This window comes from Schistocerca nitens, chromosome 6 (assembly GCF_023898315.1).
Source record: "Schistocerca nitens isolate TAMUIC-IGC-003100 chromosome 6, iqSchNite1.1, whole genome shotgun sequence".
In the NCBI taxonomy this organism is placed as follows: domain Eukaryota; kingdom Metazoa; phylum Arthropoda; class Insecta; order Orthoptera; family Acrididae; genus Schistocerca; species Schistocerca nitens.
The window spans coordinates 556,930,408-557,002,496 of NC_064619.1; the positions used below are offsets into that span (position 1 = coordinate 556,930,408).

Here is a 72,089-nt window from a genome sequence, read left to right on the forward strand (position 1 = left end):
GGCAAGATAGGAAAAATGTTACCATTAGAAACCATTACACTGTACGCAATGACATTCTGTTTCGCCGCTCTCATCCTGACAGCAACAATTGGTTATTATGCATTCCTGACGATCTTGTTAACAAATTAATCTGGTATACTCATTTAAGTTACGCACATTACGGAGCTAGAAAATGTTTTCTTATACTGAGACAGAACTGTTATTTTGCCAACATGGAGAAACGTATACGACGAGTTTTAGCGTCATGTAAAATCTGCCAGAAAACTAAATCAGATACGACTTCACATATTCCTCCATTATATCCCATTGTACCTGTTAAATTGAGACATATGGCCGCTGTAGACATTTTTGATCCTATTCCCAGAACTATTAGAGGTTTTTGCTACATCTTTGTCGCTGTTGAACTTACTTCAAAATTTGTTACCTTCACTCCGTTACGCAAAGCTACTGCTAAAACTGTTTCGAAAGCATTTGTAAAACATTTTCTATTTCATGTAGGGCATGTGTTGAAAGTAATTTCCGACAATGGATCACAGTTTCGATCTGCTATATGGACACGTATGTTACGAGCTAGAAACATTTCTCCGATATATATATATATCCAGGTACCGTGCTTCTTCGAACCCTTGTGAACGAATAATGAAAGAAATTGGTAAACTGTGTAGAATTTACTGCCATAAAAAACATATTGATTGGGACACACACATACTCTCATTCCAAGATGTAATTAATTCCATACCGAATGAGTCTACTATGCTATCTCTGTCTGTTATACTGAAAAATGTTGAACCACCTAACAAAATTAAAGAATTAGTAACATTTCCTACATCTCGTCGACTACGACAACATGAAATAATTGACACTGCGCTGAACAACATCAAACGTGCCGCAGAGCGCCGGAGAAGACAGCAAAAACAGGTTTGTACACGCCGTGACTTTCACATTGGACAGAAATATTAGTACGTACACACTATTTATCCAACAAAATAAAAGGTAGATGCAGTAAATTTGAACTTCTATACGCAGGTCCATATCGGATTCGCAGCATTCCTCACCCCAATGTTGTACACGTCGAAACTTTGAGAACCAGAAAATCGAAAGGAAACCACCACATATCGAATATTAAATCTTTTATTGAATGAAGATACTTTATGATTTAACATGCTGTAGTGCCATTTCCTAATTTTTATGACCACTTATACAATTATATTCATGTGAATACTTACTGATGATTGTCGTATTTTTCTTGGCAAGTGCCCGTCAAGGTAAGGTTAGCAGGTCGCTTTTCTTGTCGTTACTCATCAGACCGTGCATATTTTCCAGATGAACTTACACATTTTTATGACCACTTTTGTAATTATATTTATGTGACTACTTACTGACGATTGTCGTATTTTTTTTTTTTTTTGGCAAGTGCCCGGCAAGGTAAGGTTAGCAGGTCGCTTTTCTTGTTGTTACACATCAGACCGTGCACATTTTCCATTTTTTATGTATATATGATTGTTTTCCTGTTTGTTGGTATGCATTATGAAATAGTTAAGATATAGCAAACACCAGTTGACTTTGACATTTTTGCCCTACGATATCTCAACATCGTGACTATTTTTACATTTTTTGCTGCTGCATTATGATATTCTGTGTACATTTTTGCATCTGAACACTGTCTATATTTTTTGACATAATACGTTTTCTGTCATGCTATGCTGTATGCTTAATTATATAACTATAAACCAGTTTTTATCTAATTGGTATATGAATTAAATGCAAGACATTAATCTTTGTTCATCATTTTCAGAAAAAAATAACGTGTAAAGGAAATAAATTAAACAGAAATGGAAATTTCACCTACGGAATAAACGAACGAAGATGCAAAAACCTTATGAGGAAGAGTAAATGGATCAGAATTAACAGGCATTAACAAGAATATACTATACACATCGTAGAATAGCAGTCTTAACTAATTTTTCTTTCAGAATACGAAGCGATTGATGCAGGCTGTCAGACAGAACTTCACATCTTAGTTTTAGTGAGGAAATATGCTAGAAATAAGGAATAGTTGTGTAATGAATAATGAAGTGATTTTTTTTTTGCAGATGATAATGAATGGTGATGAATAATGATGAAGAATATGCAGCTATGAATAATGAAGTTTTTCTTTACAGGTGATGATAATAATGGAGTTATGATAATGAAGTGATGGATAATGAAGTTTTTTCTTTACAGGTGAGGATGATGTTGAAGTTTATGTATTTATGCTCTGTAGTTATTTAAGTATTTGTTGCAGTTCGTTTTGACAGTATGTGTTGTATTGCATAGTATGATGACTGAAGGTTTTGGAAAGGACAGCTAGGAAACACATTTTATACACATTTCACTACCTGTTAATTCGAAGTTCACTACTTTTCAGCATAAAATGCGTTTCTTCTATCAGTCTAATAATCCATTTTTGTATATTTTGCAGGAGAAATTATTCATGAAATTAATGTACTATAAGCAGTTGTTCATTAAACCCATGTCATTTATGAATGTGATTACATATACTCTACTTGTTTCATAATCTTGATACAGCTGACTCATGACGAATGACGTTACACATCTTCATTTGCAGCAATAACTCAAAAGCAAATATTGTTATTAATTATCGAACCCAACGCAATACATTGCTAGCACAAAAAAATGCTTTGTATCTGGCAAATGAATGCCACTGATTAATGTAATAAGATGAACTATGAGGACAATGTTTACTATAATTCGATTAATTATGCCATTTATTAACTCATTTTCAATTATGACTTCTGATGGTTTGTAATTAAGCAATGAGTGCCAATGTTCTCTGTAAATGACTTCTTATGGTAATTAGGCAATGAGTGCCAATGTTCTCTGTAAAGTTACTCATGAACATTATTCTGTAATACTACGTACATGATACAGAAATTTTCAATGACTGGGCAATGAGTGCCACCCATTACTAGTGTAATTCTCAATGAAGACTAGTATGTGACTTAATGTCCTTCACCTTCTAACCTAGTTACCTGGAATTACTGCAATATCTGTTGTCCTGTATATCCTCATGATCATGGAGCACTATATTTGGTTTTTGCACTAATTCTACGTTGCTGTAACAGACAAGAACGTGGTGTTGACACGACATGCTGTCCACCACAATGAGCGATAAGATGCTATTATGGTCCCATTGTTTGGTGTACCTAATGTACTACCAAAAGGATAACATGGAATATTACTACGGCATTTCAGTGTCTTGGCTACACTGATTAATAATTCTGGGAAAAGAACTTTAGATTGCCTCACTTGGTGTTGTGCTTCTTTAGAAAGATATGGACTTTCAGTGCAGCTGCGTGCAACCTAAAGTGCTACAACCATGACGCAATCCTTCCCTTTCCTATCCTAATTCTTGTAACATATTAAAAATCATTTTGTTATCATGATTTGTATTCATGGCCTATACATTTTGTGATTTGCTGATATGTTCTGAACTACAGCGCATGTGCACTTTTGTCATTTTGTTAACATGTTTTCTACTCATTGCATATACATTTTTTGTGATTTGCTGATATGTTCTGTACTACTGCGCATGTGCACTTTTGCCGTTTGTGAATATGTTTTGTACTCATTGTATATATTTTGTCTTTGCCTGATATGTTCTGTACTCAGTGCATGTGCGCTATATTTACTTCATGTTCTACACATATATATATCTCTATATATTCTGTAATTGTAAAGTTAATTAGTGAAAAAAAATTTGTTGCTCATAGCAAGTCCAAATGACTCACCATCGCCGCCAAATTTTTGCCCCCCAGTGGAGGGTTATGAAACGTGTACGTTTCATATGTATTCATTACCAGCGATGGCGAGGCATGACAGAATCTCTGACCAGAGAGTTATTTATCGTGGCTAGTCTGCGCTTGACCGCGCGAGAGTTTAGTTGTGTGTGGCGAGTCGGCAGAGGGAGTAGACAGTTGGAGAGTAGTAGCAGTCTGGTGTAGTAGTCGGTGCTAGTCTGCGGGAGTCGGCATGCGTCTACGGAGTGCTGTTCTTCCAAATCTGGTCAGGATTGTGGTGGACGATGTGTATTATTGTAGAAGGTAATGAAGCACCATTGTGCTCAGCTAATAACGTATGTTAATTGTAATTAATTTGTTCAAAAAATTCCCCAATAATAATTTCTCTATAAAGTAACTTTTTTAAAGAAAAGGATTCATTTCAAGTTAAATAATATTTCCCATGCATTCCCTCCAAGAATCAGAATTAAATATGGGCCAGCATTCCACGGAGCTGTGCCGAAAAATAAGAGCAGATATAGATGCAGTTTTTACTGAGGTAAGAATTTTTGGTTTAATTATTTCACAGGACCGAAGGTCAGCATTGCTGCCCTTATAAGATTTATCAGGTTTAATTATTTGCGTTGGGATGTTACATTCAGTTCATGGTTCATTATGTAATTAATATTATTGTGTGGGTTTTTGGTCAATTTGCATTTATCAATTTTGTGGGGAGTTTACATTTGCGCAATTTTTATTCTTTAATTTTGCAAGGAGGTTACGCTTGGCTCATTTTATTATTCCGTTAATATAGACTAACTTTATTGCGGGGAGGTTACAATATTCCCGGTAAGCCTGAGATGAGAGCACCTTCAGATCAAGTACGACAAAGCTTTCTGTGTAGGATCACCAGACCGGTACGAGATACATTATCTTCAATAAATTAGGGATTAGTTGTAAGAGTCCATAACTTTTAGATTGGTTATTTAGTCATATTGTGCCAACGGCCTTGCCGCAGTATACACTGGTTCCCATCCCATCACCGTAGTTAAACGCTGTCGGGCGTCGCCTGCATTTGGATGGTGACCATCTGGGGCTCCATGCGCTGTTGCCATTTTTCGGGGTATACTCAGCCTCGTGATGCCAATTGAGGGCTGGCCGGTGTGGCCGTGCGGCTCTAGGCGCTTCAGCCTGGAACCGCGCGACCGCTACGGTCGCTGGTTCGAATCCTGCCTCGGGCATGGATGTGTGTGATGTCCTTAGGTTAGTTAGGTTTAAGCAGTTCTAAGTTCTAGGGGACGGATGACCTCAGATGTTAAGTCCCATAGTGCTCAGAGCCATTTGAACCATTTTTTTAGCCAATTGAGGAGCTAATCGACCTAATAGTAGCGGCTCCGGTGACAGAAAACCATCATAACGACTGGGAGAGTTGCGTGCTGACCACGTGCCCTCCTATCTGCATCCTCTTCTGAGGATGACACGGCGGTCGGATGGTACCGATGTGCCACTTGTGGCCTGAAGATGGTGTGCTTTAGTCATATTCCCGGAAAGCCTGAGATGAGAGCACAGATCAGCGTACTTTTTGACACCTTATTTGAAAAGCACTCTGAAAGAGCTGATGTATTATGGTCTATGTACAAGGTCGAAATACCCAGATACAGGTAATTTGTTTCATTCAGAAGAGGATATTTTAATTAATATTAGGACAACGATGGCTTACGAGATACTTTGCCCCAGAAAAAAATCAAAATCCTGTTTTCCAGTGTATTGTTAAAATTCAGTACTTCAAGGTAGATACACACATAAAAAATATACACACATAAAAACAGTCTTATTGCAATTTTGTCATATGATGACATGGTTGGAGACCGTGGCTGTTATTTGAAGATAAATGTTGATGGTGTTGGGACAGCAACCAGCCCCAAACTTACTTTTAGTTTCTTTATTCAAAGGGTACCGTTACCGATTTCAAATCGTTGTGTTTCATCTTAAGACGGTTTACACGCTTTCCTTATAACATGTGGTGTGTTTTTTTACAGATTAATTGTCCTAAAATATGAGTAATACATAATTATAAGCACGCCACACACAGATGGTTGCGTTACAGATTTTCGTTGTGTGACTTTACGTGAAATGTCGGTTTGGAGTGTTCCTTTTCATAACATTCGTCCAACAGATGTGAATACATTCCCACTCCATTCTTGTTGTTGCACTCGTAAATTTTTCTCACTGAACACTTTAGATTTGTCACTGAGAAGATTTCTACCACGCACCACAGGTTTAGATGCATACAAAGAGCTTAGAAACATACGAGTATCAAAGATGCTATAATATATTGTAACATTTGAAAATGTCCTATGTTTGGAAAGGATCATATTTTCACTTACGCAACTGAAATGTATTTCAGTATACGAGTATCAAAGATGCTATGATATATTGTAACATTTGAAAATGTCCTATGTTTGGAAAGGATTATATTTTCACTTACGCAACTGAAATGTATTGTGGAAATATGATCCTTTCCAAACACAGGACATCTTCAAATGTTACAATATATCTTAGCATCTTTGATACTCATATGTTTGTAAGCTCTTTGTATGTATCTAAACATGTGGTGCGTGGTAGAAATCATCTCAGTGACAAATCTAAAGTGTTCAGTGAGAAAAATTTACGTGTGCAACAATAAGAATGGAGTGGGAATGTATTCACATCTGTTGGACGAATGTTATGAAAACAAACACTCCAAACCGACATTTCACGTAAGTCACATGCAACGAAAATCTGTAACGCAACCATCTGTGTGCGGCGTGCTTATAGTGGTGGTGGTGGTTAGTGTTTAACGTCCCGTCGACAACGAGGTCATTAGAGACGGAGTGCAAGCTCGGGTTAGGGAAGGAGTGGGAAGGAAATCGGCCGTGCCCTTTCAAAGGAACCATCCCGGCGTTTGCCTGAAACGATTTAGGGAAATCACGGAAAACCTAAATCAGGATGGCTGGAACGGGATTGAACCGTCGTCCTCCCGAATGCGAGTCCAGTGTGCTAACCACTGCGCTACCTCGCTCGGTGCGTGCTTATAATTATGTATTATTTATATTTTAGGACAATTAATCTGTAAAAAACACACCACATGCTATAAGGAAAGCGTGTAAAACGTCTGAAGATGAATCACAACGATTCGAAACCGGTAACGGTACCCTTTGAGTGAAGGAACTGAAAGTAAATTTATGGCTGGTTGCTGTCCCAACACCATCAACATTTGTCTAAAAACAGTCTGCTTAATTTTGATTTTGAAATCCACCTGCCAGAATCAGAATGACCACCTTTTGCAGCGAGAACGTGCAGGAAGAGTCAGTGTGGTTCTGGGACGCACTGACAGGAATACGGAACCGAACCGGCTCCAGTGCTGTGGCCAGCTGCGCTAGATTTCTCTTTTGAGGATCCATGCGCGAACAGCCCAGTATAGGTAGCCCCACAAATTCTAGACTGGGTGTTAATTCGGGAAATTTGGTGGACCAGGGAGTAAGGTAAACTCATCCCGGTGTTCTCCGAACCACGCACGTACACTGCAAGCTGTGCGACACTTTACATTGTCCTGCTGGTAGATACCATCGAGCCGAGGAAAAAGAAACTGAATGTAGCGGTGAACATGGTCCCCAAGGATAGATGCATACTTGTGTTGACCCACCCATTGTGCCTTCCAGAATGACGAGATCCCCCAGGGAATGCCACGAAAACATTCCTCAGACCACGACGTTCCCTCCTGGTTACAGGGTGTTAAAGAAAACGCGCCGTACACGTCAAAGGCCATCTGCCAGGTGGAGCATAAAACGCGATTAACCTGAAAAGGTCACCTGCTGGCACTCAGTGGACATCCACTTGCGGTGTTGGCGTGCAAATTCTAGCCTTCAACGCCGGTGAACGGCACGGGTGCATAAACGAGGCGTCTGCTGCTGAGGGCCACTCGCAGCAACGTTCGCTGAACGGCCATTGACGAGATACTGTTGATAGCCCCTTGGTTCTGCTCAAAAACTGCACGTCTATTCGCCGTTACACATCTCCTCAGCCGTCGCTTCACCTCTTTCATCGATGGGCCCTGGCACACCGCAGTTCTTTCAGCGCCGGTGTTGGATGCACGATATACACTCCTGGAAATTGAAATAAGAACACCGTGAATTCATTGTCCCAGGAAGGGGAAACTTTATTGACACATTCCTGAGGTCAGATACATCACATGATCACACTGACAGAACCACAGGCACATAGACACAGGCAACAGAGCATGCACAATGTCGGCACTAGTACAGTGTATATCCACCTTTCGCAGCAATGCAGGCTGCTATTCTCCCATGGAGACGATCGTAGAGATGCTGGATGTAGTCCTGTGGAACGGCTTGCCATGCCATTTCCACCTGGCGCCTCAGTTGGACCAGCGTTCGTGCTGGACGTGCAGACCGCGTGAGACGACGCTTCATCCAGTCCCAAACATGCGCAATGGGGGACAGATCCGGAGATCTTGCTGGCCAGGGTAGTTGACTTAGACTTACACGTTGGGTGGCACGGGATACATGCGGACGTGCATTGTCCTGTTGGAACAGCAAGTTCCCTTGCCGGCCTAGGAATGGTAGAACGATGGGTTCGATGACGGTTTGGATGTACCGTGCACTATTCAGTGTCCCCTCGACGATCACCAGTGGTGTACGGCCAGTGTAGGAGATCGCTCCCCACACCATGATGCCGGGTGTTGGCCCTGTGTGCCTCGGTCGTATGCAGTCCTGATTGTGGCGCTCACCTGCACGGCGCCAAACACGCATACGACCAGCATTGGCACCAAGGCAGAAGCGACTCTCATCGCTGAAGACGACACGTCTCCATTCGTCCCTCCATTCACGCCTGTCGCGACACCACTGGAGGCGGGCTGCACGATGTTGGGGCGTGAGCGGAAGACGGCCTAACGGTGTGCGGGACCGTAGCCCAGCTTCATGGAGACGGTTGCGAATGGTCCTCGCCGATACCCCAGGAGCAACAGTGTCCCTGGGAAGTGGCGGTGCGGTCCCCTACGGCACTGCGTAGGATCCTACGGTCTTGGCGTGCATCCGTGCGTCGCTGCGGTCCGGTCCCAGGTCGACGGGCACGTGCACCTTCCGCCGACCACTGGCGACAACATCGATGTACTGTGGAGACCTCACGCCCCACGTGTTGAGCAATTCGGCGGTACGTCCACCCGGCCTCCCGCATGCCCACTATACGCCCTCGCTCAAAGTCCGTCAACTGCACATACGGTTCACGTCCACGCTGTCGCGGCATGCTACCAGTGTTAAAGACTGCGATGGAGCTCCGTATGCCACGGCAAACTGGCTGACACTGACGGCGGCGGTGCACAAATGCTGCGCAGCTAGCGCCATTCGACGGCCAACACCGCGGTTCCTGGTGTGTCCGCTGTGCCGTGCGTGTGATCATTGCTTGTACAGCCCTCTCGCAGTGTCCGGAGCAAGTATGGTGGGTCTGACACACCGGTGTCAATGTGTTCTTTTTTCCCATTTCCAGGAGTGTACTTTAACCACAGCGACACGCGAAAAGTTTACAAACTTAGCCGTTTTGGAAATGATCCCCCATTGGCCCGAATCCCAATGATCATGTTCTTTTGAACTTAAGATAAATCGCTCCGTGTTCGCAATACGACGGCGGTTGCAACGTTTTCCGCCCCTGCTGTTAGTGCTGCTACCGGCCGTCTATGAGCTGTTATAACACGCTGACGTCTAACATAGGCCGTGGTTACATTAATGTGACTGGACCGTGTAAGAGAGGTTACAGGAATAAATGGGCAAGACAGATGCCAACACTCAGTCTTGCTTACGTGCCAACACATACACAGCCTAATGGATTAGTAACAATACTGAATTACGGAGAACTCAGCAATGCAGAACCACAATATCAGGAGCAAAAATAATTTCTTTATATATTATGCATCCCTCTCTAGGTTTTCGAATGAATTTTTATATTCTAGTACAAAAGTCTACACTAGGTAACTAGGGATATCAGGCATTAAATTGTTCATCCCCAAATATTTAAGAACAAAGTAAAAGTATAATAGCCCATTAGTTACTCCTTCGACAATTTGTCAGAATATTTGGACTCACGAAGTTTCAATCTGCCAAATTTTAATATTTGTATTAGGTAGATACTGACTTTGCCGGTAAGTAGACAGTTCTTAGTGGTTTGTGCAAAGTTATGTAAATGTTTTGTTTAAAGTATTAGACGAAAATAGGAGCTGATTAATAAAGGAGAAGGAGTAGTACCTTTCTCATAGCAGATATTTTTCTCCTAGCATACACGTATAAAGTAATCTAGAAGTAATTATAATTATCAGTTTGAACAGAGTAGCACAGGTGACAATTTTGTTGTTAGTATACATTAAAGTAGCCAGCAATGGTTGTTTCTGCCTATCTATGTATAACTTGATTCGTTCTACGTTACTGGAGGCCCACCTTCACGATGGGAGTTACGGAACACGATGTGTGAATAAATTGATCGATGGATGGATGGAGGGATGAAATTTCTGCAGCGTATCTTCTGGTCACTCAATGAGTCAGCCAAGACTCAGTATCTAGGGTCACTACGAATATGGTGCCGCGACAAGCGGCAGAAATATCAGTGAATGTCCAAAATTAATGGATTTTTCAGGACGCGCTGAAAAGCTGAAAATGAACAAGACTTAGAAAATCATTATTAAACAGCGCTAACTGATTGGTTAAGCGGTTTGAACTTGCTCCAGTAACCGGTAAGAAGGAGATATTTTAGCCATGAATGCTGTGAGAATCACCGCTGCCCTAGCGAAGAGTTCTCGGTGACAAGTGTGGAGACTGTAGTATTTCTGTTGTGGCTGGAGGTCCAGCAAACATGACTTGCTATTCTGTGACTTAAATCTTCTTGTTTTGATCTCTCTCTCTTTCTGTCTCTTTCACTCCCTCCCATGCAGAGTCAAGTCTTTACGACAGATAATGCTGACTCTACGCCCCACTGCCAAGCCTTGCTGATTAATATGACGTAAGGATTCCGTATCGCGCGCCTTCTGCTGGAGATAGGAAACAGAGAAAATGTTGTGCTGGCGAGTCGCCACTTATCGGAAAACGATGTGTACTGTTGGCAAGGTCATACGTCAGGAGTGTCTTATGAATCGTTTCTCTGTCTCTCTGTCTCTCCATCTCTCTCTCTCTCTCACTCGTTCAACTGATAACTAAAGATCACGCGATTTCTTTTTTCTGGTCTTCGCCCAACCTTATTTCGAGACGTGCGTGTTACCTCTAGCAGGTCTCATTTTATTTCTCAAGCTATTAGATGTTTGAATTAACTGGATAGAAAACACGCGTTTATTTTAAGAGAACAGTATAAGATAATTTACGGAAGGTAGCGTTCTTCATAATCCACAACCTTTTTCCACTTTCAGGGTAACAAATGGATTCCGCGCGAAGAAATTCACGTTCGTTTGAGATGTTCCATTCCTGATACCAGTTTTAGAGATCGTTAAAAGATGTTAAGTGCTGTTGAGAAAAATGGACTCGGAAAAAATGGTAATCGGACGGGGTGACTTCTGGTGAATATGACGGGTGGGGTAAGATACCCCATGACTTTGTCATGTCTCTCAGCACACTGTGGGCGATTTTTTCTAAGTCTGCGATTCTGATAGAGTGATTATACTTCGTAGTTTTCAGTATTCACAGTCCGGCCCGATTGCAGCAGGGCATAGTATACCATACCGACCAGGATGAATGCTGTCACCTCAGAATCCTTGTCTTTCACTCCTCAAAACCATTGTCCATGCGCTTCCACTAGCAAAAGATGATTTTCTGCAGGAGATTTCGTGAGGTGAAGATAGAAGAGTAACACTTTCCGATAATGCTATTTTGAATATATGAAGCTCGACATTTTATAGTGTTTACATAGATATGTTTATTTCAGTCCACTCGAAAGTAACGCAGAAATCTCAAAGCATAATGTTTTTACTGTTAAATAGACCTCGTGGCGCTATCCTTGAAGCAGCACTAATACAACTACCGCCCACTTCTCGTCTACAACGAAAGTTAATTCAAGCTCTCATACATTAACTTGACAATGGGGTTGTATAGGTTGGCTTGCTTTCATGAGTTTGACAGCGTGCCATGTTATTCGTCGTATGTATAAACAGGGAAAACACGTCAAAGAATGTGCAATTCTAGTACATGTGTGTTCCACAACTCATGCCCCTATCGTGGAAAGCTGAAAAAACTTACGTATCGCTCCAGAAATACATCGAAGATTTACATGTTCAGTAAGCTATAAAGAGAGGGAGTCTTGTCGCGTCTCAAATAAGAACTGAAAACGTTTACGTCTGGACTGGAACTGTGGCTCAAGTTTAGAACAGCTGTTCACGCACAAACATGTGTGTAGCAGAACAGTCCATCATTATAAGGATCCACAATGACATATAGTCTCTACAAAAAAACTTGTAAGAAAACAGAGACTACTGCATACTGCACTCTAAAATAAAAAAGGCCCAACACGAAGGGACGGAAATCAGTAGATGCGATATATAGGTACAGAAAAACTGGATTATTTATTCAAGAAAAAGAGCTTCACAAACTGAGCAAGTTGATAAAAATTTGGTCCATCTCTAGACCTTAGGTGAGCAGCTATTCGACTTGACGTTAGTTGGTAGAGTTACTGTTTGTCCTCCTGGCGGATATCGTGCCATATTCAGACCAATTGGCGCGTTAGATCGTCAGAATACCGAGATGGTTGGAGAGCCCTGCTCCAAACGTTCTGGATTGTCGAGAGACCCGGCGACCTTGCTGTCTAAGATAGGGTTTGGCAAGTAAGAAGGCAAACAGTAAAAACTCTCGACGTGTGTGCGGGCTGGCATTATCTTGCTAAAATGTGACCCAGAATGGCTTGACATGAAGGGGAACAAAACATGGCATGAAATATCGTTGACGTACCTCTCTGCTGCAGAGGTGTCGCGAATGAGAACCAGATGGGTCCTATTATGAAAAGAAATGACACACCAGACCGTTACTCGCGGTTGTCGAGTCTTATAGCACGTCAGTGGGTGACAGTCCAATTGGTATCCCACCACTGTCCATGGCGACTCCAGACACGTCTCCTCTAGTCATCCTGTCCCAGTTCGAAGCGGGGCTCATCACTGAAGACAATTCTACTCCAGTCAATGAGATTCCAGGCTGAAGACTTTACTGGAGACGCTCCCGACTATCCTACCAACCTGAATATCACCCGCCATACGGCCCGAAAAGCAGTAGTGATGGTTGGGGAGACATTTCATTTCATAGCAGGACCCCTTTGGTTCTCATTAGCGGCACCCTTGCAGCACAGCGGTGCGTCGACGGTATTCTACGCCACGTTTTGCTGCCCTTCATGGTAAGCCGTCCTGAGCTTACATTACAGAAAGATAATGCCCGCCTGCAAACGGTTAGTGTTTCTACTGCTTGGCTCAGTGTTTGCCAAAACCAACATTGGCGAGCAAGTGCGTCATATCAGTCCCCAACTGAAAGCGTTTGGAGCATTATGCGCAGCGTCCTCCAACCACCTCGGGATTCTGACGATCCAACGCTTCAGATAGACAGAATTTGCCACGACGTTCCTTAGGAGGTCATCCAGTAACTCTATTAATCGATGCAAAGGCTAAAAACTGCTTGCATAAGGGCCAGATTTGGACCAGATCATTATTGACTTGCTCAGTCTTTGAAGCTCTTCTTTTTGTTAAATCAATCATCCTTGAGAACTGGTAGTCAAGGGAAGGCAGGATTCGGTTACGATAGTGGACGGGGCCGTAATCAGTTACTATTGGTTGCCTTTTAGAATTACACACGTTTATTTTTAAAACAGTAATTCCAGACTCAAAAATAAATAAAAAGAATACCACACGCTATTAATGAAGGAATAAACAACTGTGTAAATAATACTGTTTTCAGTGCGTTACAATTTAGCAAATCACTATAAAATACAAGTATAGACAACGTTAAAAAAATTTAAAAAAAAGCAAGTCACTGTGGTTACGGCTGAAGGCCTTACATACCAAGAATTATAATAAATTAGGGATGCTTAAGAACTTGCTGCAATTACAACTTACAGGTACTGAAATACTAAAAAGGTAAGTGGCCACAAACATAGCAGAAGGTATCAGACGCCAGGAATGGCAGCAAATAAGGTTTTAAGGCTTACTGCTAAAATACAGATATGACCACAATCACAGCTGAACGTCTTATGCGCCAGAAACGGCAATTATATAAAACATTTAGAAACCTGTGGTAAAACAGTAAATACAAGCAAAGACTAATTAAAAGAAACAAGCAACTGACCACCAAACGGGTGAAATAAGATGATGGTGACCTTGTAACACAACCCAGACTGCTAGATTTATTCCAGAAGGCTACCGGAAGTATTAACTAGACATACATAACCTTTAATGTAGGCATTACAAAGTATGGTAATAAGCAGTACAATTAAAAAACACAAGGACCAATCACAGACGGTGCTCCAGAAATCGACCTCTGCGAAGGTCCGGCAACACACTTCCACGAGCGATGAGATACGCAGCCAAGAGTTGCATTCACTTCACAAGTTGGCAACTCAGACTAGTGGCAGTCGAACGAATGACTAATGATAATCTTGCTGAAGCTGCCTGATGTCCAATAACACAAATGCAAGAACGGAACAACACGCCAAAGTCAGAACCGCCGGACTGCACTGCGCCCCCTGAATACTGTGCTTAGAGCACACAGAACGTGGAAAGAATCACTACCGCCAGAGTAGAAGAATCACAAACGGTCTACAATCAAGAAAGCTGTCGAAACTACACGCCTTACCGGACAGCAGCAGCAAGGCGAGGAAATGTGCACTGCCGTTACATACACTAACCCCCATGGCAGGTAACTGAGGCGTTAGTGGCCACCAGGCAAGTAAAATACCGCTGGTTGAACTCAACAAATTGCAACAAGATGAACACAGTAAATAGTAATAAGAAGTCGAGGAAAGCTTATCAGATCCACTTTCCCCAAGCACTCCACTCGCTGCTCTTTGCCTTGGCGACACTAGGAGCAGCAACACGAACCAAGTCACAGTCATGGAGGTTTCTCTACTTGAATTGAAATGCACTCATCTCAAAGCCTGCAGGATCTCGTTTACAACCAGGTCGTGCACCCTCGTGTCACAGCCCTTCAATCCAGCAGCCCATGGACTCTGCCAGCGGTCACGGCGTGTTCTCGCCCTGTGTGGACCTGGCTCCTCCTGAGTCCTCAACCGAACTGCCACTCACACGACACGGAAAAACAACGATGTCGCCCCAAAGACAGGACAACAGTTACTACATTTCGATAACCGCCGCTGCTGCCACTAGTGGACAGACCACGCTTGCAAAACGAGTGGCGTCAGTCAACACCAGAAGAGACAAACAACCGCAACCATGTCAACCAAAGGATACGGTCTTGCCTCCAACAGAGGGCAGAAACCTACGAACAGCACCAACGCGAGCCGCAGCAATAATTTGTTTGTCTGTACATGTACACCGCATCTAAAAATTTCCGTTCCACTCGCATAATTCCTTCGTGGTGCATTGATTTTTTCTTTTTTTTGTCTTAGAATGTAGATGCAAAATACGTCATAGAGCTATGAATAGAAAGCTGGTGACTGAAATGTGTTTGGCAGTCAAATGAGCAATGTGTAAAAACTTGAATGACTACCGTATCAGAATCTTATCGAAAGACCTCTCACAAAACCCAGAGGCATTCCGGTCATATGTAAATGCTGTCAGTGACACCAAAGTTAGTGTCCAAACATTCATGGATGGCACAGGAGCTGGAGCTGATGATAACCAAGGAAAAGTAGAAATGCTGAATTTTCGAATTCATTAGTTCGTTTACGATAGAAGCAGCTAATGTACTGCCCCAGTTTACTTCTCACACCACTTCAAAGACGACTGGTATATATTTAGTTGTTTTGAGAAACAGTTAAATCACAAAAAATGAACAAGCTTCCAGGACCTGGTGGAATCCCTGTCGATATCTCTATCGACTTTTCAGTTGACTTCTCTCCTAATTTAACCATAATAAACCGTAGACATATTGAACACAAAAGTGTGACCAGTATGGGGAGTTTCGAAAAAGCCTTTACAAATTTGAAAATTCATATAAATTAATTCATAGTACCTACAGAGCTGACTGTAATGTCAATTTCTAGGGAAATACATCAAGTTTTGTCTCGTGTAGTTCGCTAGTGCCGAATCGCACCGTAAGGAGCGCTACCGGCAGTTGCTTCCAAGATGGCTACCTTCACTGGACCCGAGTGTGCTAGCTGTGTGTTTGGTTTGAAGAATTAAAGTCGGCGACAACAGTTCAATGTAATTTCCTTAGCAAGTACTCTAAAGATCCTTCTAGTATGCTTACAGTTTATGAGTGGCATAAATGTTTTGTAGAAACAGGGTGCTCGGTAAGACATGGGAAATCATCAGGTCGTCCAAGCCCATCTGATAACGTCATTGAGCGAGTGAAACAACGTTTTGTCAACAGCCCTACGAAATCGACCCAGCGTGCCTCTCGCGAACTGCAAATCCCACATACGACTGTTTGGAGTGTGTTGAGAAACCACTTGCATTTGAAACCGTACAAGCAATAAAAGACACTGATAAAATTGCTCACAAGAACTTCTGTGTGGATATGTTAAATCGATTACATGATGATGAACATTTCTTGGACAAAATCATCTTAAGTGGCAAAGTTAACAAACATAACTGTAGGATTTGGGGCAGTGAAAATCCACATCAAACATTGCAACATGTTCCTGACAGCCCTAAACTGAACGTTTTTGTGCAGTGAGCAAGGCCGAAGTATACGGCCCCTTTCTTTTCTTTGAGAGAACCGCCAACGGGATAGTGTACCTGGATACGTTACAACAATTTTTGATACCACAGATCGATGAGGATGACCAAGAACGAAATGTTTACTTCATGCAAGATGGTGCACCACCCCACTACCTGGCTGACGTCGGGATTTTCTCAGTGACCGCTTTCCAGATCAATGGATTGTCCGTGATGCGCCAATTGCATGGCCCCCACGTTCCCCAGACCTCACACCACTCGATTTTTTTGTGGGGATTCATCAAGGATACCGTGTTTGTAGCTCGTGTGCTGCTTTCTCTGCCTGAACTTAGAGGCCGGCCGAAGTGGCCGTGCGGTTAAAGGCGCTGCACTCTGGAACCGCAAAACCGCTACGGTCGCAGGTTCGAATCCTGCCTCGGGCATGGATGTTTGTGATGTCCTTAGGTTAGTTAGGTTTAACTAGTTCTAAGTTCTAGGGGACTAATGACCTCAGAAGTTGAGTCCCATAGTGCTCAGAGCCATTTGAACCATTTTTTTTTTTTAACTTAGAGCAAGAATTTACGCCGTCACTGAGCAAGTTACACCTGCAGTCCTACAGCGAGTTTGGGAAGAAACTGACTTCCGATTGGATGCGTGCAGGATAACCAACGGAAGCCACATACAACATCTTTAGTTTAAGGTAAAAGAACTTGATGTGTTTCCCCACAAAGTAACACTTAACCCAGCTCTGTATCTTCTTTCAGTAAATTTATATGAATTTTTAAGTTGTGAAGCCGTTTTTGTAACACCCTGTATTTGGGCGAAGGCGAACGCCACACCAATAAATTGGAAGTGAAACTAGATTACCGACAGTCATTCATCCTCGCACCAGGAAGAGGAAAGAGAGTCAATTACAGCTGTACCGGAAATACCCTCCACCATACACTGTAAGATATCTTGCGAAGTATAAATGTAGATAAAGCAGATACGAATAAGAAAGTATTGTTTGAAACTTGGTGGAGGAATAAAACTGTTGCCAGACCGGAATTCGAGCCCGCGACTTTTGCTTTTGATGGGGAATTGTGGATCGACTGAGCAATCTAGGCACGACTCACGGTCCGCCCTCACATGAGGGGAAGTGGAGCTGCATTTGGGCATGTCCCGGCGGTGTGCCTGGAGCATACATGGAGAGAAATGGAATATAGACTGGACGTTGACCGTGACTTTATAGTGCACAAAATAGAGTGAGTAAATGACAAACTAAAACTTCATGTGTTATCCTGTCACAGATTAAAAACAATTAGTTATTACCCAGTATAATTTCAAAGCTATTAAAGTCTGAAGCTGCGAAGATTATTAACATATCTCATGTTGTTTATTTACAGTGCTGATGATGCTCTTCCAGTCCAGAAGCGTATTTAAGTATAAAGTTGCCTTGAGTAGATATACGAGGTGACATACAAAAACTGCAAAAGTTATATTAATTAAAATTATTGTAATTACCTAGATGTTGTATCATACTATCATCTTTAAGGTATTTTTCAAGGGAGCGAATACATCAATTCTAAGGTTTATGCCACTTTCGAAACGAGTACTCGAAGTCAGGCTTTGTCAGGTTATTCAGCTCTCTCTCTACTTTTAAGTCTGAATCCTTGTATTCTGTGCCGGCCGGGATGGCCGAGCGGTTCTAGGCGCTACAGTCTGGAACCGCACGACCATTATGGTCGCAGGTCCGAATCCTGCCTCGGGCATGGGTGTGTGTGATGTCCTTAGGTTAGCTAGGTTTAAGTAGTTCTAAGTTCTAGGGGACTGATGACCTCAGATGTTAAGTCCCATAGTGCTCAGAGCCATTTGAACCTTGTATTCTGTCAAATATTCGCTCCTTCAACATGATTTTCATCTTAGGGAACAAGAATAACTCGCACAGAAGTAAATCTGATTAGTACAGTGGATGACTAACAAATATCATGTTGAAATTTCGCAGCAGATTAACTCTGTGTGGTGGCCCATCTCGAGCCGACAACCTTTGAGTGACGCAGTCAAATCCCCTATATCAACTGAGTTATCCATGCACAACTTATAGGCCGTAATCAGATCTTTAGTTCCACTAGGACTTCTCACCTACGTTCCAAATTTCACAGAAATTCTCCTGCATTCTTTGCAAGACCGGACTCGCAGGAGAGTGTCGTGCCCGGCTAAATTCTTCGGCACAGAATTAGTTTGCGAAAGGCAAAAGTTCAAGGTTCGAGTCCCAATTCAGCACACTGATTTACACCACCAGCAAAGATTAAAATCAGCGCACTATCGGGTGCAGGATCAAAATCCGTTGAATGTCTCTCATCATATTGGCTTTCAAAGTAGATGTCATTCATGCTGCGTCAGAATTATGCCGTTTCAGTTGACATCTAAGGTTTCTTACAGTTATTTGTGTGAAATCATGACGAGCAATCCTCGCAACATATTGTTGTTGTGTGATGACAGCAGGCTTTGTGGGAGTACCTCTCCAACGGGAGGGGCGCTGAGTCACGACACGTGGCGGTGTGGGCGTGGTCCCCGAGAGGCAGGGTGTGCTTATCTCGGAGGGGCGTGGTGGTGTTGGAGGAGGCGACGCACTGCTTAAGGGCAGCTTAGCGGTCCATGTGGTCAGACTGCGGAAGGAAAGCGACACCGCTAGCTGACTGCCTGTGCCTCTACGGTATCCAGAGAGCAAGTGGACCTTTCGTGAAGATCGGACAAAGCCTGAAACCAGAAACCAACCATAATGACGCCTCTCGCCCTCCTGCTGTCTGAGGTAATCGTAGTACTCCTACTGTTCCTGCTAGTGAAGGCCGCATACTCGAGGCCCCACAACGTTCCTCCAGGTACGTACTTCGTGCTGTCTGTACTAGCAGGCTGAACAAGGCGTCACATCTTTGGTTTCGTCTACTCCTAGAGAGCAAACACTATATGGAACTAGCCGGCTGTCCATGAGAGAGCCGACATAAACGGTGTGCAGTCAATAACGGCCGCCATGTTTCTACCAGTCTGCTGACTATATGCTCGTTTAGGTGCTTCTTTAATGTGAAATAGAGTCACTTCTAATCAATATATGGTCATATGGAGTATCTTCGCAAATTTTTAGTTCCCTTGCTGTGGCCTATTACTTGTCCACACCAAAGATTTTCTGCAATACTCAGGCCCTGAGATTTGCGGTATTTCTACTACATAGTAGTTATTTCATAAAACGTTGCAGTTTTAACAAACACATAGTTTATAATTACTTCACAATATTAATACGAGGTTTCATCTGTCATAATGAAAAATAAACGTAATTTAAACTGTGGGAGAGAAGGAAAATGTATTTTTCCGTGGTTATAACTGTGTTCCAGTATCACAACTTTTCTGTTATTGCCACGCATGCCTCTCCTTCTGTGAAAGATACAGTAAAGTATATCGAATGACGAAGTTTCATAGGCACATCGTAGTTATTACAAAGACAAGTTCGAAGTTGCTCTGGTCCCTAGTCTATCCTGTGCAAGTTTCATTTTTTCTGCATAACACTGCAACCTATCTCTACTTGAACCTGCCTGCTGCAGTCAAGCCTGAGCTCTACTGAAATTTTTACCTAGCCCCACCCCCGCTCCCCTCACTTCCATGCATCCACGCATTAGCAAACTGACCATTCCTTGATGCCTAAGGACATGTCCTGCCAATCGATTATCTCTTTTACTCAAGTGGTGCCATAAATTTCTTTACTACCTAGTTCGATTCAGAGTATGTCTACATCAACACACATACTCTACAAACTACTATGGCCGGCCGCTGTGACCGAGCGGTTCTAGGCGCTACAGTCTGGAACCGCGTTGCTGCTACGGTCGCAGGTTCGAATCCTACCTCCGGCATGGATGTGTGTGATGTCCTTAGGTTAGTTAGGTTTAAGTAGATCTAAGTTCTAGGGGACTGATGACCTAGATGTTGAGTCCCATAGTGCTCAGAGCCATTTGAACCATTTTTGAAACCACTATGAATTGCATGGCAAAGGGCACTTAGAATTGTTCAGTGTTTGGATTTCTTCCCGTTTTAATCGCATATGGAGTGCAGAAAGAAAGACTCTTCGCGCACAAATTAGACGAATCATCTACCCTTGCCTTGACGATACCTTTGGGAGCGATACGCCTGGGGTTGTAGGTGTTTTACATATTCGTAATGTTTTTCCTTGCGTTAAGCAAACCACTGATTATTCGAGTCGCTCTTCTTTGTATATGTTAAATATCCTCTCTTAGTACCATTTGGTACAGGGCGCTCCACACCTCAGCACCTCAGCAGTATTATAACATGGGACGCACGTGTGATTTGTAAGAGCAGTCTCCTTTGCAGAATGACTGTATTTAGCGGGTATTGCGACCATGAACCGGCCTGCTACCTGCCTTGCCTACGACCGTATCTGTGTGATCATTGCATTTTATATCGTCACAAATCGTTAAACCCAGATATTAGTATGAGACGACGGATACCAATTGTGAATCTCTGATGTTGTAGTCACACAGTACAACTTTCCTACGTTCTGTGAATTGCATAATCTTACATTTCTGAACAAAAATGGTTCAAATGGCTCTGAGCACTATGGGACTCAACATCTTAGGTCATAAGTCCCCTAGAACTTAGAACTACTTAAACCTAACTAACCTAAGGACATCACACACACCCATGCCCGAGGCAGGATTCGAACCTGCGACCGTAGCAGCCCCGCGGTTCCGGACTGCAGCGCCAGAACCGCACGGCCACCGCGGCCGGCATTTCTGAACATTTGAAGCAAGTTGCTACTATTTGCACCCCTTTGAAACCTTATCAAGATATGACTGGATGTTTGTGAAGTTATTTCATGTAGCACATCACAATAAATCAGTGCATCATCTCCAAATAGTCTGAGGTTTATTTTAATATTGTCTTATTGTCATTAATGTACAACTTGAACAACAAGGCTTTCAACCTATTTCCCTGGAGCAATTCGAGATAACATACTGCACATTCCCTGCTAAGAAATCATCAATCTAGCTGCATGTTTCGTTTGATACTCTATATAATCTTACTTCTTAAATGGATGTTGGTGTTCTGCCATGTCAAATGCTTTTCAGAAGTGAAGAAATATTGCGTCCAGCTGATTGACGAACCATTTCATATAGGATATTATGTGAGGAAAACGTAAGCTGAAATTCGCGTGATCAGTGTTTCCAGAAACTATTCTGGTTGACATGGAGGTGGCCATTCTGTCACAGGTATCTCATTATATTTGCGCGCGGGATGTATTCTAAGACTCTACAACGTGTGGACGTCAGTGAGACGGTATGATTGTTCTGTGAACCACTTTTCTTACCCATCCGGTGGACCAGTGTATCTTGTGCTTTCTTCCAGTTACTGAGAAATTCTTTTGTTCAGGGATCTACGGTGTATTACGGTTAAAATGGGAACTAGCTTAGTCAAAAATCTGTATAGAATCTGGCTGTTGTTCCATCGATCCCAAGAGCCTTGTTTAATTTTAGCAAAAGTAACTGTTCTTTTAACGCCATTGACACCCATATCCATATCATTTATCATTGCAATGGCATGAGAATTACATCTGAGCAGTATCCTTCACAGTGGCTGTACAATTCAAAACGGAGCTCAGAATGTCGGCTTTTGGGTTGCTACACTCTATTTCCGTTTCTGTGTCATCGACAATGCATGGGAAATGGAAGATGCTAGATACTTTGTGCCAACACTATCGCTCTACCGTGACAATGATTTGCTGCGTACTTCCAACAATCGTTCTATTAAATCATGCTCTCACTGCCTGTAATACTCTCACATGCATTTAATTACTCAGTTTCGTTAACGATACTCCAATAGGCACTGTGTTTCTCTCTTCCCATAGCAAAATGCTTCTCTTAGCTTTACCAGATCAAGTGCTTTTATTGTTTTTGGCATGCAGTAAAACAGATCACAACTGCCTACTTAATTCGCCAGTAGCACAAGTATGAAAGGTGGTGTTGCGTTGCTTCTCGGTTGTTACGACACTTCGTTTTATTGGTTCTGCACAGAAATAGCACAACCACATGTCACCTCCTGTCACAAAAAATCATTTCTGTTATTACAGATGTTATGTATTTTTGGATATAGAGTTTTCGAGATGTAGATGTATCCGGAAACATGACTTAGATAAGCTCCTTGTTTTTGAGAGAAAAGTGCTTCGGAAGATCTTCGGTCCGGTTCTGAATGCAGATACAGGGGGAATGGAGGATCAGATACAACCAAGAGCTTGAGGAACTATACCAACAGCCCAGCATAGCAGGAACTGTCAAAGCAAAACGAATGCAGTGGGCCGGCCATGTGGCCCGGATGGAGGATCACAGATGGCCTCGGAAGCTCCTGGATTTCACACCTACAGGAAAGAGACCGCCAGGGAGACCCAAGAAGCTTTGGAGGGATGGACTTCATGAAGATTTAAACCAAGTGTCAATAAAATGGCTCTGAGCACTATGGGACTTAACATCTGAGGTCATCAGTCCCCTAGAACTTAAAACTACTTGAACCTAACTAACCTAAGGACATCACACACATCCATGCCCGAGGCAGGATTCGAACCTGCGACCGTAGCGGTCACGCGGTTCCACACTAAAGCGCGTAGAACCGCACGGCCACACCGGCCGGCAAGTGTCAATAGACGTGGACGGATGGCGGATAGCAAAATGGACAGAATACAGTGGAGGAGGAAACTTGTAGATGCATGCGGTCCACTGGGCCTGATCACGTAGTAGTAGTGGTACTAGTAGTAGTAGATGTAACTTCAGTTGTGACCCTGGGAAGTGTGTTGGATCCTTGCTGTTCGTGTTACATATGTCTGACCTTGCAGACGATATCAAGAGTAACGTCCAACGTTCCACGAATGATACAGTTGTCTTTAATGAAATACTGTCTGAAAAAAGCTGCACAGATATTCAGTAGGATCTTGACAAGTTTACAAAGTGGGGCAGATAAAGGCTACTTGCTTTAAATTTTCAGAAATATAAAATTGTCCACTTCACAAAATCAACGAGTCACAGCCGTAATCGGTCCACTCATAAAAATACCTGGGTGTAGCAATTTGTAGGGATATGAATTGTAACGATCACAATGACTCCGTCGCAAGAAAAATACGTGGCAGGATTAGTTGGAAGAATTCTAGGGAACTTCTATCAGTCTACAAAGAAAATTCCTTGCAAAACAATCGTGGGATCCACCCTAGCATATGCTCAATTTTGTGGGACCCACAGCAAATAGGTGATATCGAACATATCCCGAGACAGGCAGCACGAACTGTCACAGGTTTGCTTGAACCATGGTCGAGTTACACGGAGATGCTGAAGAAACTGAACTGACATACGACTGAAGACAGACACAACCATCCCTAGTATGTTTACTTCCCAAATTTCAGGAACCAAATTTAAATCAAGAACGTAGGATTATACTACACTCATGTGCGTACACTTCTCCCTTCGTGAACGCGAAGATAAGATTAGTTATCACACCGCGCACAGAGATATTTAAACAGCCAGTTTTTCTCCGCTGCATACGTCAATGGAACGAGAAGGAGTCCGAATAACTAGTACGTACAACGGGAAGTATTCAAGTATGATCTGCTGCAGTTCGCAGTGGTTTACAGAGTGTGGACGTAGATGGAGTTGTACTTACATATTAAAAAGCATGTTCACTATAAACAAAATGATGAAAATATTTGTGTGCAACTTATAGCGGTAATCAAAACAGTACTGATTCCTCTCATTATCAGAAGTTAATACAGCAAAAAAATTTGACATTTTGATTCATCCACGGCTCGTAGCAACATATCCTTGAAATATTACTCGTATAGTGTAATAAATTATTTCCTGTGGTCCATTGCTTCACTAACGTTAAACACAATTTTTAACGAAATTTATGTGTTTGGAAGGTTCATCTACCCCCTAATATCTCTCTAAATGTTTTCTCTCTACAGCATATAGGCAACCTTTTATAAAATATACACAGTGAAAGAACTTACTGTGTTTCTTGGTGGTACTCAACTGCAAAAATAGTAGCTGAACGTTGCTCTGTCGTACACAATCTAGTCTGCTAACCAGATATTTTCAGATATTTTAGATGAAAATTGGTCCTCCTCTGCATCTTATGCAATTTGTTTGGCAATTCCAGTTATAGACTTCTAAGACTTGTAGAGGGTAGTGAGTACATAACATTTTGAGTAGTAACCCATGTCCGGAAACGTACCGCTTCCGTTTTACCACAGTTTCAATTAATATGTGTAACGCGTTCACCTTTCCACTCAAGCTAACTGGTCCTGCTTACATGATCTTTCTACAAAACGTGTTTGACCCGCTCTTGGAAGCTGTGCCACAGGATGTCCGTTAGCAAATATTGTTTCAGCACGACGGTGCAAAACCTCACTTCTCACGAGCGATTCGGAGACCTATGACGATATGGTGAAAGATAGATAGGCCGAGGTGGTCCAATCGTTAGGCCGACGCGATCACCGGATTTAACTCCTATTGACTACTTCTTGTGCGGTCGTACGCAGAGTTTAACTTACGAGGATCCGTAGAGATGAGGAAGATCGGCTGGCACGAGTTTTGGCCGCTGCACTAGACACTGAAGAGACACCAGGTGGAATGGAGAGCGTGTACCAGAACTTGCCTCGTAGGTACAGTGTCTGTAACAACGTTCAAGCTTCCAAAAAAATTTAAGTTAATTGACAAGATAATGAATTATGTCTTCTGTTCTTGGTATTTTATCCAGTTATTTTACTGCATCGACAGTGTAGCAGATTTTGTAGACCCAATTCCCAATTACATAAACTTACAATCCCACGTCATCTCGGGGCTGAGATCCTACGTATTTTGAGTCTTGAGGTGTTTTGATGATGATGATGATAATACGTTGGTTCGGATGCATGACTGCCAGGCCTTCAGGGCAACCATGCTAATTCTTTTATAAGAGGAGTGATGTGTATATTAGTAAAACAGGGGGAAAACAGTACCAAAGCACCGTTATATACAAATACACATGCACAGAGACATGCACACGCACGCACATACGGCAATATCAAATTCATTTTTAATCAACTCTAAATCCTACAATAAAGAGAAGAAACTGATTGGGATAATCGAAAATAGCACAACGATGTGGCTGGCAGATCACTGCACTGTTGCTGTTGTGGTCTTCAGTCCTGAGACTGGTTTGATGCAGCTCTCCATGCTACTCTATCCTGTGCAAGCTTCTTCATCTCCCAGTACCTACTGCAACCTACATCCTTCTGAATCTGCTTAGTGTATTCATCTCTTAGTCTCCCCCTACGATTTTGACCCTCCACACTGCCCTCCAATACTAAATTGGTGATCCCTCGATGCCTCAGAACATGTCCTACCAACCGATCCCTTCTTCTGGTCAAGTTGTGCCACAAACTCCTCTTCTCCCCAATCCTATTCAATACCTCCTCATTAGTTATGTGATCTACCCATCTAATCTTCAGCATTCTTCTGTAGCACCACATTTCGAAAGCTTCTATTCTCTTCTTGTCCAAACTATTTACCGTCCATGTTTCACTTCCATACATGGCTACACTCCATACAAATACTTTCAGAAATGACTTCCTGGCACTTAAATCTATACTCGATGTTAACAAATTTCTCTTCTTCAGAAACGCTTTCCTTGCCATTGCCAGTCTCCATTTTATATCCTCTCTACTTCGACCATCATCAGTTATTTTGCTCCCCAAATAGCAAAACTCCTTTACTACTTTAAGTGTCTCATTTCCTAATCTAATTCCCTCAACATCACCCGACTTAATTCGACTACATTCCATTATCCTCGTTTTGCTTTTGTTGATGTTCATCTTATATCCTCCCTTCAAGACACCATCCATTCCGTTCAACTGCTCTTCCAAGTCCTTTGCTGTCTCTGACAGAATTACAATGTCATCGGCAAACCTCAAAGTTTTTATTTCTTCTCCATGGATTTTAATACCTACTCCGAATTTTTCTTTTGTTTACTTTACTGCTTGCTCAATATACAGATTGAATAACATCGGGGAGAGGCTACAACCCTGTCTTACTCCCTTCCCAACCACTGCTTCCCTTTCATGTCCCTCGACTCTTATAACTGCCATCTGGTTTCTGTACAAATTGTAAATAGTCTTTCGCTCCCTGTATTTTACCCCTGCCACCTTTAGAATTTGAAAGAGAGTATTCCAGTCAACATTGTCATAAGCTTTCTCTAAGTCCACAAATGCGAGAAATGTAGGTTTGCCTTTCCTTAATCTTTCTTCTAAGATAAGTCGTAAGGTCAGTATTGCCTCACGTGTTCCAGTATTTCACTGCACTAAAAGCATATAATCTAGCGACTCTACAACACACTGCAATCTTAAAGTCTTTGTTGGGATCCGGACGTTACACAATTTTCTAAAAATTTTACTGAATTTTTCTCGTCGTTAGCTGAAACTGAGGGCAGGTCAGCAACCTAAGCTTGATTTTGCCCTCTCGCCAAAATAAGGACACCTCTTGGGATAACATAAAATGAATTCGGTCAAAGTGTGGCGTGCAGTGAAGCGTCTGTTACGGTCCCACAGACTGGGAGTTCTGGGAGTTGAAGCTGGGGGATCAAGCTGTGTGTTAGTAGCCAGTGTCGTGTTTGGCAGCGTGTCATGGTTCATGGTTACTTCATCCCGCCGGAGTGATCGGTATGAGGTACAGCATTGCCAGATGGTTGGCTTCACCGCTTGCCAGCCACACCTTCCTCCACAGTTTCGTGACACGTCGTACTCCATGCCATCTCCCAAGATAAGGTCATAAAGGAAATGCATAAGGTTCTTCAACGCCATATGAATCCTGCTAAGGCTACCTTCTACGCTGTGCAGGTATAAACTTTAGAGTGGGCCCAGAGCTGATGGAACAGCGTCGCTTCACTCTGAGGTACATGCGGGACTTCGGATTCGGACGGCGTTCCGACCATCTAGAGTCGGAGATCGAGGCTGAGATGATGGAACTGGTGGAGCTCATCCGGGGAGAACGAAAGGATGAGGTGAGTCTCATCAACACTCTTCCTTCCCGCTACCTGTACATACCATAGAGAAGTTGCGTTAGTGGCACTCTTGTTGCTCTGGATACCTATTAATTCATGGTCATCTCTTTAGTAGTTGGAAACTTCTTGATGGTTAATCGGTGTAGTCTGTGTACATTAAACACGTTAGTTGCAGTAGCAGTCTCAAGAAACATTACTGACAGTATGTATAAATGAGCTTGTCCTTCAGAAGCTCCAAGTATGGTAGTTTTCCCATATACAATTGGTGGAGGAAGCAGAGATTATGCAAAGAAGAGCAGCGCTTTTCATCACATACTTGTTAAAATTCTTAGAGGTAATTCCTTTCAAGTGTCGGCCAGTAAATATCTTCATCCTACCTATATTCCGCGAAAGGACCGTGTTGATGAAATTAGAGATTCGAGCTGAGAAAGAGATTTGCCTACGATCTCCCTACCTAAGCAACATTTGCGATTGTAACATAAAAGGGGGGGGGGGGGAGGGGGAGTGACAGTAGTCCAGAAAGTATCCTCCACCACACATCATGAAGTGGCTGGCTGAGTATAGTTGTAGAAATATGTCACCACTAATAGGCGTTGCTCAGAATAATGGTGTGTATAATAAAGTTTAACAATGAGTGCAATTAACTAACACTCAAAGCCAAAGTAAACAGTGATTCAAATTTTTAATTAACTTAATTTAAGATTTCTGAGTGATTCGTTCTACATACACATATGCCACCTACACCAGTTGAGCTTGATTTTCTAGGAAAAACTATCTCGAGCTGGCAAGTTCCACTAGTGGAAAGCAACAGGCCTTGTTTTTTTCCCCCTCGTGTTGTTTCTGGGCTCTGTAAGTCTGCACTCAGAGAAAATTGGGGAACATCAAAGCCATTAATTAGTCAACTTCACTTCTCAGAAGAGTGGCTTCTTTAAACAGTGACCAGTAAAGCCACACCGTCTAGCACAGCTATAAAACGAAAACAGACCGCAGCTGAGCACCTCATTGTGGCGCACTTTGAGGCAGAATCCGTGTTGGTCAGTTACAGATGTGACAGATGACTTTTAAGAACTGGGACTGCCTTAACTTCGCACCATGAGAGCAGTGCAATGTAATCAAACCATGGAACTTAAGAACTGATCCTATTCTAGGCATTTTGGACTCTGTTTTATTTTACTATGATACTTTTATAACGTAGGCGCAGAGTTTTTGAACAACGATAATCCGAAAGAACTTCTTTTCCAGTTCTACATCTTATCCCTCATACTACTACTTATGTTTGAACTCCTGCAGCGACAGTTACACTAACATAAAAGGATCTCCTTTGCAAATCAGTCACTCGAAGCTCCATTTCGATCAAAGGGCTTTAGAGTGAGTGAGGTACTAGTCCATCAGAGAATAGTGTAGCTCATTCCAGTTCATGAATTTCAAACTTCTGTGTGTATCTGCAGTACATACACTGATGGGAAAAAATAGCAAAAAATAATTAATGTAGAGAGATGAAATTTAAGGCAATCATTTGTCGATGTAACAAATTTAAGTTGGTAAATTCCGAAGGTGGCAAGGGGAAAAATACAGGGGGCGAAAGGCTATTTACAATTTGGACAGAAACTAGACGGCAGGTATAAGAGTCGAGGGACATGCAAGGGAAGCAGTGGTTGGGAGGGGAGTGAGACAGGCTTGTAGCCTTTCCCCGATGTTATTCAATCTGTATATTGAGCAAGCAGTGAAGGAAACAAAGGAAAATTCGGAATAGGTATTAAAATCCATGGAGAAGAAATAAGAACTTTTAAGTTTGCCGATGACATTGTAATTCTGTCAGATACAGCAAATGGAAAAGCAGTTGAACGGAATGGATAATGTCTTGAAAGGAGGATTTAAGACGAACATCAACAAAAGCAAAACGAAGATAATGGAATGTAGTCGAATTAAGACGGCTGATGCTGAGGGAATTAGATTAGGAAATGAGACACTTAAAATAGTAAAGGAGTTTTGCTATTTGGGGAGCAAAATAACTGACGATGGTCGAAGTAGAGAGGATATAAAATGGAGACTGGCAATGGCAAGGAAATCGCTTCTGAAGAAGAGAAATTTGTTAACATCGAGTATAGATTTAAATGTCAGGAAGTCGTTTCTGAAAGTATTTTTGTGGAGTGTAGCCATGTATGGAAGTGAAACATGGACGATAAATAGTTTGGACAAGAAGAGAATAGAAGCTTTCAAAATGTGGTGCTACAGAAGAATGCTGAAGATTAGATGGGTAGATCACTTAACTAATGAGGAGGTATTGAATAGGACTGGGGAGAAGAGAAGTTTGTGGCACAACTTGACTAGAAGAAGGGATCGGTTGGTAGGACATGTTCTGTGGCATCAAGGGATCACCGATTTAGTATTGGAGGGCAGTGTGGAGGGTCAAAATCGTAGGGGGAGACCAAGAGATGAATACCCTAAGCAGATTCAGAAGGATGTAGGTTGCAGTAGGTACTGGGAGATGAAGCAGCTTGCACAGGATAGAGTAGCATGGAGAGCTGCATCAAACCAGTCTCAGGACTGAAGACGACAACAACAACAACATAGCGTGATCACAGGTTAGTGAAGCGCAAGAAAAGACATTGCAAATGTGAAATGCTGGTACATTAATAACCCATATAACCACCATAATGTTGAATACAAGCGTGAAGACGTGCTTGCATTGTTTGTACAGGTGCCGGATGTCAGTTTGTGGGATGGAGTTCCATGCCTGTTCCACTCTGTCGCTCAATCCAGCGATGGTTAATGCTGAGCGATTCTTTTTTCCCTACCAGTGTAGTACTGCAGTGGATTCTGTGTGTGTGTGACACTCAACGTTTCGACAGGCGGTGGTGCAGCCATCATCAGGAGGAGACTGCAGCCGGCGCGTGCTGCTGCCTGATGCACTGTTCCCCGGGTTCATCAACGGCTTCATGCCGGTGGTGGCGGGCAGCCGGCTGCCGCGGACAGCAGACGGTGTGTGCCGCTACCTGGGGCACGCGGGCCTGCAGATGGCCAGGGCTGGAGACGCCACAGGCGGTTTCCTCACGCTGCACTCCGCACTGGCCTCCATCGCGCCCAAGATGTCCGGCTACCACGACACGGTCGAGTCCGCCGAAAAGATCCTGACCTACTTTCATGTGAGCACACACTGATGTACTTGCTGCTAAAAGAAATGTTTTCTTAAGTAAAACTAACAAGTGCAATTACCTACAGCTCTATTTAATTATTATGTAGAGGAGGGACTGATATCTCACAGCAATGCCAGAACGCTGGAGCATATATCAGGATCATACACAGAGTATCAGGAACTGCAGTGAGGCCGGCTGGTTTGGCCGAGCGGTTCTAGGCGCTTCAGTCTGGAATCGCGCGACCGCTATGGTCGCAGATTCGAATCCTGCCTCGGGCATTGATGTGTGTGATGTCCTTAGGTTAGTTAGGTTTAAGTAGTTCTAAGTTCTAGGGGACTATTGACCTCAGATGTTAAGTCCCATACGGCTCAGAGCCATTTGAACCATTTGAACTTGCAGTGACCTTGAACGTTGTTAAATATACATTTACAGCTACATTAATGCTCTGAAACTCACATCTAAGCGTGTGTCTTAGGGTTGATAAAAAGATTGTGCTACGATTTTTCTAGTGCTCCACTCCACCACATAGGAAAAATGAACATTTAAAAATTCCTGTGTCACCTCTGATTTATCTTATTGTATCACGATCGTCATTTCTTCCTCCAAGAGCCAACAAAATAATATGAAATTAATCGGAGAAGTTTGGTAATCGAACTATCCTGAAAAGATCTCGCTGCAACGAAAAACGCCTTTGTTTTGATAAATCTAATATTAACTCGCTAATTACATTAATCAGTGGCCCTCTCGCCATTATTTCGCGATAACACAAAATACACTGATGTCTAAACTTCCTTACCATCTATCTTGTATGGTAAGCATCTCATACCGTGCAACAATAATAACGACGATGGCCGAGAGTCGCTTGGGCAGTTTCTTTCGTGAATTTGTTGCTGCTTCTGCTCCAACACAATGGAATTTTGGTTCACCTACTCCATAACATTTTCCCCGTGTCGGTTTCTGTTTAAGTGATTCGTAATTACAATCTGTAGGTACATAGTTGAATAATTTGCTCATAAATAAGGCGGGAGTCACGTTGAGGAGAAATCCACAGTTGTTCAATTACACTATTGCTGACTAACACCTGGCAACACTTACTACCACAAAATATCTAGGAGAAACCACTGCAGGTATCGAAATTGGAGCGACCATATAAAGCAACTGATAGGGAAACGCAGATGTCAGTTTAAGAATCATTGGAAGAACCTTAAGAAAACGCAGTTCATTCATGAAAGAAGTGTCATACAATATCCATTTTCGCCTGATTCTTGAGGATTGCTAATCAGTCTGATGCACTCACCAGTTTGGGTTAGTAGAAGAGATGGAAAATACCCAACGAAGAGAATGCTTTCCGTCCCAGGTTCGTTTACAAACCACGAGAACTTTATGGATATCTTGAAAAAACTCCAGTGGTAAATGCTACGAGAGAGGCATTGTGCATCATGGAGAGGTTTACTACTGAGATTCTGAAGCATAGTTCTCAGGAAGAGTCGGACTACACATCACTTCCTTTCACCTAGTCTCACAAAATGACCTGACCGAGAAAATCGACAAGTTACAAATCATATGGAGGTTTATCTACAGTCATTATCCGCACGTGCCCTTTCATGAATGGGAAAGGAAAATGTGAAAGGCTAGTGGTACCTTACATACCGTCCGCCAAACACCGTAAGGTGACTTGCGGATTGTAGAAGTAGATGTATATGTAGAACGTTCTGTGTGAGCAAGTAGTGCACTCTGGCAAAACTTGCTCCCTTTAGATGATTGCCTATACTTTGTTGGTGCCCAAGACCAGCCCCAGCTTCTCTGCTTGCTGCTAAATCCATGTAGAAAAGCATTTCTCCGAGACTTTGATGAGAAAATAGAAGGAGGGTTTGCTTCCAGAACTGCTAATAAAGAACTGAGAGAGAACTTCTCAGCAGATTACGGTCTTGATATATTCGGAGAGTTTGCTTCCAGAACTGCTAATAAAGAACTGAGAGAGAACTTCTCAGCAGATTACGGTCTTGATATATTCGATGTTAATCCGTTCTATGTACCTTACCATCCTCGGTTCACATGCCAAAAAATGGTTCCAATGGCTCTGAGCACTATGGGATTTAACATCTGAGGTAATCAGTCCTTAGAACTTAGAACTACTTAAACCTAACTAACCTAATGAAGTCACACACATCCATGCCCGAGGCAGGATTCGAACCTGCGACCGTAGCGGTCGCGCAGTTCCAGACTGAAGCGCCTAGAACCGCTCGGCCATACCTGCCGGCCAGTTCACATGCCAAAACAGCTTCAAGTTATCTGCCAAGATTTTCACCCATTTCCAAGTTAGAACTATGTTGACACTTTGTCAGTAAATGACTTTAGGTTGTTCCTTTTTTCCTGAGTATACTTGAATCTCCAGATTTGCCAGAGATGATTATTGTGACACGTGACAAGAATGTTGAGGCATCCTAGATCTGAGCTTCTACTTTCAAGATTTATTGTCATCGGTGATAACACCTCAAAATCACACAGGAATGCCAAGTCACCAGTAGGAACCTTGTTTATAAACACAAAAGGTAACATATTTTCTAGATGGAAATTGAGGTATTTCTTAGATATGAAAGAAGATTTCCGATTAATTTCCGCGAGGGTTATCTGTATTTACATCTTCCATTTTGACGTTGCATTTTTACCAATATTCCACTCCATTCGAAAGTATTCATTGTTTTACTGCTGTCAACTCTAGTCTCACAACTTACTGGAGATAACTATCTTATAAATGGTTCATCAATAGATTTTCTCCTTCTTATGTTAAATCCTTTGTGCAATTCATACTGGTTTTAAACCATTCCCTCCCATTTTCTTATACTGAAATTCCTTCTACACGCTTAAAAGTCAGCGATGGAAACAAATCAGTCGTTGAAAAGTGCTATGTGGGCAGTCATGGGCTATTGATATTGCGAATTGAAAATCATGAATTACTCCTCTCAACTGTGCACCGCTAAATTAAAGGGAAAACACAACCCATGGTTATGAAGACTTTTGCTTAGGCATTACCTTCTCTTTACATTCTGATGCGTGAAAGTGTGACGCTTGGCAAATGTTAGGACACTATTTGTGCCACAAGTCTACAAACACCTAAATATATTACTCGCAAATCGGGAAGAGTACCTTCCTAATTGAGTTTTTGAACTTCGAGTGCTGCATTTTTGCACTCTCCACATTTAGTGCGTCCTGTGTACATCAGTGATAAAGGACTTGATGCGGATAACATTGCTTAAAGTCAACAAAAACTCTTCCTCTCACAACATAAATATCACTTAAGTGATTTAAGTCTGTCTTTTTTGCAGCAAGTGATCGAGGAACACGAGAAGACATATTCTGATGATCACATGAGGGACTTTATTGACAGATATCTGAGAGAAATAAAGGATAAGAAGAAGTCCGAGGTTGAAACAGTATATTCCAGTAAGTACCTAAATAGAACATGCATTTATTCACTAACGAACTTACTTCTTTTAAGCTCTTTGACAAAGCAAACAAATCAGCTGTCTTAAAATTGTTGTCAGAACTCCCTGGAGGCTCGAGTAGGGGAAGCAAAAATAAACTTGCTGAATGTCGAGTTAGTCTAGACAAAACCTATTGCATTTGCTGTGACCAATTCGAGTTATGTTTTATGGTGTCTGCTAACACTCTGTGTCCGATAAAACTGTTCTTGTCCCATGAAACCTTTTGGTAACATTATCATAACGGCCTGAAGATGATAAGCTGGTGCATCACTTTAATACTACAAACGTTTAGCACTACCATAATACATAATACGTGAGATGCCCTGCAACATTTGCTATGTCAGGTAAACCAGGCAAGTTTTTGTCTGCAGCTGACCAGCTGGGGGTCATCCTGTTCGATACCTTCCTGCCGGCGTCCATGGTGAAGTCAACGGTCCTCTCGTGGGTCCTACTGTATGTGGCACGCCACCCAGTGGCACAACGGTAGGCGCAACTCGAGCTGGACTCCGTCGTGGGAGAGTCGAGACTTCCCAACCTCAACGACCGCCCCAGTGAGTAACCATCAGGTGCGCCACCACTGGCTTACAGAAGTGTGGCCCATTGTTGACTGAGGGACGAAGAGGTGTTGTCAAGGGTTCCAATAGGAACAAGTGTCTCACCTCACTAATTTCTATATCTCCTTCGGCACCTATAACGCATATTTTCTGCAGCTCTTCACTGTAGATTTCTATAAATAGTGCAGGTATGATGTATAGTCACATTTATGTTTCTGATGACAGGGCTATAGCAGAAGAGTGTGAAATCTGTTTATGATATGTAGACTGCTTTCCTCATATCGCATCATGCGGATCTCCTAATTAATATTCCCAGATTATGGATCACCATCGCACGTTCTGGAGAGTTTTGCATATTAACCCTAGACACAACAGATAGTCTGACTATCAAGAACTGTATGGCACCACCTATTCAATGTTCACAGAACATGAGACTCCGGACACACTGGCCTTGCACTCGGTAATATCTGGACGGTCCTTTAAGAGAATACGGGCCATGCTCCCGTCCAGTCATCCAGATTTAGGTTTTGCATGGTTCCCAACATTTGTTTGAGGCAAAAACCGAGACAAATACTTTGAAAAATTACCTATCTGCACTGGTGCCAATCATTAATGAAAGCACTGCCGGTTGAACGTTAACCCTACCTTTTACCTAAGACGAATTGTAGGAATGAATGTTTCTCAATAACCCACTTTTTGATACAGTTACCTACCACTTACATAGTTACCACTTCAATGGAGCTGCCACAGTAATGGAAGTAATCTCAGCGGCGATGATTAATTGTAGTCCGCCGCTTAATACATGAATAATCTGTACTCCGGTCTTTCAGGAGAAGCATGGCGCGATGAACACTGAATAAGCAAATCTGATTGCCCCTAGAGACATATACACACATAAATTTGTAACCACTCACGTCCATCTTCCCTATAGCCATAACCACTAACGAAGTTAGAACTACCGATAAAATTAATTTTAGCATCAAGAATATCACATAGCCCAGTTCATGTCACAATTGATGTATTTAAAGTACAATATTTATATTTTATATATTGGAAATACATTATGTATCTCTACAGAGAACAATACTCTACATCCTACAGATGTTTCATTGTACCACCGAACTTGTGTATGTCTCTCCACATTATTCATCAAAGAGAGTTCTTCGAGTCACTGGAAATTATGCTTATGATAATGTTCACATGCAAGACAGAATGTTTTGGTTTGGTTATTAACAGCAACCTGTTGTCTGCAGCTTACCGTACACGGAAGCCATCCTGCGAGAGACGATGAGGATACAGACGTTGCTACCAATTGGAATCCCTCAGCAGCCACAGAAGACATAACCCTGCAAGGACACTCCATACCAAAGGTCAGTTGAAAATCTTTGTCGCCTACTTGGAATTCTCCAACTAAACGTTCATGTGGGAAACTCTAGCTTTATTGGTATTCTCCGTACCAAAGGTACCTCTGTCACCTTCTGGAATACTTTGTACCAAAGATCAATGTGAAACTTCTTTCCCCTATTGAGATACACCATACAAAGGTTGTTTGGGATCCCATAGCCCATTTTGGGATGCTCCATACAGGTGGTCAGTTAGGGACCTCTACTTCCTATCGGAATCCTCCATGTCAAATGTCAGATGGGAACATCTTGCTCCTGTTGCGATACATGGTATTTGCTGCCCCATCAAGAAGGACATTGCCTACATAAAGATTTGGTACAAATGTGACTACAAGTTTTCTAATGCATGTATAAAGTCATATGGATGAAATTACATTTAAACGTTAGTCAAGCAAATAGAATATTTCTAATTTGTTAGTACAAAGTCTGAATATCATACTAGAATTTCTACAGCAGTTTTGTATGCAGGGGGTGGAATTAATTTTAAACGCTATACGTGCAAACAGAGTATTTATCCTCTATTAATCTATAGTCTGATTGACATTTTAGAATTTCTACAGCAATCATAGACACAAACATATTAATTTCTAAGTTCTGATTGGTACATTCTGTTGCAGGGAACTGTGGCGGTGGCCAACTTATGGAGCATGCATATGGACAAGAGTGTGTGGGGAGACCCAGAGAAATTCAGACCAGAGAGATTCCTTAACACCGATGGAAGTCTCTGCATCAGGGATCTCAAATTGCCCTTCAGCACTGGTATGTGTTGTCGTGTCCTTGGTTATTTACATATAGTGTAATCACACGTCTTAAATATCCCATTTTGGTTACTATGATCCACCTCTAGCGACAGGAAGTTTGTTAGTTTTTGCCACTACTTACATAGATGTTGCTGAAGCTGACAAGTGTTTTGCTGTGTTAGCACACAACTAGTTTAATATAGGTGTCTAGGTGGACACAAACTAAAAACATTTGTTTGGGTGTGTAACTCAAGGTGTAAAATGGTGATTTCTATTTGCGATATTAGCCGAAATATTTTTAATTATTCTACATATGATATATTCACACACCAATATGGGTTTTACTGAAAAATGCAAAAACTTGTTCTTGTTGTTCTTTCTTTTTCGTACAGAACTGATAGTATGGTCTTTATTGTTTTTGTAATAAAGAAACATTAATTATAACGTTAATTTCGACTGCATAAAGTACCAACTCTACTTGACGGACGTTAAGTAGAAGGTGATTCACACTAATAAGAAATGGGATGGGACCCAAAGTTGTGCCCTTAAGTGATCCGTTTTTAATTTCTCCACAGTTGCTAAATTTTTTGCCCTTCCAGGATCATTCAGCACCTCATTTTTTTTTCTTCGTTGCATATGATTCAGAGTAGTTCCGTGTACCACCATTAATTTCATGAAACCTAAGTTACAAATTCATCTCTATTATAAGTCTGTTGCTATGCGAGATATATCTGGCAGCAAGTGCTTATTTGTGTTTGCAGGAAAGCTGTTGTGCTCTGAGGAGACGTTCGCCAGACAGAACATGTTCCTCATGCTGGCAGCCCTTCTGCAGAATTTCTCAGTTCGAGCTGACGGCCTGACGCCTCTCCACTGCAACATCCCGGGGGCCATCGAGACCCCGCCTGCCTTCTGGGCCCAGTTCGAGATCCGGTGAAGGCACTTAACCCTTCAGTACACTATATGTAGTTGTTAACGTATTGGCTGCTCCCATCTCGAGACTGTTGCCATACAACGAACTGATTTCTATCACGTGAACAATGTTATAAAACGCGAAATATGTACATTCGAGACTTTGTTATGATACTCGTAAGAGAGAGCCTGCAATAGACATGTAATAAATCGTTATATTGTTGCCTGTCTTTAATGAAGACACACGAAGCTCACCAAAGCACTGCGAACTGTCATCTCAAACGTTGATTTCTTGAAGACTGGCTTTATTGTTAATTTTGTAATACTCCATAAATTTGTACAGTATTTATTATAAAAAGTTTATTTATTTAATTAAAAAATTTCTCATTATGGATGTTCTGGTATTGATTATTATCCTTTTGTCCTTGCCAGGCAATATATACATCTCCATCTATACCTACATCCACATCCGTAGTCTGCAAGTCACTGTGAAGTGCACGAAAAAGTTTATTTTCCACTATAGCACATATTTTTTCACTCACTCCATTTGCGTATGGAGCCCAGGGGAAAAATTTTCTTCATTGACGCTGTGAGCAGTGTAATTAATCTAAGATTGTCTTCATGGACTCTACGATACTTACAGGCTCTCTGATATTCCTAGAATCCTCGGATAAGATTTGCTCTCGAATCTGTAGGTAGGCCTTTACAGCATAATTAGCATTGATATCCAAACGTTTGCTAGTTAAGGTTTTTCAGCACATCAATTACGCTCTCTTGTGAATCGAGGAAACCTGTCTTCATTCAAACCGCCTTCTTTTTATACTTTCAACAAACCTTCTTAGTCCTTCCTCGCATGTATCCCAGACATTTTAACAATTTTCTATGATGTGTCACGTAAGTGTTTTGTGATCTCCCACGTAAAAACGCTGCATTTTTCCAGTATCCTACAAAACAACTCGAGTCTGGCTACTGCTTTACCTACGACTGTGATAATTCTGTTTCATGTGCCTCGAAAGTATTACATTCACTAATTTGTATGTGTTGAAATCCTATTGTGACTCATCAATATTGTAGTCATACGGTACTACAGTTTGGTGTTTTATGAAGTTCACTATTTTACATAATCCCTAGCAGATATGGAAATGTTTCATGTTATAACTGTATCATCTGCAAGATAGGTGATACAAGAAGTCTGTGACAGCTCATCTCAGATGTGAAATACGGTGGCATACAGTGTAGCCCTACTGATAAAACCATAGCTTACCTTAAATGAATGAATCGCATTGAAATAAAAATAATGGTTGGATATGGATGAAATAAATGAAAATGAAATAAAATGAAGTAATGGTATAACATACAGGGTGATTTTGCTAAATGGTGACCAACTGCAGGGAACAGTCCCTGACAGGATATGAAGTAAACAAGGTCACACGGGCTTAAGGCCGGAAATGCTTTCCAAGGGAAGTACACCCACTTGAACGTGGGGGTAAAAGGTGTTTCAAAAAAATGGTTCAAATGGCTCTGAGCACTATGGGACTCAACTGCTGTGGTCATAAGTCCCCTAGAACTTAGAACTACTTAAACCTAACTAACCTAAGGACATCACACACATCCATGCCCGAGGCAGGATTCGAACCTGCGACCGTAGCAGTCGCACGGTTCCGGACTGCGCGCCTAGAACCGCGAGACCACCGCGGCCGGCAAAGGTGTTTCGTAGCCTTGGTTTCAGTGATTGAAAGCATGGATAACGCAGCGCAGAAGTGGGAATTTTCTGTCTGGACTAGTGTTTTAGTGGTACAGTGGGAGTGAACCATCAGCACTGGTTCAGTCTCAATGTGTGGGTGGGGAGTACCGCCGACTGTCTCGTGACACCAGTCATCCTTCCTCAACGCCTCACAGGCGAGGCATATGTGCGCTTCCCGCGTGTGTCCCTGCCTCCCCTGCTCCAAGACGTGTCTTTGGTAGTGTGATCGGTAATTTGGTTCCTACATGATGGTGCTCCATGTAACTCCCGAATTTCTGTGTGGAGGTATCTCGACACACAATGAATCTGAACCGGTATTTGTGGTATCACTAAAACTCTAGTATAGACTGATCATTAGCACTTGTCTAGTGCGTTCTCGTTGAAACCGACGCTGTCAAAGATCTTTTATCTCCGACTCGGATGTACCTCAATTGAAAGCATTTCCAGTAGTATATCCATCTGACGTGTATTTCACTCCTTATCTTCTTAGGGATGGTGTGTCGCAGTTTGTTACCACTTAGCAAAATCACCTTGTATATCCACTGTGGCATGGTGTGTCAAGTATCTCTATTGACTCCGTTCTCGGAACGTTAGTATCCCAACTGCCTTGTGGGACAACCTCTGGTGGTAGTATTCAGGTATCTTTGGTGGAAACGTCAGTTAAAGTGAAAATTGAGCCAACACTGGAGTCCTGGATCCTAATGGTTAACGACTGATAAATAATAAGCAAAACTCCGGGTTCGAGTCCCGACATGGCAAGAAACTTTCACTACTAACTCCTGCATGTACAGGGACACAGTTATCGAACTGTATGAAATAAAATCGCCATAACTTCTGAACGCCTTGCGTTGGGACGTTCAAACTGCACGGTTGACCATAGGGAATGATGGGATTTAGTATGTGCATGTATGTTTTGGCTTAGCAACGAAGCCCACTTTTATTTGGATGGGACGTCAGCGAGCAAAATTGGCGCTTTTTGGGGACTGCGAATCCGCATTTCGAGATCGAGAAGTCTCTTCACCCTCAGTGGGTGACTGTGTCGTGAGCAATGTTTAGTCACAGAATAATTGGTACGATATTCCTTTATCTACGGTGACTACCGAACGGTACGTGAGAGTTCTGGAAGATGATTTCATCCCTATTATCCAAAGTGATCCGATTTCGGCAAGATGTGGTTCATGCAAGACAGAACTCGACCCCACAGAAGCAGGAGAGCGTTTGATATCCTGCAGGAGCACTTTGAGGACCGCAGTCTGGCTCTGGGGTACACAGATAAAAAAAACATAAATTACTTACAAACTACGGCGGGCACACACTTTATTCAGCAAGTAAACGTCACTACAGATACTCAGATTTAGGTTATGACATGTCCGATATGCCTACCATCATTGGAATTCTGCATGACCCACTGAAGCGTCCGTACATCGATGCTGTCGATGACCTCCTGAATGACTGTTTTCACCTAAATAACGGTTCAAACGGCTCTAAGCACTATGGGTCTCAACATCTGAGGTCATCAGTCCCCTACACTTAGAAATACTTAAACCTAACTAACCTAAGGACATCACACACATCCATGCCCGAGGCAGAATTCGAACCTGCGACCGTAGCAGCAGCGCGATTCCAGACTGAATCGCCTAGAACCTATCGGCCACTCAGCAATGGTTTTGGAGTTATTGCTGTACACCTTTTCTTCAATATAGCCCCACAAAAAGGGGTCACAGGTGTTCAGATCAGGAGAATATGGTAGCCAATCGAGGCCCATGCCAGTGACCTCTGGGGCTCCCAGAGCCAGAATGCGACCACAAATGTCTCTTCCAGGACATCAAACACTGTCCTTCTTCGGTAGGGTCGAGATCCGTCTTGCATGAACCACATGTTGTTGAAATCAGGATCACTTTGGATAGTGGGGATGAAAACATCTTCGAGAACCATCACATACTGTTTGGTAGTCACAGAGCCATCAAGAAATATCGCACCGATTATTCCGTGACTGGACATCACACAGTCACCTGCAGAAGGTGAAGAGACTTCTCGATAGCGGATTCTTAGTCCCCCAAAGACGCCAGTTTTGGTTACTGACGAACCCATCCAAATGAAAGTGGGCTTCGTCGGTAAACCACTGCAGCACATGTACTGTAGCTTAGGTGATATTTATAGGCCAGCATGAGGCTGCTTCATAACTTGGGAGACCAACTGTTGGCCTTGACTTCCCCTACACAACTGTGGTGCACTGTAAAAACAATTTCGTTTTCCCCCTACAGACTTTTTCACTCGTTCCTGCCTTTACCTTTACACCTACATGTTAGTCCCGCAGGTTTCGTGATGTGTTCTTCGTACTTTAAATTAACTCGTCCTATTTTATTATCTCTTGCAATCCAGCGAAGAACTTCCTTGGCCATTCTAGTATCTTCCTTTGGCTACATGTGCCGCCCACTTCTATTTCTATTGTTGTTGTTGTTGTCTTCAGTCCTGAGACTGGTTTGATGCAGCTCTCCATGCTACTCTATCCTGTGCAAGCTTCTTCATCTGCCAGTACTTACTGCAACCTACATCCTTCTGAATCTACTTAGTGTATTCATCTCTTGGTGTCCCTCTACGATTTTTACCCTCCACGCCGCCCTCCAATGCTAAATTTGTGATCCCTTGATGCCTCAGAACATGTCCTACCAACCTGTCCCTTCTTCTTGTCAACTTGTACCACAAACTCCTCTTCTCCCCAATTCTATTCAATACCTCCTCATTAGTTATGTGATCTACCCATCTAATCTTCAGCATTCTTCTGTAGCACCACATTTCAAAAGCTTCTATTCTCTTCTTGTCCAAACTATTTATCGTCCATGTTTCATTTCCATACATGGCTACACTCCATACAAAGACTTTCAGGAACGACTTCCTGACGCTTAAATCTATACTCGATGTTAACAAATTTCTCTTCTTCAGAAACGCTTTCCTTGCCATTGCCAGTCTACATTTTATATCCTCTCTACTTCGACCATCATCAGTTATTTTGCTCCCCAAATAGCAAAACTCCTTTACTACTTTAAGTGTCTCATTTCCTAATCTAATTCAGTCAGCATCACCCGACATAATTCGACTACATTCCATTATACTCGTTTTGCTTTTGTTGATGTTCATCTTATATCCTCCTTTCAAGACGCTGTCCATTCCATTCAACTGCTCTTCCAAGTCCTTTGCTGTCTCCGACAGAATTCCAAGTCATCGGCGAACCTCAAAGTTTTTATTTCTTCTCCATGGACTTTAATACCTACTCCGAATTTTTCTTTTGTTTCCTTTACTGCTTGCTCAATATACAGATTGAATAACATCGGGGACAGGCTACAACCCTGTCTCACTCCCTTCCCAACCGCTGCTTCCCTTTCATCCCCCTCGACTCATAACTGCCATCTGGTTTCTGTACAAGTTGTAAATAGCCTTTCGCTCCCTGTATTTTACCCCTGCCACCTTTAGAATTTGAATGAGAATATTCCAGTCAACATCGCCAAAAGCTTTCTCTAAGTCCACAAATGCTAGAAATGTAGGTTTGCCTTTCCTTAATCTATTTTCTAAGATAAGTCGTAAGATCAGTATTGCCTCACGTGTTCCAACATTTCTGCGGAATCTAAACTGATCTTCGCCGAGGTCGGCTTCTACCGGTTTTTCCATTCGTCTGTAACGAATTCGCGTTAGTATTTTGCAGCTGTGACTTATTAAACTGATAGTTCGGTAATTTTCACATCTGTCAACACCTGCTTTCTTTGTTATTGGAATTATTATATTCTTCTTGAAGTCTGAGGGTATTTCGCCTGTCTCATACATCTTGCTCACCAGATGGTAGAGTTTTGTCATGACTGGCTCTCCCAAGGCCACAAGTAGTTCCAATGGAATGTTGTCTATTCCCGAGGCCTTGTTTCGACTCAGGTCTTTCAGTGCTCTGTCAAACTCTTCACGCAGTATCGTATCTCCCATTTCATCTTCATCTACATCCTCTTCCATTTCCATAATATTGTCCTCAAGCACATTGCCCTTGTATAGACCCTCTATATACTCCTTCCACCTTTCTGCTTTCCCTTCTTTGCTTAGAACTGAGTTTCCATCTGAGCTCTTGATATTCATACAAGTGGCTCTCTTCTCTCCAAAGGTCTCTTTAATTTTGCTGTAGGCAGTATCTATCTTACCCCTAGTGAGATAAGCCTCTACATCCTTACATTTGTCCTACCTGCCCGATTAAGCGATCTGACATTCCACGCTCTGATCCGTAGAACGCCAGTTTTCTTTCTCCTGATAACGACGCCCTTTTGAGTAGTCCCCTCCCGGAGATCTGAATGGGGTACTATTTTACCTCCGGAATATTCTACCCAAGTGGACGCCATCATCATTTAACCATACAGTAGAGCTGCATGCCCTCGGGAAAAATTACGGCTGTAGTTTCCCCTTGCTTTCAGCCGTTCGCAGTACCAGCACAGCAAGGCCGTTTTGGTTAGTTTTGCAAGGCCAGATTAGTCAATCATCCAGACTGTTGCCCCTGCAGCTACTGAAAAGGCTGCTGCCCGTATTCAGGAACCACACGTTTGTCTGGCCTCTCAACAGATACCCCTCCGTTGTGGTTGCACCTACGGTACGGCCATCTGTATCGCTGATGCACGCAAGCCTCCCCACCAACGGCAAGGTCCATGGTTCATGGGGGTAGGCTGCTTCTGTTACATGCATAATATCGCTAAATTCTCTTCCACGATACATTGGTTCTCTCTTCTGTACAAATTTTGTTTAAAATTTTACTTAAAATTTATTGAACCCAGATATTGTGGCCATTCACAGTCCCTGATCAAATCTATAATCTCGTGGACAGCTTGCAATCAGACCACTGTGCTATATACGCTTCTAACGAACACCTGTAGAATATTTAACAATACCATAGCCATGGCAGGTTGATGCAAATGTTTTCAAAGAGCTCTTCCTTATCGTTATATGACGATAGCAACAAGTATTTAGTTCTCACATCGACTAAACAGTTTTATAATTTATTTTTCTTCTCATTCATATAATGTTTTTCGCTGTGGTTAGTGGAAATATTTCAGAAAATCTTGTTCCTTAACGAGAGGAGGCTGATGGGTCTGCAGTTTTTTATGTTTTTTCATCTCTGTTTCTTCGAGTACAACAAATACTAGTACATGATATTGCAACACTTTCTAATAATTTAAATTTTTCAAAGAATGTAACAATTTTCCTTAAAGTATTTAACCCTGAATGACTTCATTGAAATACAGAGTGATTCAGAAAGGTGATGACAATTTCCACTGGCACTATACATTGTAGTTGAATTCTCTCGAGTTTATTTGAAAGATGATGATGTCATGTTCCGAATACTATCGCTAGAACGCTCCAGTACCTGAATTCCTGTAGCGATACCGCATCAGTTGTAAGCGAGGTGGCTCAGTGTTACACAAGACCGGTTTCAGTCGTTAGTTTAGTAAAAGTGAGTGTGCTACTCGGTGTGGCGTCCATTTCGGCTAGTTTGACGTTGAACCTCCAACGAGGAAGAGCATTGATCGTTGGAATAAACGATTTTACGAAACTGGTTCTCTGTGAAAGTTAGAAGCCCAGGCTGACCCTGTGTATAGGAGCAGCATGCAAAGCGCATTCGAGTGAGCTTTGAAGTAGCTCGATGAAATTAATCTGTAGAGCAGGGGCGCCAATATTTCTCCTAACAGGCCATGCCCGAGAACCAGTGCCAAAGCGCTTAGCCTCACTTCGAATTTCCCCCACGCCCACGCCACGGTGTTTGAGCCTGAGGAGGGGAAGGGGGGAAAACTGCGAATGCGCCGCGTTTAAATGGCAGTGCAGTCCGACTGCATACTACTTGATTATATATTTCACGTTTCTCAACAAAATAGGTCACAAAGAAAACAAATTTTCAGTATTATTTAATTATTTTTGCACTGAAGACATAATACAATTTTTATCTAGTACAAACAGTCAGCATACAGACATGCACAGCGTCACAGAGTTCTGCACTCAAGATGCCTTGTAATCGTGTCTTACTTAGTTCCATGATGGAAAATATTTTTTTCACACAAATATATCGATAGAAATATTGTAGCCTTTGCAACATCATTTATGGAGACTTGGAAACTCTACCTGAGCAAAGCAATGTAGACATCCCGAACAGTTTTAACGTAAAAAGATTTGTCATTCAAACTGGAATTACCTTGCTGCTTAATCAATTACATCTGCTCACGCTCAGGGGCGCTTCCAACTGGAACAGCAAACTGTCTCGAAAACAACTCAGAAACAGAGGTACGATTCACGCTGCCCTCAAAATCATTATAAAACTATCCTTGTAATTATTTCAGGGTCACAATAATTTCTTCGAAACACACGTTTCCCTTAACGCCAGTGAGCTTTGTCAGAGTGTGTTCCTTTTACAATGTGACTGTCTTCTTAAATGCGTTCGCATCAAATCAGAAAGAAGTTAACTTGCAATATCTTACTGTGGTCAGATTGCTGCCAAGTCCACTTTAAATGCGAAATCTACCCTCCATTCTGGATGTTATAATTGTCGTTCCTGCACTCCTTTTTCCTTCATAAATTCAAAATTGCGAATTTTAAATCGAAAAACCGTTCCAGGCATGCGCCTTGAATTAACCAATGTACTTTGAAATAATATATGAAGTCTCCATACTCTTCGTTCAGTTCCACTGAAAACTGTAGCAACTGGCAGTGGAATAATGCATGCGACTTCAGAAATTTTAATATTCGTACTATCAATTTCTTCACGTGCTCTAGCAGAAAGTGCTTTGCGATATACAGAATAATGAAACCCGTCTGTCGATCATTGTAATATATTGCTTTTTCATTGTCAACTAAATCCTTAAATTCTTGCTGCATGGTATTGTAATGCTAGGTCATAGCAAATATGCAGTACCTGTCGCTTGTGTCAGTTGAGACATCTCATCTCTCTCTTCTGTCATTCCCTTTCATTTTAAGGGATTGCGACGATAGTTCGTTAGATTGCCTGTTTTTGTGTAAACAGTCACTAAGTCTTTGAACGTCCTTCATACTATGAACAAATAACGAAGGTTAAATAGCGCTGACAGGTGCCTAACTCAGCGATTTGTGCCGATCGAAAAATACCGTACCGCAGTGCTAAATGAAGTGTCGCGCTGTTCTGTATACTTGGCAGAAGGACCGAGCAAAGCTGAGGGACAGTTCGGGCCTTGGCCTGCCCGCGGCCCACACACACTGCGAGTGTGAAGTTCGGCATTCCGTGGTCGGCTCTGCTGTAGACCACTTGGACTACTGCAAACAACTGTCTGGCGTGTATTGAGGCGCCGGTTAGTATGCAAACCATACCATCTACAACTGGTACAGGCCCTTCGCGCATGCGATATGGTAAAGCTGTACAATTTTGTGACGATATACCGCAGAAGAGCAGTGGAAGAAGATGAAATTGCTTCTGCCTCGTGTAATTCTAGTGCAGAAGCTACGTTTAATTCAGCAGCCACAATGTTCAGATATGGGAGCTGCAAAATCCCCAAAAAACGGCTCTAAGCACTATGGGACTTAGTATCACAGATCATCAGTCCCCTAGACTTAGAACTACTTAAACCTAACTAATCTAAGGACATCACACACATCGATGCCCGAGGCAGGATTCGAACCTGCGACCATCTCATCTAATCTAATCTAATCTAATCTAATCTCTGGACTGAAGCGCCTCGAAGCGCTCGGCCACAGCGGCCGGCGCAAAATCCCCAAGTAGCAGTGAAACCCCAGGGGAATACTTCCAGAGTTGACGAATTTTGCTACGTACTATTGGCAAAGGCTTATGGACCTTACGTTTTATATGTTAATGCTGCAAAATGGGTTGTTGCTCAGATAAATGAAGATTCAGGAGATTACATTTTACAGCAGGTTGGAGCTCTACCCCATTGGCATCTGAATGTCCACTTTTCCTGAATGAATCTCTACCTCAACGATGAGTAGGTCTAATGGGGGATGAAGACTTAGCACTTTGCTTCTGACCACTGAGGGTTCCTCATCTTACACCCTGGTTTTTCTCTTGTTGGAGTTCGTGAAAGATGCAGTTTACGTAACACTTCTTCCTACAGATTTCCGTGACCTAATAAAACATACTGTATCACAGCTGCAGTAAACTCAGTGATGCAAGACTTTCGTCATAAAGTGTGGGATGAATTCAGCTACCGCCCAGATGTTATTCGTGGAGCCAGAGGATGCAATATTGAACATCTGTAACCTCCCATGTATATATAATCAAATGTAACTCACAGAATTAAATTACAACATACATTTCAGGAAATATAACCAACTGAAATTGTATTCACCTTTTTGAATCACCTTGTGTAATAATTTACAGAATTTCTGCGAGAATACTTTTAAAAATTTGGAAAGTTTATCGTTATATTCTTTGAATTCTTATTACGAGCATCATTTCACTTTTATAGCTATAGTATCAATGTCTTTCAGTAAACTGGGAACGTTATTTTATCTTCCTAAAATTACTACTGAAAAGTTTTAGATTTCTCTCTCCTGGATGGTAAACTTAACTTTTTATTTGATTCAAAATTACACAATATTTCTACATCATTATTTATATTGTTTTACCTGTTGGCTCTCTAAACAAACAAACAGAAGCTAACAAACTCTTGCCCCAAAACAATAACATAGCTTCTAGCCTTGCTACATCTCAAAGAGTCTTGAGTACTAGTTCTGAAGTCTTTATGATTTTTCTTTATCTTAATTCTGTACAGGAAATCGTGAAGTCTTTCAGATAAGAATTTTTTGTCACTACACAACGCTTGTCTTTATCCATTTCTGAGAAATGAGCGAGTCCAGCCACATAGGATAGGTGGCAACAAAGACACGTGTGTTGCATCTATTTGAAAGTTGAACAAATCCGGTGCAAACGTGTTGCTTATCAATAGTCATTCCCGTAGATGGAGTTTACCGACATTGCATAGAAAGTTCACGTTTTATCAATCCGCTACCACAGATCCATATGCAAAGTTTCCTTCATCACTCAAGAACAGAATTTTCTCCTACCTGCATCCTTATGCAGCTAGTATCAACACATTCTAAAGATACTGGACAAGCATCTTCAAGGCATCTACATCTACATCACACTCCGCAAGCCACCTAACGATGAAGTGCAGAGTACTTCCAAAGCCACTAACTGGTCCCCCGTTTCCTCTCACACTAGCGAATGGCGCGTGGAATGAACGATTGTTGGTAAGCATCTGTATCGGCTCCAACTTCTCACGTTTGCTTGTCGTGGTCATTTTGTGAGATGTATGTGGGAGGAAGTAACACGTTGTCCAGCTCGTACCCAAAAGCGCTGTACTCTAAATATCAAAAGTAAACCTCCCCGTGATGCACACCGCCTCTTGCAACGTCAGCCAATGGAGTTTGTTGAGCATCTCTGTATCGCTTTGGCGCCAACTAACCGAACCCGTGAATCTGTGAATATGTACTGTCTTCTAGTTTTGCTACTTTCTTGTACGAGTAGACGACCGCATCATGTGGAACAGCGTTAAAAAGCTTCCGACGCTTTCTTCTACATCATCTATATTTACTGTATTATAAACTGTAACGGTCCTACCACACTTCCTTGAGGTACACGGGAAATTGCCTTACATCTGTCGATTTTGGTCCTTTAAGAGCGTCATGTGAGTTCCTACCTGCAAGGAATTCCTGAATCGTGTTGCAAACCTGTTCCCATGTACGGTAAGCTCCTTTTTTTCACTAAATGGTAATGCAGGACGATGTCAAATGCCTTCCCGAAGTCAAAGAAAATGAGCGCTATTGTCTACAGCTCTTCGGATCTCACGGAGGAACAGAAGGAGTTGAGTTTCGGAAGATCTCTGCTTGCGGAAAGCATGTTGATTTTTATGGAGGAGATTTTCATTTTTCAAAAATGTCATAGTTCCTGAGAATAAAAGATGTTCCATAATTCTACAAGAGACTGACGTCAACGATATAGACCTATAGTTTCGGACATCTGTCCTAGGATCCTTACTGAAAACGGGAATGACGTGCACTTTTCTCCAGTCGCTAGGTACCCTTCCCTGAAACAGCGCTCCATGATAAACTAGTGGTAGAATGGGAGCAAGTTTTTCGAATAATCTTTGTAGAGTGTTATAGATATCTCATATGGTCCTAATGCCTTTCCGCTACAAACCGATTTTAGTTGCTTTTCTATTCTGAGATCGGTTATCTCAGTATCTCCCATTTATAGGGGATTTCGAACCGATTATTGATTTTACTGAAGACCAAAACCCACTCTCCTTACGCTCATTTTCACTTCGTTTAGATTTTTTTACTACGTTTTGGCTCTGTTGAATCTGTGATGAAGCCCACTTTGTTTATATAGCTGTTTTCTAACGCGGCTGTTAAACTACGGTGTCTCTTTCCAATCCTTTAAGGCATTGCTCGGAACACATTAGTCTATGACATATTGAACGATGTATTTGAATTTTTTTACATTTTTGCTCCACATGTTCTTCCTCAGCACTGAATATTTGAGATTGACTACTCAGACAATGTGAGATTTTTACCCTGTAACTATTGCTAAGCAAAAACATTTTCCTACATTTATTAACGTTCGACATCATACCCTTATGATCACTGACACGTTTCTCTGTTGCTAGGAAATCTAAGACTTTACTTTCACGAGTTGGGTGTCTAATTGTCTGCTGGAAGGAATTTTCGGACAAGACATTCACAATGATGTCACACAAATACCTGTCTCTGGCACCACTTTTGATAGCATGACTCTCCCAGCGTATACCTGTCAAGCTGAAGTTACCCCTGCTACTACGGCATTATCAGGAAAATTACTAAAAAAAATGGTTTTGAGCACAATGGGACATAATATCTGAGGTCATCAGTTGCCTAGGACTTAGAACTATTTAAACTTAACTAACCTAAGGACATCACACACATCCGTGCGCGAGGCAGGATTCGAACCTGCGACCGTAGCGGTCGCACGGTTCCAGACTGAAGCGGCTAGAACCGCTCGGCCAAACCGGCCGGCGAAAATTACTAACGATGTCTCTGCAAGACGATGAAATATAACCACTTTCCTACTTTTCTTATTCGCTTCTATTACACTCAAACTGTCTTTACTATATTCCGAAACTGAAGCAAATACTCCGTGAGACATGTCTCTAAATTCAATTAAGAAACTTGGCATATTTATCATGGTTGATAAGGAAGGATTATCACCATAGTTTCACAGTCGCAAAAGCTACAAATTACTAGTTTTTGTGCTCCACTGAGTGAAACAATTTATTTTAATTAAAATAACACACAAGTACCTAAATACTTCTCGTTTTGTGTCATACACTTAATTAAATTACTCAGGATATTGTAGTGCCTTTTATATTTTGAGGATTTTTCTTCCAACAATTTCTAGCCATTAGTATGCATACAATACAAATGTGGCCAGGAAATAGTAGAGGTACAAAATTACTCTTTGCAGTTACAACAGCAGAATGAATTCTCATTCTTATATTTCACTTCCTTCCCATTGTTATTAACATTATCAATAATTCTCTTACACTTGGTAATACTTCCTGTTAATATTCCAATTAAGTTCCTTCTGGTTCAGTAAGTCAGTCTGTTTATTCTAAATGATGGATGGTCATCACTGCCTGACTGAGAAACTAAACCACTGGGACTATATTCGGGAGGAGCCTAGCCATTACGATTTATGTTACCCCTCTCTTTTCACAACTTTTTGTGGATGTTGGAGAGTTTCCCTCTTCTGTTATCTCTCCAACTCAGTGACTCTTCCATCCTTATTTACAAATCAAGAAGAATTCAAGAACCTTTCCCACCAGCCAGGCTCCATCGCTTGGATTACAGATACATGGAAGACACTTTATGTTTTAAAATATCACATTAACACTGCTTACAATTAAGTATTTCTTTATATTATGTAATTGATTTTCTGTCAGCTAATTATAAATCTAATTTGAAACCCTTTCAAGTACAAAGACTGAACCAAAGATTGCAGTTAACTAAATATGTTCAGGGACCTGACTTTGGGCGAGTAGGCTGTTTTTGGCATCCTGTATCGTGAAGTATCAGTTTTCCTTTTGCCCCTGCAGTTGCAATAGTAAATATCATTTCTTACATTACACTGCTTTGCGTTCATTTTAACGAACAGCAGTATGACCGAGATGTTGATAATCTTTCAAACTCTAGCTTCCTTCCTTCCTTTCCCCACACCATACGTAGAGAGAAAGATTAATAATTAGCCTTTGTTAATCATATATTTTCATGGACTGGAGACCATTAATAAAAATTTAAACTAAAGCTACTATAATTTTTAATGCCGTTTCGGTAATTATGTTTTTAATGAATTAGGAGATTTTACAATCGTGAAAATATACTAATATTTGTCAAAATTGCAATACCAAGATGGACACATGAGGAAAACTAACATTCCTTTAACATCAGTCTCAAACAGGATATATGTAACTGATTAACGCTATAGAGCAGATTAAGTAGGTCTTTGTGAAGAAACACAAACCGTTATGATTACAGAACAGTATATAATATCTGAATTCGAGAATACAGAATGGTGTGCAGACCCCATATGCTGCAAGCAGAGCCTCTAAATGTTACGCTGCGGAATCAATTGACTTAGGTACTTTACTCATGTACTATTCCTCTACATACTTCATATGTGCGTCCACAAAACAACATGTAATGTGTACCTGACCATCACTTGGAACAAACCAGCCCTGGATCTTCACCGCGAAAATCTTGTAACATGTCTTCTTTGACTGTCCTACTTCTATTAAAGTACTTGATGACCATTTGTTAAATAAACACCACAACAAGATGGCAGTTAATCTTCATTCCTTTTACCTTTATTGACAAACTGGTTTATCTTTTTGATTATCAGCTTTGTAACATGCAGGAGCGTCATTATTTGAAACAGGTCACTAATACACACCAATGATAAACATTCACCTAGTTCACTGATGGCACTCTAACATTAATTTGCATGAATCCGATACAACCAGTGACTGCACCTTTTAACATTTTGGTGCTGAGTAACTGAGCAATGCATGACGTTTAATAGCGGAATGGCAAAGTAGTTTTCGTTTCAGTTACTGAGCACGGCAAGCCTGAGGCTTTATGTGCCAAGCCAAGCCTATTTACAGATATGCGTGATATGAGAATATGAAATTTGTTGAACTACATTTTAAATATTAATATAAAACTCAAGAAAATTAAAAGCAATAGAGGCGCAGAACGAACTGACGTAAGTTTATTTAAATAATGGCATTGTAATTAGAAAACAGCAAAACTATTGCTACTATTTGGCAGGAAAGCAGTTCATTATGAAACAGAATTCCCAAAATTCACTAGAAATTACACAAGTTACATATGTTGCTAGTGCGACCTGATCTCAATAGAATCGTTGTACGATCCGTGCACAATATTATTATTTTCCTAAGATCCGAAGATGACAACTAGATCTTTCGAAACTGGTCACTGAGAAAACAAAAATGATTCAAAAATTCTTGGCTGGAAGTATTCTTATTTATCGCTTGAACTTCTCCAGAAAGTGAAAGTTTCTAGTCTGAAAACTCAATAAACTAGAAAGTTAGTTTAGTGAAAATTTGCTTTTTTGGAAACAGAAAAATCGGAATTACAGAGCTAACGTATTGAATTTTGGAAATAACTACATTTTAATAATGTAAAAATCTAGAGCGCAAAAATTTAAGATGGGAGTAGATTTTGAAATGTAAATTTTTGTGAAAAGTAAAAAGTTCGTTGGAAAGAGGAGAATGAGGCTTTCAGATGGGCTGTACCAGTCTAGAAACAAACAATTTTTTGCTCGTCGGAATTTTCATCTTCCCACAGTTTGCCTGTACATTGTCTGATCAAATGTATCTGGATACCTGACAGTTAATTTTAATACAGAGGTGTGTCCACCCTTTACCCTTATTACCCCTTGGAATGTGCTGTGCACACTTTCAATGAGGTTTCATGTTAACCTGCAAGTTGGCCCCGCTTCATAGCGTCAGCGTTATCTGTTAGTAAGGCCTGACTTTGAATGAGAAAGAGAGAGTGAAACGTGTAACGAGAAGTGAGAAAGAGGCAGATAAGCAACAAACGTCAGAGTAGCGAGACGTGCAGATCAGCAATCATACAACTCAGAGCCGCCATCATCTTGTAAACAAACCAGGGTGTGTGCTAACAAAACTTGTATCACAAAGAAAATTTATCAACTAGAATGACTGAAAAGGAATAAAAACGATTTTGAAAAACGAATTTTTGGTTGTTGTCCTCCCAGCCAAAATGATTATTTAATGTGTAAGACTCTACATTCGTGCGCAATCGATATTTGAAGGTTAGTAAGACTAAAGACTAGAGAGGTAAGTTTACTGAAAAAAAAAAAAAAAAATGCCGCGTAACAGATGTAACACTGTTAACGATGTTACCTGTAATGTTCTTATCTAACTTCTTTGTCTGCATTTACTTAATGTGTTTTCTTTATAATCATGCTCTTTGGTGTAACGTCCATGTAAATGTTTTATTGATTATTTATGATAATTTATATAATTATAAGTAGTCTATGGAAATAATTTCAAAAGTAATGTGTAGTAAAAGAATGTAAAAGTTTTTAATTTAATTACAACACTGGTTCATGCGCAGGGGAAGTAGGTTTGTAACCATGTAAAACTTGGAGGGCAGTCTCTCCGCAACGGAACTGGCTAGGCGAGAATAGGAAAGGTGGAGATGGCGGTGGAACTGCAAGGCTCCTGTGTGGCACGAGTCAGTCGGTGGCTAGCGGTCAAAGGGTGTGCGTCCTGTGAACGGAAAGAGGCGAGAGGAACTGCAAGGTTATATAATATAGCCTTGGATGCGGAAGTAATCCGGCTTATTACTGATTTCATGCTTTGGTTAGCTCTGTACTATGAAAATCCGAAACTAAGATGAAAATTTGCAGAGCTTGTTACACACGAAGAGCCATGGATAATTTTGCTGCCTTTTTTGAATAGCACAGGAGGTCGACGCTGCCACCACATTCGCATCAAATTATCAGTTGTGTACTGTATAACTGCAAGGTCCAGTAATGTGGTTGGACAGCGTCCTACCCCAAGTGGTACGATGAGTCCGAGTATTCTGTTTTACTGAACTAAAAACCAATTATCTTCTTTAACAAAAGTTAATAAACTTTGTAGAGTTGTAAAGTACATAATTATCTACTGAGCATATGTTCTGAAATACTCCGCGCAGTTTTCATTAATGGAGAGTTAAACTTTCTTCAAAGTACATTTACTAAGAGAAGACATTAAGTATTCAGTTCAAAGATTCTTCTTATTGAAATAATTATGTGTACAATTTCATGTGTTATGCAGTAAACAGTGTTTCCCATATTGTGTTGCGACTAAAGTGTTTAGCCTCCATCTGAATATACCGATAGTCTAGTTTCTGGGTTCTCAGGCTAATGGTTGAGCCAGATTCAAATGTCTTATTACAATAACAGCAATCAAGATAAGCAACTGGCTACAAATATTCAACCTATACTAGATCCAAGTATCGCATGTCTCACTTGAGATAAATAACGTAAGGAAATGAATATTCCTTGAGAATGCCAACAATAATCAGAACAAAAGAAATAGAATTACATCATAGCTATTTCATTAGTAGTAATTTCCTGTAATTAAACTGACAAAAGAACCTATTATTCAAGTTAGTAGTGCTCCACCATTAGTAATCATTTGACTAAAATTATCATTATCTTCCTACTGTAGTGTACAGACAGTAAGTTTTATCGAGAGCCAGTTGTAGCCCAAACACTTTAATATTCCTCCTGTGTAGTTCAAACCACGTGATTTTCAGATCACTTGCTAGGGTGTTTTTTTTTTTTTTTTTGTAACGGTTTTAGGGTGCAAAACCGCTACGGTCATTAGCGACCGGTCTGTGACTTAGGAAAAGGTGAAAAAACGAAACTGGAAACCAGCAGCAATGTGAGCGAAACTCAAAAAGTGGGGAAACTAAAAACAGAAGGAAAGCTTAAAACACCACTATAGAAGGGGGGTTGTTTGTCCCCAAAAAGAGCTTCAAATGACTGACGTCATCTCACTGGCACTAATAAACTCAAGAACGCGATCGGCTGAGCACGTGTTATCTGCTAAAATGGAAGATATATCAGGCGACAACTGTAGATGGGCGCGTAACGGAGTAAAATAGGGGCACTCAAGTAAAAGGTGTCTCACCGTCCACAGTTGAGAGCAGTGGGGACAGAGTGGGGGAGGATCGCCACCACTTAAAAAATGTCGATGGCTAAAAAGACAGTGCTCTATCCGGAGTCTAGTTAAAATTACCTCCTCCTGACGACAAGTTCGGGAGGAAGAGGTCCAAGCATAGGAGAGAGCTTTCACGTCCCACAATTTATTATTGGGAAGTGTCGACCAATGTGCGTGCCATAAAAGAGCAACACGACGACATAAAACACTCCGTAGATCGGCGGAGGGAATCATGCGAATAGCAGGCTGAAGAAGAGAGACTGCATCCTTGGCCGCTATATCGGCCGCCTCATTTCCCCAGATACCAACATGTCCTGGGATCCAGAGGAACGCCACAGAGCTTGGATACTGAGGAGAGAGCTGAGCGAACCTGAGCAGATAACATACTGTATCCGCTGATGGCGACGGAGAACAGCGTAAAACTCCGCAGTAAAAACCGAGCACTGGTCGGGAAGCCGTAATCGATTTGGGGTGTCGCCAACAATATAGGTACTCCCAACACCAAACGATGATTTTGAGCCATCAGTGTATCCTTCATTTGTGCGCATAGAGCAGCAAATGCCCGACGATAAACAAGAGAAGGGGTGTCATCCTTGGGTAACTGGCAAAGGTCACGGAGCAGGCAGGTCCGGGGCCGGAGCCCAGGTGGTGCTGTACACCAAGTTGTCAAGAAAGTCTTAGGAAAGTGGAAGGAAAGAGAATGTAGCAGTTGACGGAAGCGGACTCCCAGTGGTAGTAGGGAGGAAGGGCGGCCTGCATACCCTAAATCCAAGGAGGCGTAGAAACAAATGTCATGGGCCGGATTAGCAGGCATGGAAGACTCAGAAGGACAGCTCACCGATTGGACAGTGGAAGTTCAGCAGTCTCAGCATAAAGGCTTTCCACAGGGCTGGTGTAAAAAGCTCCAGACACTAAACGTAATCCACGGTGGCAGATAGAGTCAGGACGCCGAAGAATAGATGGCCGAGCAGAGGAGTAAACTATGCTTCCATAGTCCAATTTCGAGCGCACTAAGGCGCGACAGAGGCGGAGAAGGACCACTCGGTCCGCTCCCCAGGAGGTGCCATTCAGGACACGGAGGGTGTTGAGGGATCGCAGACAGCGAGCCGAAAGATAGGAAACGTGGGAGGACCAGCACAGTTTTCTGTCAATCATAAGACCCAAGAATTTAGCGACGTCCGCGAACAGAAGGTTGACAGGGCCTAGATGTAAGGAAGGCGGAAGAAACTTCGTACGACGCCAAAAATTAACACAAACGAAGCGGGAGCCGGTTTCGATGCTCCAAGAGTGGAGGCGATCGAGACATCCTTGAAGACGTCGTTCAAGAAGACTGGTCCGTTGGAGTTGTAGTAGATCGCAAAATCGTCCACACAGAGGGAGCCGGAGACATCAGGAAGGAGACATTTATGGCAATGGCAAACAGTACAACACTTGCTAGGTTGTGTTACTGTCTTGTATTTTATCAACAAAACAGAAGTTCAGTATCAAGTAAGGTCAATCCCGACAGTTAACGTTCTCTCTGAAGCATGCTAGTACTGGGTTCAACCTTGCCTAATTAGGCCGGCAACCGATTCCTTTTCCGTAATTACAGCTTACTTGATTACTACTAGAGGCCTGGTTCGATTACCGTTTGTTTTGCTATTGTTTCCGCTCAGTAGCAATTTTTCAAGGTCGAAAAACAGTCCGACCCCTTTCATGCCACACAGTCACTATCACAAAATAAAAATACTTTCGCAGGCGTTATTATATCGGTGTATTACTAATTTAATAGTAGTCGGTAGTGTTGCACGTGGCTTTTTCCCGTGACAGAATTAAGTAGTTTTCTCAGGGGAAGTGCGTTTAAGGCCAGTTACGACCAGAAATTTTATAAGAGTCATAAATGAGGTATTAGTACCCAAAATGTGAAACATTTGCTTGAGACACATATTTAAGTCATACGTCAGCTAAAAGAGTGATATTTCCCAAAAACAGAAGTCGTCGGTTGTTGTTGCATATCTACATATACTCTATGAAGTGTCTAGCGGAGAGAACTTATCATTATACCAGTTACTATAGCTTCGCGTATATATCGCGGGAAGAAAGACTGCTTAAATTCTCCTGTGCGAGTTTTAATTGATCTACTCATGTCTTAGCGGTCACTAAGGAGCCAATTTCCTAACAAAATTCTAGTATTTGAAACAATGCTAGTAAGTTTTCGCGAAATAGTCGGCATGTATTTTCAAGCGTCTGCCAGTTTACGTTTTTCAGCGTTCCCTTCACACACTCCCGTGGATAAAACAATTAATTTACCAATCTTGTTGCCCTTCTTCACACATTCAATATCCATTGTTAGTGATATCTGGAACAAATTTCGCAGTTCCAGTGAGTGTGACGTTGACATCCTGTGAATGGGCGGATGGTTCTTCCATAGTCAGCTGCCACAAAGCGTAGACACGTGAAGATCACATCAGAACATCTGGACGGTTTGTCATACCGACCTTTCAGAATAAAAATACCACGACATCCTTGCGTTGGCGTAAAAAGTGTCGTTAGTCACGGTACATTTATTGGCCTTGAGCTCCGAAAAGAGCAGCGCCGTCACACTGACAAGCACGGGAACGAGCTATTCGGTAACGTCACCGTTATCTGTTAATGAACTGGAGTGCTACGTGATAGGTAGCGGGCAGAGAATGAGATAAAACAGCCAGTCACGACTGGCGATGCATCTCCTACTTGCTCCCGGCTGCTCTATTTGTAAACACGCGGGCCAAGTGCGCTGTCACTGTTTATAGGAAGCAACGGTTCTTTCGGTATGACATCTGCCGGGCCATTCACGTCGTCCAGGCATGAACCGTTCGTTTAATCACCCAATCAGCAAAAAGAACACAACATGTTGTTCTCAATGGAGAGACGTCTACAGACGTTAAAGTAACCTCTGGCGTGCAACAGGGGAGTGTTATGGGACCATTGCTTTTCATAATATGTATAAATGACCTAGTAGATAGTGTCGGAAGTTCCATGCGGCTTTTCACGGATGATGCTGTAGTATACAGAGAAGCTGCAGCGTTAGAAAATTGCAGCGAAATACAGGAAGATCTGCAGCGGATAGGCACTTGGTGCAGGGAGTGGCAACTGACCCTTAACATAGAAAAATGTAATGTATTACGAACACATAGAAAGAAGGATCCTTTATTATATGATTATATGATAGCAGAACGAACACTGGTAGCAGTTACTTCTGTAAAATATCTGGTAGTATGCGTACGGAACGATTTGAAGTGGAATGATCATATAAAATTAATTGTTGGTAAGGCGGGTGCCCGGTTGAGATTCATTGGGAGAGTCCTTAGAAAATGTAGTCCATCAACAAAGTAGGTGGCTTACAAAACACTCGTTCGACCTATACTTGAGTATTGCTCATCAGTGTGGGATCCGTACCAGGTCGGGTTGACAGAGGAGATAGAGAAGATCCAAAGAAGAGAGAGACGTTTCGTAACAGGGTTATTTGGTAAGCGTGATAGCGTTACGGAGATGTTTAGCAAACTCAAGTGGCAGACTCTGCAGGAGAGGCGCTCTGCATTGCGGTGTAGCTTCCTGTCCAGATTTCGAAAGGGTGCGTTTCTGGATGAGGTATCGAATATATTGCTTCCCCTTACTTATACCTCCCGAGGAGATCACGGATGTAAAATTAGAGAGATTCGAGCGCGCACGGAGGCTTTCCAGCAGTCGTTCTTCCCGCGAACCATACGCAACTGGAACAGGAAAGGGAGGTAATGACAGTGGCACGTGAAGTGCCCTCCGCCACACACCGTTGGGTGGCTTGCGGAGTATAAATGTAGATGTAGATGTGAGGAATAGGAGCAGCGAAAGGAATGGTTGGTATAACCGCAGATGAGCCGAAACACTGTGACAGCCATCTTAAGTGTGCGGAGGTAGACCTTTGGGACGCTACACGGCAGCGATTCTGCACGGCATGGATTCGATGCAGTTCCTGTATAATACGAATTGGTGATTTATGGGTGCAGAGAAGGAGCCCGCTATCGTCCCAGATATGTTCCATATGTGTTAGATCATGTGAATCTGGCGGCCAAGACATCAACGTCAATTCGCTATTGTGCTCCTCAGTACCACTGTAGCAAGATTCTAGCGTTACGGCACGGGCTGTTATCCTGCTAGAACATTCCAATGCCGCCGGAGATGAGAGAAAGCATTAAGGGGTGTGACTGATTTGAAGTAATCTTCACATAGTCACAGCTGTCCAGGTGCCTTCGACTACTACCACAGATCCCTTGGAAGTCGAAGTGAATGCCCCACATAACATAGTACTGTCCTCAAAAGCAGGCGTCTGTGGCACGTTGTATGAGCCCAATAACCATTCGCCGGGATGACGGAATGTACATAAACGACTACCGACGTTGTGTAATGCAAACGTGGATCACCTGACCAGGCGACATGATCCACGGTGCAATTTCGATCAATTAGCAACCACTGCAAACGTAACTGCCGATGTCTAGATATGTCTTCAGCAGATCACAGTTTGGGATTCAGGAGACTTGCTCAACTGAGAATGCCATTTCCATGTTCACGCACCAAATTTTACAGGCATTAAATAATAAAATAACACGGCTGGTGTTTTCAGCGATCTGTCTAAGGCATTTGACTATGTGAACCACAGCACTCTCCTAGATAAACTGAAGTTTTATGGAGCTGATAGTATAGCCGACCAATGGATAATGTGATACCTAACCAAAGGAACGCACAAAGTTGTACTTAGTAATTCAATCAATACGGTACAGAGACGTGACACTGACGGGCGAGAAATCACGTATGGGTTCCCCAAGGTTCTATATCAGGACCACTATTGTTTTTCATTTATGTGAACGATCTCCCATCTCATATGAAACAAGCAGAATTAGTTTATTGTTTTTCATTTACGTGAACGATCTTCCAACTCATATGAAACAAGCAGAATTAGTTCTTTTTGCAGTTGACACTAGTATTGTAACCAATCCAAGCATACACACAGAAATAGAAGAAATGGTAAACAGAGTTCTTATATGTTTCATTGTCTGGTTTTCTGCGAATGGTCGCAACCACAATTTTAAACCGACACAAATATACAGTTCTGCACATCTAGGGCTATTGCACCAATGATAAATATAACACATGGTGAGGAAATAATAAATGGGATAGAAACCTCAAAATCCTTAGATGTCCATACTGATGAGAATTTAAACTGGAGAACCACATTTTGGAACTCCTAAAACATCTTAGTTTAACTATATTTGCACTTACGTCTTCGCTTGAAACGAATCAGTAACTTGACATATTTTGCACATTTTCATTAATTAATTAATCAAATTCATGGAGTAATGTGCTGGGGCAACTCATCTTTAAGATAGAAATTCTTTGTTGCTCAAAAAAATGTCTGTAAGGATTATATGTGGTTCTCATCTTGTAGACATCTGTTTAAGGAGTTGGGAATCCTGACTACTGCCACATAGTATATTTATTTCTTCAAAAAGTTCGTTTTAAATACAATACAGTTAAAAAGGAAGAATGATGTACAGAATTACTATCTCAGAAGGCAAAATTAAGCCATTATACGTTAACGTTGTTTGTAGCACAAAAAGGGATACATAATGCTGCAACAAAAAGTTTTGATAGCTTACTGAGTGATATAAAATATCTGACATACAACAGAATAATATTTGAAAACAAATTTAAAAAGTTTATCCTTGAGAATTCCTTCTATTTTATAGAAGAATTCATATTATAACAATGAGTAAAATGTGGTGGGTAGGAATTACTAACTCCCATCTGTATATTTAAAAAAAACTGGTAAATGTTCAGTGCGTAGCAATGTTTAGAATTTAATTTGCGATGTGAGTGTAAAATGACTTGTTCCACATCATTACGATTTATCGTAAAAAACGATCCATGGAACATGGAACCAACCAACTAACTAATTGTGGGGGTCGTTTGCTGTAGAATCCCTTGACTGCTGAGTTGCGAAACATGGGTACTGTACACTGCCGTCAGATACGCCACAGACCGCCTACTACCATGCTTTACAGAGCGGATAAGTCTCCGTCGTCCACATTCTGAGATGAGGCGCGGGCGTCCAACTCTTTTTCGCTTATTCAGGGTTTCGCAGTCCTTCAGCCACCTTCCATAGATGCTGACAACAGTAGCACTCGACCAGCCGATCAGCTTTTCTGTTTTCATGATTCTTCTTCGCAGACGACACACCATAAGAATCTGCCTTTTGAATTGCTTATGTCAGTGGATTTCCCTATTTGAGACCCGTATCGTCACTAGCTACCCCCATGAACCATGGACCTTGCCGTTGGTGGGGAGGCTTGCGTGCCCCAGCGATGCCGTAGGTGCAACCACAACGGAGGGGTATATGTTGAGAGGCCAGACAAACTTGTGGTTCCTCAAGAGGGGCAGCAGCCTTTTCAGTAGTTGCAGGGGCAACAGTCTGGATGATTGACTGATCTGGCCTTGCAACACTAACCAAAACGGCCTTGCTGTGCTGGTACTGCGAACGGCTGAAAGCAAGGGGAAACTACAGCCGTAATTTTTCCCGAGGGCATGCAGCTTTACTGTATGGTTAAATGATGATGGCGTCCTCTTGGGTAGAATATTCCGGAGGTAAAATAGTACCCCATTCGGATCTCCGGGCGGGGACTACTCAAACGGGCGTCGTTATCAGGAGAAAGAAAACTGGGGTTCTACGGATCAGAGCGTGGAATGTCAGATCCCTTAATCGGGCAGGTAGGTTAGAAAATTTAAAAAAGGAAATGGATAGGTTGAAGTTAGATATAGTGGGAACTAGTGAAGTTCGGTGGCAGGAGGAACAAGACTTTTGGTCAGGTGAATACAGGGTTATAAATACAAAATCAAATAGGGGTAATGCAGGAGTAGGTTTAATAATGAATAAAAAAATAGGAGTGCGGGTAAGCTACTACAAACAGCATAGTGAACGCATTATTGTGGCCAAGATAGACACGAAGCCCATGCCTACTACAGTAGTACAACTTTATATGCCAACTGGGTCTGCAGATGATGAATAAATTGATGAAATGTATGATGAAATAAAAGAAATTATTCAGGTAGTGAAGGGAGACGAAAATTTAATAGTCATGGGTGACTGGAGTTCGAGAGTAGGAAAAGGGAGAGAAGGAAACATAGTGGGTGACTAAGGATTGGGGGAGAGAAATGAAAGAGGAAGCCGTCTGATAGAATTTTGCACAGAGCATAACTTAATCATAGCTAACACTTGGTTCAAGAATCATAAAAGAAGGTTGTATACATGGAAGAATCCTGGAGATACTAGAAGGTATCAGATAGCTTATATAATGGTAAGACAGAGATTTAGGAACCAGGTTTTAAATTGTAAGATATTTCCAGAGGCAGATGTGGACTCTGACCACAATCTATTGGCTATGAACTGTAGATTAAAACTGAAGAAACTGCAAAAAGGTGGGAATTTAAGGAGATGGGACCTCGATAAACTGACTAAACCAGAGGTTGTACAGAGTTTCAGGGAGAGCATAAGGGAACAATTCACAGGAATGGGGGAAAGAAATACAGTAGAAGAAGAATGGGTAGCTCTGAGGGATGAAGTAGTGAAGGCAACAGAGGATCAAGTAGGTAAAAAGACGAGGGCTAGTAGAAATCCTTGGGTAACAGAAGAAATATTGAATTTAATTGATGAAAGAAGAAAATATAAAAACGAAGAAAAAGAAGTAGGCAAAAGGGAATACAAACGTCTCAAAAATGAGATCGACAGGAAGTGCAAAATGGCTAAGCAGGGATGGCTAGAGGACAAATGTAAGGATGTAGAGGCTTATCTCACTAGGGGTAAGATAGATACTGCCTACAGCAAAATTAAAGAGACCTTTGGAGAGAAGAGAGCCACTTGTATGAATATCAAGAGCTCAGATGGAAACTCAGTTCTAAGCAAAGAAGGGAAAGCAGAAAGGTGGAAGGAGTATATAGAGGGTCTATACAAGGGCGATGTGCTTGAGGACAATATTATGGAAATGGAAGAGGATGTAGATGAAGATGAAATGGGAGATACGATACTGCGTGAAGAATTTGACAGAGCACTGAAAGACCGGAGTCGAAACAAGGCCTCGGGAATAGACAACATTCCATTGGAACCACTTGCGGCCTTGGGAGAGCCAGTCATGACAAAACTCTACCATCTGGTGAGCAAGATGTATGAGACAGGCGAAATACCCTCAGACTTCAAGAAGAATATAATAATTCCAATAACAAAGAAAGCAGGTGTTGACAGATGTGAAAATTACCGAACTATCAGTTTAATAAGTCACAGCTGCAAAATACTAACGCGAATTCTTTACAGACGAATGAAAAAACTGGTAGAAGCCGACCTCGGCGAAGATCAGTTTGAATTCCGTAGAAATGTCGGAACACGTGAGGCAATACTGACCCTACGACTTACCTTAGAAAATAGATTAAGGAAAGGCAAAACTACATTTATAGCATTTGTAGCTTAGAGAAAGCTATTGACAATGTTGACTGGAATACTCTCTTTCAAATTCTAAAGGTGGCAGGGGTAAAATACAGGGAGCGAAAGGCTATTTACAATTTGTATAGAAACCAGATGACAGTTATAAGATTCGAGGGGCATGAAAGGGAAGCAGCGGTTGGGAAGGGAGTGAGACAGGGTTGTAGCCTGTCCCCGATGTTATTCAATCTGTGTATTGAGCAAGGAGTAAAGGAAACAAAAGAAAAATTTGGAGTAGGTATTAAAACCCAGGGAGAAGAAATAAAAACTTTGAGGTTCGCCGATGACATTGTAATTCTGTCAGAGACAGCAAAGGACCTGGAAGAGCAGTTGAATGGAATGGACAGCGTCTTGAAAGGAGGCTATAAGATGAACGTCAACAAAAGCAAAACAAGGATAATGGAATGTAGTCGAATTATGTCGGGTGATGCTGAGGGAATTAGATTAGGAAATGAGACACTTAAAGTAGTAAAGGAGTTTTGCTATTTGGGGAGCAAAATAACTGATGATGGTCGAAGTGGAGAGGATATAAAATGTAGACTGGCAATGGAAAGGAAAGCGTTTCTGAAGAAGAGAAATTTGTTAACATCGTATATAGATTTAAGTGTCAGGAAGTCGTTTCTGAAAGTATTTGTATGGAGTGTAGCCATGTATGGAAGTGAAACATGGACAATAAATAGTTTGGATAAGAAGAGAATAGAAGCTTGCGAAATGTGGTGCTACAGAAGAATGCTGAAGATTAGATGGGTAGATCACATAACTAATGAAGAGGTATTGAATAGAATTGGGGAGAAGAGGAGTTTGTGGCACAACTTGACAAGAAGAAGGGACCGGTTGGTAGGACATGTTCTGAGGCATCAAGGGATCACAAATTTAGCATTGGAGGGCAGCGTGGAGGGTAAAAATCGTAGAGGGAGACCAAGAGATGAGTACACTAAGCAGAGTCAGAATGATGTAGGTTGCAGTAAGTGCTGGGAGATGAAGAAGCTTGCACAGGATAGAGTAGCATGGAGAGCTGCATCGAACCAGTCTCAGGACTGAAGACAACAACAACAACAACATCGTCACTAGGATGGGCCCCCCACGCGTCTCTGCTCCGCTTAGATACGTATTTTCCTTATTGCGTCACTCGCCGGCACCCCGCGCCAGGCGGTATTCAGTTTGGCGATAGCGCAGTTGTCATAGTGTTTAGGCTCATCAGTATGCATGTACTAAGCAAGCCACTGTAGAGTGGCGTATTGAGCGAAGGATAACGATACCTACACTATGTGATCAGAAGTATCCGGACACCTGGCTGAAAGTGACTTACAAAGTTCGTGGCGCCCTCCATCGGTAATGCTGGAATTCAATATCATGTTGGCCCACACTTAGCCTTCATGACAGATTCCACTCTTGCAGGCATACGTTCAATTAGGTGTTGGGAGGTTGGAAGGTTTCTTGGGGAATGGCAGCCCATTCTTCACGGACTACTGCACTAAGGGGAGGTATAGATGTCGGTCGGTGAGGCCTGGCACGAAATCGGCTTTCCAAAATATCCCATAGGTGTTCAGTAGAATTCAGGTCAGGTCTCTGAGCAGGCCAGTCCATTACAGGGATGTTATTGTCGTGTAACCACTCCGCCACTGGCCGTGCATTATGAACAGGTTCTCGATAGTGTTCAAAGATGCAATCACCATCCCCGAATTGCTATTTCAACAGTGGGAAGCTATAAGGTGCTTAAACCATCATTGTAGCCCTGTGCTGTGATAGTGCCGCGCAAAACTAAGTGGTGCAAGCCCCCTCCATGAAAACACGACCACACCATAACACCAACGCCTTCGAATTTTACTGTTGAATCCTGATGCAGTTAGGAATTCCTGTGTGATGGTCTGGATAGATGTCTGCCTACTACACATTAGGACCATCTTCAACTGTCGGCGGTCTCTGTCAGTCAACAGACGAGGTGAACCTGTACGCTTTTGCGCTGTACGTGTCCCTTCACGTTTCAACTTCACTGTCATATCGGAAGCAGTGGACCTAGGGATGTTTAGGAGTGTGGAAATCTCGTGTACAGACGTATGACATAAGTGACACCCAATCACCTAACCATGTTCGATGTCCGTGAGTTCCGCGGAGCGCCCCATTGTGCTCTCTCACGATGTCTAATGACTACTGAGGTCGCTGATATGGAGTACCTGGCAGTAGGCGGCAGCACAATGCAGCTAATATGAAAAACGTATGTTTTGGGGGTGTGTGGATACTTTTGATCACATATTGTATATGCCTCTGCTTGCGCCCTCTGAAATTGAGAAGGAATTACTGGACCTTCTGAACGAAATGAACAGTCTATTGGACACAGAATATCGACTGAGGGTAAACCAAAGAAAGACAAACGTAATGTCGAGTAGTAGATATGAGAATAGCTACAACCACGAGACTTTTGCAGGAGACCGGCCGCAACAAACGGGCCAAAAGACAGTTTCTTTTAAAAAATAAAAAAAATGAAGTAATATCGCGCCCTCTAACAAGATTAAAACACAAGACGTCGGATAATGACAGCGGTATCGTCGCTCAGCTTGTCTCTGAAACCGGTTCTGTTCATTTAGACAACAGGGTTTCGCGAGAACTACCATCAAAGGATTCCCATTTAATTTCTATGAGCGCTTCTGCTAGAGTCTCGTAAGGGCTGCACCGACCTGTTGCCACAATAGCAAGACGTCTGTGAATTCCCAAGCTTCCTGTTGTCCTTTCTACTTGATTGGGAATGAAAACGGTGAGACATTATTCTAGGATTAGTCGCACTAATGTCTTCTACGAGATTTCCTTTACAGATGCTCTTCTTTTTTACAGAACCCTTGCGACCAATTTAAGTCTTTCATTTACATTGGCTAATGGTGATTTTACCTGATAGTCTCCTTATGTTTTGTTTTTGAGTCATCAGACTTCTGATTGGTTTGATGCAGTCCACCACGAATTCCTCTCTTGTAGCAACCTCTTACCTCAGAGTTGCATTTGCACCCAACGTGATCAATTATTTGTCGGATATAAGTTACTTAATTCTCTGCATTCCCCTACGCTTTTACTCTCTACAGCTCCGTCAAATAGCATGAGAGATATTCCTCTTCATACTGCTCTTTTTATCACTGTTTTCCGTGTCTTCCTTTCTTCGTAGATTCTGCTGACAACCACGTCATTCCTTGTGTTCATAGTCCACCTAATTGTCAACATCCTTTTATAGCTCCACACCAAAAACTGTCAATTCTTTTGTTTTGCATCCTTGACTAACTTCTATACAAATCTGTGCTCTAGACGTACATTCTCAAAAAAATTTTCCTGATATTAAGGCACGTATTTGACATTATTATACGTCCTTATGCCAGATATACTCACTTCGCCTTTGCTAGTCTGCCTTTTATATCCTCCTTGTTTCGGTCATTATGTGTTATTCTGCTTCCAATGTAGACCAGTTTCTTCACTTCGCCTATTTCGAGGTTCCCAACTTTAATTAAGAGATCATCGCTAATATCCTTTGTGCAACTCCTCATTACGTTCATCTTTCTTCGGTTTACTCTCAGTTCATGGCGTGTGTTCTGGTTCGTTCCACCCAAGGGGTCCTGCAATTCTCCCTCACTTGCACTGTTGATAGCTATTTCATCAGGGAATCTTATAGCTGATACCCTTTCACACTGTATTTTAGTCCCACTCCTGAAGTTTCTTCTATTTTCGTCATCGTTTCTTAGATGTGTAGGTTGAAGAGTAGCTGATTACACCCGTATCTTATACCTTTCCTAATCCGAACACGTCGTTCTTGGCCTTCTAGTGTCATTTTTCCCTCTTAGTTTTCGCACGTATCGTACATTATACGTTTATTCTTATAAATTCAACCTATTTTCCTGATAATTTCGAATATCTATGGCATACAAGTCGTCCGGCCCTAGACGCCTAGTATGAGTCATGCAAATCCGTGGCGGGTCGCTAGTAAATACAGGGGTCGACGAAAACATGGAAACACAAAACCCACACAAACCACCACGCCTAATATGGTGTACAAAGACTGCTGGCATTCGAAACAGCTTCCACTCTTTTCGGGATGGATAAATACTTGTTGTGTATAGTTTTCTTGGGAATCTTATCCTATTGTTTCTGCAAAATAGTAGCAAATTCAGGTATAAAGTAGGCCACAAGTAATGAGGTCTGGTGACTGTGGCGGCTAGAAAGATGCGACAATGCAACCTCTTGCTCAAAAACCATCCCTGTATGGACAGGGACTCTGTCATATTGAAATACAGCAGCACCAATGAGGAATACACGTTGTGCTATGGAATGGACCTGATCTGGGACGATGGACACACAATCGTTGGCTGTAGAGCGGTCTTGCACAGTAAGCATGGGGCCCATGGAACACCACGATACGTCAGCCCAAATTATCATCGAAGCCCCCCTCCACCCCATGTTTCATTCTTGTGACGTAAACATCGCCATAAGTTGTAAACAGTCGAAAAAAAGGCACATCCAACCAATGCTCCACGGTCCAGGTTTTATGGCTTTGGCATCAAATTTTCCTGATGCGGAATTTGCACGAATGAAGAGTGGTTTTAGAATTTCAGCTCACCCTACAATTCCCTGCTTGCGGAGCTCCCTTAGTGCTGTTTTCGTGCAGTCAGGTTTCGCGAGTGTGACGTTCAGTTCTACAATGATTTTTGCAGCTGTTCTCCTCTTATTTTTCATCACAGTCATCTTGAATGGCCGTCCGTCACTATCACTTAACGAACACTTTCATCCACGTTGTGACTTAATAGATGATGTTTTTTCTGCATTCCCTGCATGCGGTATAATCTTCGATATGGTGCTTCTCGAAGCTCCACACACTTGATTGCGGGAGAACTCATCTTGCGAGCACCAAAAATTTACCCACGTTTGAATGCACTCATCTCCGACACAATGAGGTCAAAACTAACTGAGCACTGTTCTGGTCACGACTGACAATCGCTACGTATTGTGAGTATTGCACAGATGCCGTCCTTGGTCAAAACACATCAAAAAAGTTTTCAGCACACCGGTTCCCAGAACTCCCGAAGATAGACGTTGACTGTGAATATTGTATCACAGACACAGTCCCTTTAACTGTTAAGCGATGTCACTAACCCCCCCTCCCCCAAAAGATGTAAACATCCATGCATGAGCAGCGGCTATTAGACGGAGGGGGTCCGTCAGCCGATCAGTTCCAGTCATTCCACCAGGAAGGAGGTACACGGCTCGTATTGTCTGCAGTTCAGCCATGCCTAGACGGTCAATACCGTGGTTTGATCTCGTCCGCATTACGAGGGCAGTTCAATAAGTAATGCAACACATTTTTTTTCTGAAACAGGGGTTGTTTTATTCAGCATTGAAATACACCAGGTTATTCCCCAATCTTTTAGCTACACAACACTATTTTTCAACGTAATCTCCATTCAATGCTACGGCCTTACGCCACCTTGAAATGAGGGCCTGTATGCCTGCACGGTACCATTCCACTGGGCGATGTCGGAGCCGACGTCGTACTGCATCAATAACTTCTCCATCATCCGCGTAGTGCGTCCCACGGATTGCGTCCTTCATTGGGCCAAACATATGGAAATCCGACGGTGCGAGATCGGGGCTGTAGGGTGCATGAGGAAGAACAGTCCACTGAAGTTTTGTGAGCTCCTCTCGGGTGCGAAGACTTGTGTGAGGTCTTGCGTTGCAATGAAGAAGGAGAAGTTCGTTCTGATTTTTGTGCCTACGAACACGCTGAAGTCGTTTCTTCAATTTCTGAAGAGTAGCACAATACACTTCAGAGTCCCAGAAGACTGTAACCATGACTTTACCGGCTGAGGGTATGGCTTTAAACTTTTTCTTGGTAGGGGAGTGGGTGTGGCGCCACTCCATTGATTGCCATTTTGTTTCAGGTTCGAAGTGATGAACCCATGTTTCATCGCCTGTAACAATCATTGACAAGAAATTGTCACCCTCAGCCACATGACGAGCAAGCAATTCCGCACAGATGGTTCTCCTTTGCTCTTTATGGTGTTCGGTTAGACAACGAGGGACCCAGCGGGAACAAACCTTTGAATATCCCAACTGGTGAACAATTGTGACAGCACTACCAACAGAGATGTCAAGTTGAGCACTGAGTTGTTTGATGGTGATCCGTCGATCATCTCGAACGAGTGTGTTCGCACGCTCCGCCATTGCAGGAGTCACAGCTGTGCACGCCCGGGCCGCACGCGTGAGATCAGACAGTCTTGCTTGACCTTGCGGCGATGATGACACACGCTTTGCCCAACGACTCACCGTGCTTTTGTCCACTGCCAGATCACCGTAGACATTCTGCAAGCGCCTATGAATATCTGAGATGCCCTGGTTTTCCGCCAAAAGAAACTCGATCACTGCCCGTTGTTTGCAACGCACATCCGTTACAGACGCCATTTTAACAGCTCCGTACAGCGCTGCCACCTGTCGGAAGTCAATGAAACTATACGAGACGAAGCGGGAATGTTTGAAAATATTCCACAAGAAATTTCCGGTTTTTTCAACCAAAATTGGCCGAGAAAAAAAATGTGTTGCATTACTTATTGAACTGCCCTCGTACTTTGTACCAGGAAGGGCTCTGAACAGGGAAAGTGTCCAGGCGTCTCGGAGTGAACCAAAGCGATGTTGTTCGGACATGAAGGAGATACAGAGAGACAGGAACTGTCGCCTTGCTAAGGCCGCCCAAGGCCTACCACTGCAGTGGATGACCGCTACCTACGGATTATGGCCTGACAGCAACGCCACCATGTTGAATAATGCTTTTTGTGCAGCCGCAGGACGTCGTGTTACGACCCAAACTGTGCGCAATAGGCTGCATGATGAGCAACTTTACTCCCGACGTTTTTGGCGGGGTCCATCTTTGCAACCAAGAAACCATGCAGCGCGGTACAGATGGGCCCAACAACATGCCGAATGGACCGCTCAGGATTGGCATCACGTTCTCTTCACCGATGAGTGTCGCATTTGCGTTCAACTAGACAGTCGTCGGAAATGTATTTGGAGGCAGCCCGGTCAGACTGAACGCTTTAGACACACTGTCCAGCGAGTGCATCAAGGTCGAGGTTCTCTGATGTTTTGGGGTGGCATTATGTGGGGCCGACGTACGCCGCTGGTGGTCATGAAAGGCCCCGTAACGGCTGTACGATATGTGAATGCCATCCTCCGACCGATAGCGCAACCCTATCGGCAGCATTTTGGCGAGGCATTCGTCTTCATGGACGACAATTTGCGCCCCCATCGTCCACATCTTGTGAATGACTACCTTCAGGATAACGACATCGCTGCTCGACTAGAGTGGCCAGTATGTTCTCCAGACATGAATCCTATCTAACAGGCCTCGGATAGATTGAAAAGGACTGTTTATGGACGATGTGGCCCACCAACCACTCTGAGGGAGCTATGCCGAATCGCCGTTGCCGAGTGGGACAATCTAGACCAACAAGTGCTTTGATGAACTTGTGAATAGTATGCCACGACGAATACGGGCATGCATCAATGCAAGAGGACGTGCTACTGGGTATTAGAGGTACCGGTGTGTACAGCAATCTGGAACACCACCTCTCAAGGTCTCGCTGTATGGTGGTACAA

General features: G+C 42.3%; 1 protein-coding gene across 1 annotated transcript; it reads left to right on the top strand.

The window, feature by feature from the left end:
- Positions 1–19,381: 19,381 nt before the first annotated feature.
- LOC126263461 (probable cytochrome P450 304a1) lies at positions 19,382–37,934 on the top strand. Its single transcript, XM_049960554.1, has 9 exons — positions 19,382–19,481; positions 27,518–27,681; positions 30,534–30,827; positions 34,145–34,262; positions 34,648–34,724; positions 34,791–34,858; positions 36,111–36,182; positions 36,853–37,019; positions 37,762–37,934. Exons 1-9 carry the CDS (start codon positions 19,382–19,384, stop codon positions 37,932–37,934), a joined length of 1,233 nt encoding a protein of 410 aa, XP_049816511.1.
- Positions 37,935–72,089: the final 34,155 nt, after the last annotated feature.

Coding starts and splice junctions, on each gene's coding strand:
- LOC126263461 (XM_049960554.1), top strand. CDS start 19,382: ATGACGCCTCTCGCCCTCCTGCTGTCTGAGGTAATCGTAGTACTCCTA. Junction 34,859..36,110: donor CTCAACGACCGCCCCAGTGA/GTAACCATCAGG, acceptor TGTTGTCTGCAG/CTTACCGTACACGGAAGCCA. Junction 37,020..37,761: donor CAAATTGCCCTTCAGCACTG/GTATGTGTTGTC, acceptor TTGTGTTTGCAG/GAAAGCTGTTGTGCTCTGAG.